The sequence below is a fragment of the Meles meles genome, chromosome 9 (genome assembly GCF_922984935.1).
Source record: "Meles meles chromosome 9, mMelMel3.1 paternal haplotype, whole genome shotgun sequence".
NCBI classification, from domain to species: Eukaryota; Metazoa; Chordata; class Mammalia; order Carnivora; family Mustelidae; genus Meles; species Meles meles.
Genome location: NC_060074.1, coordinates 27,335,298 through 27,405,419, shown reverse-complemented (window position 1 = coordinate 27,405,419; position 70,122 = coordinate 27,335,298). Strand labels below are relative to the sequence as shown.

The 70,122-nt window shown below is 51.8% G+C and overlaps 2 protein-coding genes across 5 annotated transcripts; one reads left to right on the top strand and one right to left on the bottom strand.

Moving 5' to 3' along the window:
• The first annotated feature begins 12,721 nt into the window (after window positions 1-12,721).
• Window positions 12,722-33,810, top strand: IGFBP5 (insulin like growth factor binding protein 5). Its single transcript, XM_046019230.1, has 4 exons — window positions 12,722-13,809; window positions 27,482-27,711; window positions 27,923-28,042; window positions 29,213-33,810. Exons 1-4 carry the CDS (start codon window positions 13,476-13,478, stop codon window positions 29,342-29,344), a joined length of 816 nt encoding a protein of 271 aa, XP_045875186.1. The 5' UTR covers window positions 12,722-13,475; the 3' UTR covers window positions 29,345-33,810.
• A 6,265-nt stretch (window positions 33,811-40,075) lies between these two features.
• On the bottom strand, window positions 40,076-64,057 carry IGFBP2 (insulin like growth factor binding protein 2). 4 transcript variants are annotated; one of them, XM_046019411.1, is made up of 4 exons: window positions 63,504-64,057; window positions 42,708-42,937; window positions 41,907-42,047; window positions 40,076-40,577 (listed from the first exon to the last, which is right to left on the bottom strand). In XM_046019411.1, the coding sequence occupies exons 1-4, from the start codon at window positions 63,949-63,951 to the stop codon at window positions 40,413-40,415; spliced, it is 984 nt and encodes a 327-aa protein (XP_045875367.1). In that variant the 5' UTR covers window positions 63,952-64,057; the 3' UTR covers window positions 40,076-40,412. The 4 variants fall into 4 exon arrangements, with proteins under 4 accessions (XP_045875367.1, XP_045875368.1, XP_045875371.1 ...); XM_046019412.1 differs by lacking the exon at window positions 63,504-64,057 and adding an exon at window positions 47,575-47,641; XM_046019415.1 differs by lacking the exon at window positions 63,504-64,057 and adding an exon at window positions 47,085-47,536.
• Window positions 64,058-70,122: the final 6,065 nt, after the last annotated feature.

The following is a 70,122-nucleotide window of genomic DNA, read 5'->3' as shown; positions in this document are numbered from 1 at the left end:
TGTACATGGACTCAAGTGAAATGCAGGCAATACGTGGAATCACCCCGCCTGAGGAAGAATGGGAAGGGACAGGAAGACCAAGAGAAAAAAAATGACATGTTTTTCCTGAGTAAATAGGAACAAAAAAGTGGAAGAAAGGTAGTCTATCTGAGGATCTTGGGAGTGAGGCAAAGGGCAGCAGAGAACAATGAAATCCAAGGCCATAGAAAAGTACTTACATTAAAGGAGTGATTCTTTGTTGTTGTTCTTTGTTTCTGTACCAGAAGTGTCTATTAAAAAACAAAAACAGGGTGCCTGGGTGGCTCAGTGGGTTAAAGCCTCTGCCTTCAGCTTGGGTCATGATCCCAGGATCCTGGGATCGAACCCCACATCGGGCTCCATGCTCGGCAGGGAGCCTGCTTCCCCGTCTCTCTCTGCCTGCCTCTCTGCCTACTCGTCATCTCTGTCTGTCAAATAAATAAATTAAAACACACACACACACACACACACACAAAACACACACACAAAAAAACTGCTGTTGCTCCAGCAACAGACAGAACCGGAGCCCTGTGAGGTCTCTACCAAGTCGAGAGCTTTTTCTATTCCCCCAACATTTCCATTGTCAAGATGAGGGGTAGAGGCTTGCTGAGACACAGCACTCAGAAGATATGCCAGAAATCCAGACCTCACTTGAACTGAAAAGGAAGCTAAAAAGGCCTTGGGGGGGAGGGGGGCAAAGGGGGCCACACTATGGGCTCTGCCCTATCCTACCTGAAGACAGTGACAGAGGTTGAGGCCAAAATCAAGTACTGAAGGTGATCCACACAGAAAGTAAGAGGAAGGGGAATGGAGAGAAATGATCAAAGCTAAGCACAGGCACTTGTGCCTAAAAACCCAGAACCAGACTCCTAGACATTCTTACAGAAACAGGGAAACAGACCAGAGGGAGAGGAGGACTGCCCTGTCGATTCTCCTGAAAGGCATCTGGATTTCTCAGTGAGATCCTGATTTGGGTCTTTTCCTCATTTTCCATCTGGACTGAAAAGTGAAATCCCTGGCGTGAGAGGTGCCATGAGTCAGCTGCAAATTCAGGCTTGGTCCCTCTGCCCCTCTGCTCTGCTCTTTGCCAGACCACACGGCCTCCCTCCCCTCCTGCCAAGCATGGCTTAGCTCACCATCCAGGTAGCACACTTCAAAGACTTGGGAGTGAGGTGGGCTGGTCTGGGCCAGCCTCAGGATGGGAGCAGATTCCACTCCCAGCCCAAACACTCCTCGTCAGTTCTCTTGAATGCCTTCCACTCCTCTCACACCCTTGACACTTTGAATAACCCCTGGAAGTTAGAGCTGGAAAACCCAACTGTTCACTGGAGCGGTCTGTCTCTGCTGCACTGCAGGTCTGTGCAGCTTTACAACTGTGGGGTTGACCAGATGTCAGCCAATGCCCAAGCACAGCCTAGCATTAAGGGAGTCTTTGTGTGTTTTTCCCCAGAGTTGGGGATACTCCCCAGGGCAATCAGAAAGACAGGCGGTGCTTATGTGACCAGAAACCACAGGACCTCTGTCAAGGTGTGTGGATTCTGGTAACCATTATCAATGTGTGGTCTGCTTCCTTCATCTCCTAAGACGTGGCCTTTAGGCCACTTTGTATCAATTATATGTGTCTGATCCCCCATAGAAAACTATAAAGCTCTCTGCAATCAAAAATACTCTCATCTTTAAAAAAAAAAAAAAAAATACACTCATCTTTGTGTCCCTCACAACACAAAGGGAAGGACAGCACCTTGTGCTACATTGCTTTCATTAAATGTTTGCTGACTTCAGTGCCCTGGCTGGTAGCCTCCTTTAACTTTTTTGGAACCCTACAGAACTTGAGAAGCAGGAAAACAATGTCATGTCTCTTCCTTTCTCAAATCTTTTCTCTCCTGACAATTGGGTCTATGCATGAGATTGAACACTGGTACAAGGACTCAGACCTATTATTTTTCTGGTAGAAAACCAGAGGATGAAAATGTCATTGACCTAAAAAAAAAATAAAATAAAATAAAAGTTTTTAAAACTGTCATTGACCTGTCAAGCATCATGTTGGGCAGAATTCTAAGATGACCCCCAATGACCCATGTTCTTATATAAAATCCACCTCCCCACCCCGAGTGTTGGTGGGACATGTAATTTGCTTTTAACCATTAGAACATGGCCAAGGTGATGGGATATCAGTTCTGTGATTGTGGTACCTTATATGGCAAAGGTGATGTGACTTCGCAGATGTAATTAATTTGCAGTTGACTGAGTCAATTAAAAGATAGATTATCCAGGGTGAGCCTCAGCTAATCAGGTGAGCTTTCTTTAAGAAAGAGTCTAGATGTTCCCTAAAGTTAAAAATTCAAACATATGGAGGTGCTTCTCCACGCACCCTGTCTCTTTCTCTTTCTCTCTCTCTCAGAGCTGGAATAGATTTTTTTTTTTTTTTTTTTTTTTTTTTGGTGTGAGTTGAGGGGCTTGGTTTCTGGGTAGGCAGGCAGCCATCCCCCCCCCCACATTGCCCCATCTGTCTCCCAGCAGTCCTGTCTCCCCTCCAGTCCATCCCAGTTGTCTTAACTGTTCATTTCTTTCCACCCATCCCAACCTCTTCCTACCTTGACATAATGACCAGCTCTTGACTTCCTTCAGCAAGATCAAATCAAACAGGTGTCCTCCACTCACACTTCCTACCCCCAGAACTATCACAGCAGAGGCTTTCCTGCAAAATGAAGTATGACTGCCTGTAAAACTTGATTTCTCCTCCTAAGCCCAAACCATGGCACTCTTTTCTCCCAGAGCCTTCCCTCTGGGAGTTCATACTTTATTATCACATTTGTATGGATGGTCCCCAGACCACTCCCACCAGTTCTGCCTTTCCTAGCTCAGCTATACTGTCCCTGTTCCAGCTAGCTTTCCCCGGAGATACTCTATCTACCTCCTTCTCTCTACTTTTCTCCAGTTCTTCCTCTGCCCGGATCATCTGCCTCCCACACCATCCTCTCAGATGTCCAGACTCTAGAACCTCAAAGTCATGTATCCTCCACACACCCACTTTCCTCAAATATTCCTTAGTGGTCACCAAATTCTTGCTCCATAACATAGAAGACAATCATCTATCTTCCTAGTTATCATCCAAGAATGTCTGGGTGAATTTTCAGGGTGGAAGAAGAAAGAAGCTCCATCAATAAAATAGTGTATTTGAAGCCGAAGAGTTACATTTTCACTGTGTGTGTTAAAATTCAGTCAGTAGAAATGGAGGAAGTGAGTATAACCCATATATATGGGGCAGGATGGCTGTGGAATAATGGTTGTTTGGGTTGAGGGATGGGCTCACGGTGATTGTGATATTCCTGTCTACTTTTGTGTATGTTTGAGATTCTCCACAATAAAAATGTTCTTAAATAAAACTAAATAACTAGTTAAATCTTTAATTAAAAAAAAAGTCAGGGTGAACGAGCCCACACTGTTTTAATTGGCCCCAAAGGGTACCCATGGGCTGAAAGTGAATTGCGACTTTGCTACTGCCCCTCTTGAATCCATGTTTCTCCCCAGTCCCCCAGCCAGCCTGGATCCTTCCTGCTTTTGGCTGGGGGCTGCATGCATTTGGGACATTAGTTCTATAGCTCTGAGAAAACAGCTAGGTAGATAGACAGATACACAGGGGCCTCTATGATGCTGGTACATTATTAGTGTTTTTTTCACTCATTTCTCTTTTCAGACTAGTGGGAGATTGAGTCCAGACACCACCTCAGAGCTCCTTAGCCTATGACAGTTCATCTCTAAGTCTGTAGAATACAGAGCATTTTCCATCTGTCTTTCACACTCCGGTTCCTGAGTCCATGACTCACACAGCCCACTGATACAGGTGGCCACATCTTTGGGGCCGGCACTGGTGGTTTGTGGACACAGAGTCATTGTTCCAGATGAAGGAGGCATCCATCACACTTTTCTGACCCACCCTGGTGACCCTGTCACACCCAATCAAGCCCCTGCACTTTTCCAGGCTTGTGGCCCCTCATTTTGACTTTGACTTTCAACCAATAGAGCCAATATTGACCTCATTGGTTTCTTCCCAGACACTTAACATTGGGTCATATGCATTCCAAATCCCAGCCCTGCCCAAAATCAAGCCCCAGGAAGGGTCCAGATTGGGCTCTAGCTGTCTCCAACACAGGCACCTCCACCCCCTGTCCCCACCAGCACCCCCTGCTGCCCTCTGCCATCTGGCTGGGTTTCTAACTGGCTGCAGGGAGCAAGTGATTATGGAGGATTTAATAGTTATCAACAAAGGAAATTAAAATTTGTTTGGTTTCATGCCTTTTGCCTTTAATACTTTGGCAATCTGTAAAAGGTAACTAGGGAGAGAGGCTGGCTACTGAGTAATAAAGATAAATAAATAGGAAGACAGAAATAGACCTCATTCACTTACCTACAAACACTCACTGGGTCTGCTAGGGGCCCGCGGCTGCTCTAGACCCTGGACAACACAGTACTGAGCCCCACAGTCAAACTCTCAGGGTGTTCTCAGGGCACTTTCTTTCTAGACATAAACAAGGCCTGGAAAGAACAGAGACGCAGTCCTGGAGGCAAAAATGGCCCTATGGAAAGGTGTTTGAAGGTATTGTGAATAATAACTACCACCTGAGCATTTCTCTGTGGTATGGGTTGAATTATGCCCCCCGTCAAATTCATATATTGAAGGGCTAACCACAAGTCCCTCACCACATGAACGTGTTTGGAAAGAGGTCCATCCATCACAGGTGTAATCGGGTAAGACAAGGTCATCCTGGAGTAGAGTGGCCCCTAATCCCATACGACTGGGGTCCTTTTAAAAAGGGAAATTTGGACATAGACTGCAGTCAGGCTGCCACAAGCCAAGGAACTACTAGAACCTGCCAGAGAGATCCTGAACAGATCCTTCCCTGGTGCCTTCCAAAGGAGCCGGACCCTGCTGATACCTTGACCTTCAGTTCACCTGAATGGTGAGACATAAACTTCTGTCACTTGTATGACTTTGTCACAGCGCCCTAGCAAATTCAGACACTATTGAAGAGTGCTAAGTGATTTAGAGATTATCTCATTTAACCATCTTACCAACCCATTGGTAGGTACCAGAGCCCATTTTACAGAAGAGTAAATTGAGCCAAGGGAAGGTCAAGCAACTTGCTTGAGGTTGAGCTGCTTTCATCTGAAATGACAGTGGTGTTCAAAGCTCGGGGCTCAGACTGCCTGTTATATGGAAGCACTAAATCACTATACTGTACACCTGAAACTAAAATAACGCTGTACGTTAACTATACTGGCATTAAAATCAAAGTAATTTTTTTTTAAAAATAGAGTTATCCACCACACCCAGTGCTCCATGCAATACGTGCCCTCCATCATACCCACCACCAGGCTCACCCAACATCCCACCCCCCCCACCCCCACCCCCCCACCCCCGTATTGCATGAAGCACTAGGTGTGGTGCATAAACAATGAATTCTGGAACACTGAAAAGAAATTAAAAATAAATAAATAAATAATTAAAAAATAGAAAATATAGAGTAATCATTGAAACAAAAGTGAGAACAAAGCATGGGGCTCAGGGAAACCTGTCCTCCACACCCAGTGTCTGCTAACTAGGTAAATCCCACATCTCTCCCCTCAGCCTCTCAATCCTTACTCCAAATAGATCTTATCTCTCTGGTTGGCTTATGATGAAGATGCTTCTCTGCCCTGCTTGGTGGCTAGATTGGTGCTTGTATCTGTTCTAAGTCCACACAAGTAGAAGGGTCTTGTGGGTCGTGATACTCATGCTGTATGTGGTACATCCACTCCAGCACTCATGTTCACCTGCAAATCGGTAGCCCCCTCACATGTCTCATGCCATCTCTGCATGCAACCTCCAACACACACCTCCCCGCCATCATAGTACAGACTGTTCGAGTTCTTTTTTAAAAATTTATTATATATTTATTTTGAGAGAGTATGAGTGAGCATGGGGGGGAAGGGCAGAAAGAGAGGGAAAGAGAATCCCAAACACACTCCCCACTGAGTGTAGCCCCAGATGTTGGATCCCAGGCACCCTGAGATCATAACCTGAGCCGAAACAGAGAGTCGGATGCTTAACCAACTGAGGCACCCAGATGCCCTGTTCGTGTTCTTCATATTTGCTTGAAACGTGTTTTTGTCCAAGGCTTGTCACCCAGCTATATGCAGATTTCCCACGTCGGTCAGCCTTGCTGCAGCTCTAGAAAACATGTTCCATCTTCAAAGGCATGAGAGCCAAGTGGCACCATGTTCATTGTCATGGGCTCAAGAGTGGGTGTGAGCCCAACCCTGAGACAACCCACCAGCACCGAGTAGGGGGACACGATGCCGTGTCATGGAAGTAAAGATGTCACAGGACAATTCTGTGTTGCAAGGGATTGAAGGAGTTCTCAAGGGGAATTTTGATTATACTTGATTTTTATATTTCAAGCTTACTTTAACCACTACATAAGCCATGACTCCACTGTAGTTTAAAAAAAAAAATAGAGAATTAAATCATCAAAAGGACATCAAACACATATACACCAACCTCAAAAAACTTGCACTGTAACAGTTAAACCATAATCATGACATGAGTGATTTCTTTTCAGCAAAACATCAACTAAACATCCACACACTAAATTAATGGTATCACTTTGTATTTTGTTGGGATTGCAGTTTTGATTGAGTTCATTTACATATTTGTTGGATTTTCCGGTGAGATGAGCTTATGAAGCCTATGCCTTAATATGTACATATTTAGGTTACACTATAATTAACATATTTTAAGCCCAACAAGAGGAATATATTGGAATTTATTAAAAGATTTTTAAAATACTGTTATTTAAATAATTCACATTTGAGAAACAAAGTGTTGACCAGACTAGTATACAAAGGGACAGAATAGAAACACATCAACATGGACATTACCAACTGTCAGAGTGATGCAGACATAGAAGTAGGTGATTGTTGGAATCCAAATGATGTTGGAATCATTAGGGGTCAGCAAATGTTTTTCATTCAAGAGTAACTAATAAGTAATTATTAAGGGCCTTCTCTGCTAGGAACTGTCCTGGGAGCTCCTGGCCAAGAAGTAGGAAAAGAAGGACAAGTGGAAATAAGAAAAAGATGAGTAAGACCCTGGGTCCTTCAAAACATTCTGTCTAAAGGGGAAGATTTGGTCTCATAGGTAATACTGAGTAAGCATTAGTGAGGCTCACAGATACTGCCTCGATCAAGGCTCAAAACAACCATACAGGGTAGGAAATAAGTCTCCCCCCACCACCCCATTTTACTGATGAGGACACAGAGGATCACAGAGGATAAATGCTGCTACATAGGTTTCTTTAGGAAATCACACATGTGAGTTGGGGAAATCTGTTACGTAGATGTGATTTCAATTGGATCTTTAGTAATGATTAGTTCACTAATCAGAACAGAGGGGAAAGGCATTCTTCCCAGAATGAACAGCTTGTGCAAAATCATGCAAGGATGGAAAGGCATGGTTTCCTCTAAGGAATGGCACAAAGGTATAGACTGGCCCAGCTGAGAACAGAGTCAGCCAGCGCCAGCTGCTTGAAGGGGCTCAGGCCCATTCAGGCTCAACTCCGATAACCATGTCACTGGGCCAGTCCTTTCCACACTAGTAGAAAAACAGTGTTTCCTAATGGTTTGGAACCCAGGCTCAACTTTTCCAACCAGTGTCACCACATACAGTTTCACAGGTTGGGTACTGCATAATAAGAGTCCCATAGATTGCACATTCATTATGACAATTTCCTGGAAGGGAGAATAAAGTTTCTTATTCTAACAAAGTCTGTATTTCATAACAACTTGCTGACAAATAGATGTAAAGTGTCTTGAGGAAGGGTATCTTTTTCTAAATCACACAAATCTGCCCTATGGGCTAGTGGTGGTAAACTAGCTCTTACGGTTTCTTTCCCTTGAATTGTAATGGAACCTAGATTCCAACCATGCACTGTGGTTTTATTTGGCCTTTTCATGGCTCAGCTGCATCTGTTTCAAGCAGTTAACATACTCTCTCTCTCCTCCTATCCCATGTGATTCCATCTTCCCTATGTAGCCCATCCCCCTCCCTCCCAGATCTGATTCTACCAACACTGTTTTTTTTAATCACAACAGATCACTTTTTCTGGTTAATCTCACTTTTTCCAAATTTCAAACACAGCTCTAGGGCTGTCCATTGTACAAACATGTCAGATCCCATGATCCAAGGCCTCCAACCAGAAACTGTATTTATGGAGCCGTCCCTATTCTGCCATATCTCTCTGGAATGGTTCCAGAAACCTTCTAAACATCAATTCTTAAAACTATTAACTTGCGTATTGCTCACAGAGAAATATAAGTCACTGTGAGTCATAGTTGGCTCCAGCTCCATCAAAAGTCAGCCCTAGGGTCAATGTGGACTGTAGTTAAATTGCCACCATACCAAGCACCACTACAAAATTAACTCTAAGTAGCTTGTGATTTCACCCTCAAAATCGTTCTAATTCTGTTCTGTAAGAAACTTCACGTAAAACCTAGGGGGAATGCTGTGCAAAAAGATACAAAGCTCTTTCAAAAGAGTGGCTACCTCTGCACAAAAGGGGCAGGGTCTGAAGGGGAGAGGGTGCGCAGGGAAAGCGGGGTGGGGGGGCTGTTCTCTGTAACACTGTAGAACTTTTTTTTTTTTTTTTTTTCACTGTAGATCTTTTTAACAAAATCTCAAACAAGGATGGCAACATGGTAACACATTAAATGCATAGTGAGTAGAGGCTATCTGTTACACTATCTTCTGCTCCTGGAATGGTTGAAATATACCATAATTAACATTGAAAATTTTTTAGTGGACTTTTTTATGCACTTGGCTGAAGGTCATATTCTAATTATTCATCAGAGAAGCTTCAGGACATTCTTTGATGAACCCAAAGTAATCAAGCTCTGACCTGGCCTTACCTGTCTCCAAGGTACAGTGATCATGAATATAGCTGCTGGTGGGACTTGGAAGCTGTCCCACCTCCACTGGATTGGTGCTGTCATGGCAAAGGGCAGTGCCAAGGCCGGGGCGATGTACAGAGGACCCACAGGGTATTGATGTGGCCCTCCATCGGTGCCATTGCTCCCCCCCTTCCAACCCCTGTCCCTGTGGCTAAAGACTTCCACCAGCATCTGCTTCTTTCCCCTGGAGAAAGGAGACGCATACGAAATGATGTATCTATTCTGCCACCTAGCCTTCAGCCCCATCACTACAACAGAGCTGCCTTAAACATTCTGCAGAGACCTCAGTCTTGCTAACTTCACTTACCTGGGAAGGGACCTGAGCGACCAGGTGCTTTATTTCTTAAAGGTGACCATACCTTCATTTTAAACTAAGATGAAGTGACGGCATCAGTATGCCTGATGTGTGTTGGTCTCTGGGAAAGGGACTGATGTCAATCTCGTAAGATATTGAACACAGAGTAATTACTCAGCACTGGGAATGGTTTCGGCAAGTCTGTCTAAGGCCATGAGGAGAGTAATGCAAAAGAAAAGAATGAAGACAAGATCCTTAGCTGACATTTTTCCAACTAGAGGAACCCATGATCCTTTATGTCGTATTAAAAGTCCAGCTTTCCCAAACTGTTATCGGGTGTCACCCTTGCCTTGACAATCACTTAAAAACTCAACAGAAAATAATCAAGCTTTATAAAATAAAAATGTTTCTCGTCCTTTTAAAGTTGTCCATAGAAAAGCATAAATCTTTTACTTGGTTGCACTTCTTGAGACTTGGTTTTGATATACAGTTAGTTTTTTAAAGGAATGGGGAGGAGTGATCTCTAGGGGACGAGACACAAGTGGATGATATTTAACTTGTTACTTCTCCAAGAAAAACGTGGTTGAAAGCATCAAAACTCGGACATGGCAGGGTGGGAAGCAGAGTTGGGAAGCTCATGGCAGGGAAAGCAAGTCAGCAATAAAGGAGGGAAGGGAACCTGGCCTCTGACATTTGCATTTGGCAGGAATAACTGAGCCCCTCCTAGCTAAATTCATTGATGCAAATTATTTTTTTTCCAAAGGTGATTGTGAACAGATCTAGGTCTACAGAGTGGAGGGGAGGGAGGAAACAGAATGGAGAAAGGCACATAGGCATGTCCAATAATCCAACATCACATACCAGAACTTCTCTTCCACTCTCTTATGTTACGTATGGACTCGTGCAAGCAAACCCAACTGGTCAGTCCTGTCTTTGGAAAAAAAATCACTGTAGACAGCCCCAGGCTACCGAGAATTCTTTCTCTTGTGTTTTCAGAAGCCTGCCTGAGGTCCCCAGAAGAGCAGCTCTGTCCTACCAGCTCTCAACCCCTCATGACTTAGGCTCATTTCTAAGCATACACACGGAACGGTCACTTCACATTTACAAGGTTGCAGAGTACACGCTCTCCACCGTCCCTCTGCGCGCTACCCCAAGGACCAGCCCCAGCCACTACCTCCTCCTCCTCTCCACAGGCTTTTCGTCTTCTCCATGAATCATTCCCTCTTCCTTCTACCTGTCCTCACACATTTTATTTTCCAGCCACTGGAAGTCGGCTAGACAAAAAGACGTGTCACTGGAGGCCGTCTCTCTCAGAATAGAGGGTGGCTGGAAGTAGCAACTCATGTTTCTCTGGAAGGAGCACCACAATTTCCCCATTCATCTTAAATGCTACCAGTGTGCTTGGAGTCAGCTTTGCCGCTGAGCTGGTGCAGAAATAGGAGCGGGGTCAGAACACACACCGCACACCGTTGGGCCCTCTTCCAGTCTGAACTTGACACAAAAGGGAAAATAACATGATCCCCATGGTTCCTGAAATATTTCAACCAAGTTTTTGAATACTAATTCTCCTCCTACCTTTCCAACCCCCCAGACAGAGGGGAGAAGCAATGCAAACAGGTCTTGCAGTTTGGGGGGAGGAGGGCGTTGTTCAGGGTCTTGTTGGTTTTTAGTTTTTTGGGTTTTTTTAATCACTACACACAACTCCTCCTCCCTCACCCAGCCAACTCCTAAAACCCCTCTGGCAATACAAATAAAAGTGCAACTTAAAGCTTGAGTCGTCTTTTAAAATGTGCCTTTCAGCAAACAGATAAGCAAGCAGGAAGATCAGGATCTGGGAATGTTAGCAGCGTACAGTGAGATGCTCCTGAACCAAACCAGCGAGAGAAATATTTCTTAAAAGCAGTCCTACAGACAGAATTCTTATCATAGATAAGGGTGCAGTCTAGTGGCAAACTTCAAGAAATGCAGCCCCTTTTTCCAAAGGAAAGTGAGAGCACTTCTAAAGAGAGGAAGGAAATGTAAAAGGGGTGAATCCCACCCCAGGTCCTCCCAAATGGGGCCGCAAGAACAAGTCATTTCTCTCTGATAGGGCTGTAAAGGCCGCAGCCCGGTCATGTGGATTTCAGAAACAAAGGGAAATCACCACCTTCCTTCCTTTAAGACTTTAGCTTTCATTCTGTTTCACTAAGGAAAGCAGGGACCCAACAGTGTTTGAAGAGGTTGCCTGAGGTTTCAAATAGAATAGTGATGTCCCTGGTCAGGATCTCTTCAGAACAAGTCCCACGGCCCTGTCAGCTCTCAGTCCTGAGATGTACCTGTGCGTGCCAGGTAGCCTTGGAACAAGGTGCGCCTCTGGTCTGTCACCCACTCCCTCCAGAGATGTGGCCCTACCCAGTAGAAATGCTCCAGTAAAACAATGTGAAGGGAAGGTATCACTCCAATCTGCCTTTCTTCCATCCCAAAACCCCATGCCAGGATACCCTAGGTCACCAGGCAAGATTTTCAGACTTAGCATCTTCTGGCAAGCACTAGTCTCTGGAACTTACTCTCCCTACAATGCTGTTGAATGAGTATCCCTTCCCACAAGTATACACAACACAGATACCCACAAGCTTGAGCAAGTGCGCAGACGTGTGTGCATACACACTCACACACACACACACAACCTCCCTGGGCCAACAATGGAGCTGAAGGAAAGTGGCTACCTCTTGATCATATGACCAAAGACAGTCACTCCACACTCCAGGGGCAGGAGAAATGCTCTTAATTAAATCCCCTTTCCTGGGCTTTTAAGGGGGAAAATCCAATTTTGCTTTTCTTTTCCCCCCTCCCCCTTTCTTTTTAATTCAGCTCACTACCCTCAGCTGGCCATCCTACACTAACACTCCCCTTCAAACACACACACACACACCCCTCACACAGTAACTTAGACACCAGCAGACAGCCATTTCCCAAAGCTTGAGAAGAATTTCTTGGGCACTGTATATATCCACTTGGCTAATAAGAAAATGCTTCTCCCAGCAGCCTGGGCCTTGGCTAGTTAAGGGGTGGGAGGGAGGGGGAGACCGAGTTAGTTTTCATTGTGTCCACCAGCTCCTCCAATTCTCCCTTATACTCGCACTCCCCCCCCCACCCCCCCCTCCCTCGTAGGCAGCCCAGCCCTGTCCCCCAGCCCCTTTCTTACATTCGGGGCGGGGGGGGGAGAGGGGGGCACTGTTCCGGGAGCGCAGGGGAGCCCCCGTGTGTCTAGAAGGCCTCTCCCCACCCCCACCCCGTGTGAGTTTGTACTGCAAAGCTCCTTGGCATCCTCGCCTGGGTTGGGTGTTGGGGAGCTCAAATAGCAGCTACAAACTGGCTGGAGGCCAGGGGCCGTCTATTTAAAAGCGCCTGCTCCACCGGAGCCCGTAGTCTCTTTGGAAACTTCTGCCGGGGAAAAGAGCTAGGAAAGGGGCAAATCCGTGTGGGGTTTTTTCTCTTTTCTTGCTCCTTTTAATTACCCCTCTTCCGTTTGCACCCTTCTTCGAGCTTCACGGAGAACCTGCAAATTTCGAAGAGGTGGTGGCAGAGTGGGAGCAAAGAGGTGTTAGGGTTTGGGATTTGGGCTTTTTTTTTTTTTTAATTTCTTGATTTCGACATTTCCCCCACTCTCGCGGCCACCGCAGCCGCCTCTTACCTGTTCCCTGGCAGCCGCGCGCTGCAGGCAGCAGCAGGTTAGAAAGGAGCAGGGTGCATTTTAGACTTTAAACAAAATTTTTGCAGACAGCCCCATTTTTCTCCCCCCTCCACCCCCACCCCCTTCTCCACAGCCTCCGAGCTCATTATTCCGGTGGTGGCTTTGGGGTGAACAATTTTTGGCTTTTTCCTCCCTGTAATTCTGAGCGGGTCTGGCTGGGGGGGTTGTTTCTCCGGCTTCCACTCCCTCCGCGTGCACCTGGCGCGGCTCTTTTCCCCCCAACCTGTTGCAAGTCCTTTAATCCTTGCAGTTGGGACTTGCCGGCGGGCACCTCAGCCCTCCATCTCTCCCTACGTTTTGCAATTGTCTGGGGGAGGGCACCTGCTCTACCTGCCAGAAAAAAAATTTTTTTTAATTTCTCCGGGCGCCCTCTTGGCCCCTCTCTCCCTACACGCTCGCTCTCGTGCCCCGCCCCAAGGTAAAGAGGAAGACTCGGAGAAGATGGTGCTCACCGCGGTCCTCCTGCTGCTGGCCTCCTGTGCGGGGCCGGCCCAGGGCCTGGGCTCCTTCGTGCACTGCGAGCCCTGCGACGAGAAAGCCCTCTCCATGTGCCCCCCCAGCCCCCTGGGCTGCGAGCTGGTCAAAGAGCCGGGCTGCGGTTGCTGCATGACTTGCGCCCTGGCCGAGGGGCAGTCGTGCGGCGTCTACACTGAGCGCTGCGCCCAGGGGCTGCGCTGCCTCCCCCGGCAGGACGAGGAGAAGCCGCTGCACGCCCTGCTGCACGGCCGCGGGGTTTGCCTCAACGAAAAGAGCTACCGCGAGCAAGCCAAGATCGGTGAGCGCGCTCAGTGTGCCAGTCAGTTAGGCGGCGCACGGCCGGGGGACACGGGGCACGCTGGCCCCGCGCGCATGGGCCAGCAAGTGGCTTGGAGCCGGGATGTAGCCCGGGAGGAGGGCGGGGAGGGTCCTTGCATCTCGGAATTAAAGCCTGACGGATCCAGCTACCCCGGGCTGCTTTCTTAGCCGTGCCTCTCGCAGCTTTCGCTCCGTCTCCTCGCCCCTACCCCCACCCTTTCCCACCCACCTCCTCCCCCTCCTTCTGCATACTGGCTCTGGGGGCATTCGGTCTCCAGGTCCAAGCCCCTAGGTACCCAATTTCCAGTCTCAGAAGGTGCGTGTGCCAGTATCCGCTCCCTCCTCCACGCACCTACCCAATACGGGTTTTTTTCTAAACTTGAAAAAAAAAAAAATCTCTTTGTTAAAATATTGCTTCAACTGGGAACCTGGAGGGAGAGGCGTTACCGGTCTTCTGTGGTGATTCCATCTTTGTCCCTCCCAGCCCCTGCCCCTGCCCCCTACCAGTCCGTTCTGGCGTTTCTTCCCCTCTATCCCTGCACCCACTCGCGCGCGCACACACACGCAGAAACGCTTGAAAGCTAACGCCTTTAGGGTGGGGGCTTTTATGCCCCTCCCACGTGCGCACCCATCGCTCTTGACTCGGTGTGATTGTTTGGGGCAAAGGGTAAAACATCTTTAAATGCCAAGTATCTTTTTTCCTTCCGGGAAGGATGAAATTACTTTAGCAGGCTCGGCGGCGGTGGGGAGGTGGGGGGAGGGGTGGGGGAAGGGGTGGGGGGCCCTGAGAGGAATGGGAAAGAAGGATTTCTGTTCCCCTGTTGATGTTCGTCCCTGAATCTGATTCCTTTTTCCCCGCCCCAGTTCAGATTTTACCTAGAAGAAAGGTGGATATAGGGGCAAGCAGGGATCTAGAACTCAGACATCGCACCTTCCCCGCCAGGGCTAATCTCACCTCCCACCCCCCACCACCTCAGTTTTTAAAACCAGATCACAAGTGGGTGTGGTGTAAATGCTAGAGGGGCCCCGGAAACACAGAATGCAAAATCAACTGGGCGGAGACCGAGAAGCGCGCTCCGGGAGCCTCCCCTCCGCCTCCTAGTAGCCCCGCCCCCTAGTGGCCCCGCCCCCAAATTCTCTGCGTCTTGAGTCGAACGTTTAAAAAGTGAACAGAGCTGCTCGTTCTGATCAGAACAGTTCTGCACCCTCTTCCCTCCTGAGAATGCGGCTCCTTTTGGACTTACCTGATCTTACTTTTTTTTTTAAGTCTAATGAGTTCTACACAAAAATCTGGGCTCTGAAACGTCAATCTGGTTATTAATCCTCCCCAAAAGGGCTTAAGACTTAGCTAAATAATGTTTGCTCTGTGTAGTTTCCCACTGGAGCAAAGCCCTTTTTCCCCCTCCCATCCCGTCCATTAGGGCACCCCAATATGAGTTTTCGTAACTACAAACTGCACACTATCACGCGGGGTAAGAGTGCGTCAGCGCTTGAGAAGCGGCAGGAGAACTTTCCTGGGTTCAGCCTGGATTCCCCGCAAAGCTTGCAGGGTTTGCCTGTCGCCCTCAGTCGCCCCCCACTTTTCGAGAGGCAGTGGTCCTCCAGACTGCAGCCTGCCAAAAAGAAACAGAGTGCGACGCGCAGGCCCCGGAGGCCCTAGAGGCCCTTATTTTTATTAAGAGCCACTTTTCGAAGGCGGTCCTGGCCGCCCTCATCTTCGGGGATGTGAATTTGGAAGAGCTTAGCACGGGGCGGGGGCGGGGCGGGGCGGGGGCGGGGCGGGGCGGGGGGGGCGGGTTTGGGGGGACGGGTGGAGAAAAGGCATGAATCTATTTCCTGACTTGGAAGCGAGCGCTCTGGGTAATAATCCGGTCACATCGAAAGTATGCAAGGTATCACTCAGCCGCATTCTGGCCCCGCTTTTATTTGCCCAACTGTGTGGTTGGTGTGATGTGGTTGGTGTGGAGGGTGTGCGCGCAAGGCGCGCGCGCGCAATTGCTTAGAAGAGCAAATTGGCTCATCATCCAACTTTCCAGTTCAACGTAACACATACACACACACACACATACACACACACACACACACCGGCTTTTGTCCCAAGCAAGATGCCCTTTAGACTTCTCTGCCGCCCATTCCTCAACCTCCACTTTCAAGGTGCCTCCCCACCCCACCCCCGGCTTTCTTGGGACTCCACTCCGCCTTTGGTAGGTGCCTGCCCAACCATTGTTGCAGGATGGCAACAGGGGCTGACCCCTTCCTCCCGGAAGATAGTATGATAGTGGGCGCTCCTGGCTTGAGCCTTTCAACTGGAAAACTGTTGAGTGGGTCCTCAAAAAGTTGGAGATGGTGCAGAGACGGTTCATAAAGAGAAGGAAATGAACAGAGAGAGGGAGGAGAGTGTCAGCTCCCTTGACCAAAAATTCTGCTCCTCAACACCCCACTACCATGTCTCCTTACCAAAGTCATCAGTGAGAAGTTGGCTTTGCCTCTCTCTCCTGTGGTTGCCATACAGATAGAGAGGATATGCATATATATACGCACACCGAAATCAAAAGATATATGCCTAAAGGAAGAAAGATATGGATATAGATTATCTTTTTTTTTTTTTTTTTTTTTTTTTTTTGACCAAAAGAAACAGTGCATTTCCAGAATCCTAAACGGGGAGCTGAGGAGAGCGAGTTGGCAGGCAGCCAAAGCTGCTGGGAGGAAGAGCTGAGGGCAGGCCGGCCCAGACTGGTGTTTTGCTGGGCGCGTTGCTGAGCAACCGGAGAGCGAGTCTGCTCTGCCCGGGAATTGGGTGCTGAGAGCGCACTGGGCCCTGCATTTTATTTTGGCCAGTTCTGGGGCAAAGATAGATATAGAAACAGAGAGCAGTGTGTGTGAGGCTGGAGGGAGACCGGAGACAGGAGTTATTTATTGATCCAAGCTAAATAAATATGGGTGAGCAGGGTCCAGTCAAGGAAGCACCCGGCTTTGCTTGGGCATTGTTTGGAGAAGGACCTTTGTGGCTTTCTGGGCAGGAAGGCGAAATACATACTTGCCCCATTCTGGAAGATCTCTCCTGAGCTCATGAGACATTAAGCTTGGGTTACAGGGAGAAATGGGTTCTGAATTTCAATTCTGTCATTGAGAAATAAGAGAGAGAGGACAGATAGTATGATCTGGGAAGGAAAAAAATATTACCTAAGTAAAAATGAATTCGGCCTTTGCTTCTCTGAGATGTTTGGCATCCATCACCCTGGCATCCTCTCCAAGCCTGGTCCAAATGCCATGTTAAAGTCAAGCCCCAGAGTTGGGTTTATTGGCCAGATTTGTGTCTCGGTTGAACAAGATCATGGAAAACCAAAGGAGCCAAATTCCTTTCCCACCCGCACACCCTCCCTTTGAAATAAGCCTTTGAGAGGCTGGCTGTGTCCTGAGCCAACCAAAGTGGGAGTGGGGAAGACGAGAGATGGTGCTTTTAACTTGACTTTTCTTGCCTCCTGCCCCCTCTTTCTGCTGTGTCAGCTCAGACTGGAAGGGCAAGGACAGTTGGCCACAGTGAGAGCTCATTTTCTTTCCATATTTCTCTTTTCGTCTCCCTCCCTCTCACTCTGCCCCCCCTTCTCCATCCCCTAGCTCCACAGCATTCCCTGAGGACTTGGATTTTAAGTTGGAGCAGCTGCCAGTCAGTGCTGGGGCTTGGGTTGGATTTGAGCAGACAGGTGGGTTTGCAGCTGCAGAGGGAGGACCAGGCTGACCTAGGAGACAGAGGTCACTATGAGGGTTACAGTAAAGGGCATGGGAGCAGGAATCCTAACAGAAGCTCTGGGCCCCTTAATAAGGGGTGGGGGGGGGGGGACGCGGGAGGGGGAGATGGCTATCAGGAAAGGAAGGTGATTTTTATCTGTAGTTTTTACTTTGTACCTGAGCAATGCTTTTGAAATTTTGGGTTATTTAATGCATAGAACATAGATACTTCCGAGAAGGGATGCGCACATTCCAAGCCCACTGCACCCAGAAACTGGAAGAACTCCATAAACAGACCAGGTACCAGTAAGGGACCAACAGGGAGCAGAAGTAAAGGGGGAGGGTGGAGGGAGGCTGGATGTGGCAAGAGACGAGGAGGCAATTTGCAGGGGTTTTTTGGTTTTTTGGTTTTTTCAAAGATTTTATTTATTTATTTGACAGACAGAGATCACAAGCAGGCAGAGAGGCAGGCAGAGAGAGGGGAGGAAGCAGGCTCCCTGCCAAGCAGAGAGCCCGATGCTGGGCTCGATCCCAGGATCCTGGGATCATGACCTGAGCTGAAGGCAGAGGCTTTAACCCACTGAGCCACCCAGGTGCCCCAATTTGCAGGGGGTTTGTCTGAGTTTTCATTTTGCATTTTTACTATGCTGGTCCAAAAGTTCCCATCCCCAGAGAGCATCCTTAAATGGCAATCTGGATGTGTTTTCCAAAACAATGAGATTTATTGCATATTTGCAAAAATAAATAAGGAAATAAACAAGGAAGCTGGTTCTAAGCTTCTACTCCCCACTGCCCCATATCCAGAAGATCTCCCACTTGTGTTTCCGGTTCCATTTCTTTCCATGATTTCTATTATGATGCCTTTTATATATACATATATATAAATCCAGAGGAGCTACTGAAAACCTCAGTGAGAGACAAAGTGTCTTTTTTTAACTGGCCATTTGGCTCAGCTCAGTCCTAGTGTCTCCCCAGGAATGGTCTAGGTCTTGACCCAAGAGTGTTCATGCTGGAGAGAACCCACAGATCATAGCACTCAACGCGATGGTTTTACAGATGAGAACACTGAGGTGGAGGGTACAGAGTCACTTGTCAGTTGGGCTCTTGCTGGGGCCCTGCCTAACGTGCCACAAGGCCTTCAGCAAATATGGCACAATACTTGTCTTCCTATAGTAGGGGTTGTAAAGATGAACTGGGGGAAAGTGCTATCTTTTAAGGGAAGAAGTGACGTGGCCCCAAAGTGGAGAACACAACACCCTTTCTATTTTCAGTTACACTCTGTTGGCCTCCCTTTTCCTCCATAGTCTGGGAAGCAAGACTGGCCTAGGCCAGTTGTTTAGTGAGGGATGGAGACAAGGAGTGTGGAAAGGGACAGTGCTGAGCCCAGACTTTGGATACATGGACTCAACTTCCTTTGCTGAACTGCAGGGAGCTCTCTCCTGATGTGGGAAGGCAGGCAGGCCCTCACTGGCCCACCGTGCAGAAGGAGAACATGGCCCAGAAGCAGCCAGCTTCCCATGGCAACCAGCCCCCACCAGCACAGGCCTTTCATGGAGGCAGGCAAGCAGGACGAGGAGACCCGAGCTCCAGGAGGTAGGAAGGGGAAGAGAAAACCACTGCCCCCAAGAGTCCATAAGGAAGAGAGCTAGAAAATCACCAGGTTTGTGAACACAGGCAGGGATGTCGGCCATCCTTCCAAAGGAGAAGGGAGACAGGCCTCCTGATTACAGCTGGGGGCCTCAGATGGATCTGAGAAATGGCAGAGAGAATTCTTAAGAATCTGAAGAAGGCAGATAAGTTAAGGTCCTCTTCCCAATAGGTTAGACGTGCCAGGTGCACCCTGGGGGAGTTTAAATATAAAGAGATTAGTTACCTCATTTGTCATCCATCCACCTCAACCATCAGACGTGGGCCTTCCCTTGCCGAAACCTGAGGTGAGGCCCAGACCAAATTTGTACTCAGAACCTGGTGACATTCGACCTCTGCTGGTCCCCACAGGTGAGTTAGGTGGGCCCTAGTTATCCTGAACCATTTGGGTTGTACCATCACAGCTGAGCTGACTGGTCTCCATGTTCTCTTTGTCACCCCACTGAAGAGGACCTTCATCCCAGACCCCTAAGAGCAGCACTGGCCAGTTGAAATCCAATACAAGCCACACATGTAATTTCAAATTTTCTAGTCACACATTTTTTAAAAAGGCAAAAAGAAATAGGTGAAATTCATTTTAGCCATACTATTTTTTTTAAAAGATTTTTTATTTTATTTATTTGACAGAGAGAGAGATCACAAGTAGGCAGAGAGGTAGGCAGAGAGAGAGGAGGAAGCAGGCTCCCTGCAGAGCAGAGAGCCCGACGCGGGGCTCAATCCCAGGACCCTGAGATCATGACCTGAGCCGAAGGCAGCGGCTTAATCCACTGAGCCACCCAGGCGCCCCTTAGCCATACTATTTTAATTCAGTGTTTCCAAGATATTATCATATCTACATACAGTCAAGCAGTTACAATGAAATATTTTACATTCTTTCTTCCAAATGCAGTCTTTGAAATCTGAGGTGTAGTTTGCATTTATAGCACGTCTGAATTTGGACACGAACATTGCATTAAAAATACTGTATATTTAAGTTTCAAACAATTTACGGTTGAGGAATGGATTCATACACCAGAGTCCTTCCAGACACACTCAAAAAGTTTCCAATAACCACACTGACTATTAGTTTTTAAATTTAAATTAATTCCGATGAAATAATTTTTCTTTGAGTTGGGGGCAGAGGGAGAAGGAGAGAGAGAATCTTAAGCAGGATCCACATCATGTGGGAGCCTGACTCGGGGCTCCATCCCAGGACCCTAACATCATGACCTGAGCCAAAATCAAGAGTTGGACGCTCAGCGGACTGACCCACCCAGGCTCCCCTAAATGAAATAAATTTTAAAATTCAACCTCACTAGCCACATTTCAAGCTTGAATGGCCACAGGTGGCTAGTAGCCTACCCAGCTGGAAAGTATAGACGCCACCAGCAAGTGCCCCCGCCCCCAACCTGAGAAGGGAAGTAATGTCTCCGTTCTCTCCTCCTGCCCCAAAGAGTCCAAAAGGAAGAGTTTGAATCTGGATTGCCAGATACCACAGGACTCTTGACTGACACGCAGCAGCTCTCTTTTCTTAGGGGGACTAAGGAAGGTTCTGGCTCCCTGCTCCCTGCCACCCCCTTCTCGTCATCCAGGGCCATTCTTGGGGAAGGTGGCTGCCTAATTGTAATGTTCTGAATGGACTGTGGTGAGTCATGAGTGGAAGTGTAGCCAGGTCAGAGAAATGGACAAGTGCTTCCTCTCCCTCTCCTCTGAATGGCTGCTTTGCACCTAGCCCCTGCATTGATAGAAACATTTCCGCTGAGCATGCTCTACCTTCCCCAGTTCTAGAGAAATCCAGCTGGAGATACTCATCTGGGACGTTGTACGTTAAGTGTGTATTTCTCATGTGTGTAAATGTATCACCACCTGTCTCCAGAGATCAAGAAATCATTTCCTGGAGTCTCCGCCCTCCACCCATCTTTGGCCGTAGGGGAGAAAGATGACGGGGATCCTTTCTGTACCTCTGTTCCCAGGACAGTGGGAGATGTGTGAGTGAGACCCCAGCCTTTCGTCCTGGGGGAGTGTCACCAGCTTGACAGCAGCTATCTATGCCATCGAGGGCAACTGGTCACCTCTTCTCTCTGCATCTTTTGGAAGGAAACCTGGTGCCTTGATGCACCATGAAGGAATGCCGTGAGACAGGGCGATGCTTCGGACGGAGTTCTCCCAGTGGGGACTGGTTGCTCTCTCCTGGGGCTGGCAGTCGGACTGCCCGAAAGTGTCACACTTTCGGGCAGTCCGACTCTTCTGACTGTTCACCCACCAGGCTAGCTAGTGTCTCTATTTCTCTGTTTAGGATAGAGACGTTACATACCCACATTGGCCAACTTCATATTGGTCTAGAGCATCTAAGTCCCTTAGTTTTCCTGGCCTGAAACGGAGTGAGGGCTAGAAAGGAGCTCAGCAGGGTGAGCCTGTTGTCCTCCTTGTCTCGTCACTGAGGCTCTGAACCTGCTCCCCGCCTCTGCCGTTCACCCCAAGTCAAATTTCTCCTCCAGTGTCTTTTTGCCACTGTTCCATAGGATCACGGTTGTTTGGGTTTGTTTTCCTCTTGAAAAGACAGCGCTCCTTTCCTTCTCAGCCCGTAATTCATGTTAAAAAGAGCCCAGAACAGGCACGTCTGTTACTGACCGCAGAGGAAAAGAAAACGGTGTCTTCCAAGAGAGACCGGGGCAAGGCAGACACTGGCCAGGGATGGAACAGCTAGGAGGAGGTGCGCTGTAGTTCCCCTGGAAGGCTCAGCAGCCCCTGCCTGCGCCTGTACTCTTTATGCAAAGGCATGCACATACAGTGTCATTGATTCATTTGGCATGCACAGCTGGGGAACGGTCAGACTTCAGGAGACTGAAACACATCTCACAGTTTAAACAGTGAGCGGCTGATCCATCATTCCCCCGTAAGCTTCATGTCCTAGCAAAAAGCTGGAGGATGCAGGTTGGCAGGGAAACAGGGCAGAGTGGGGAGGGGGTGCAAAGCATCTAGCCGCAGCCTGGCGTGGATCAGTGCCCTCTGACCAGCTGTCCAATGGGACTCTCCGCAGGGAGGAAAATGCCCTCTATCTGCTCTGCCAGTGCAGCAGCCACTGTCCACTGTGGTCATGGGTCCTTGGAAAGTGGCTAGAGCCACTGAGGAGCTAAATTTGTAATTTGACTTAATATTTATTCATTTAAGTGGCCACATGTGGCTAGTGAGTACTGTCATGGATAGCACGACCTTAGATCAAAGAAGCCCTGTAAACCCGGGGGAGGCCCCACTTGTTCCCGTCCCCCGAGGCATGTTCCTCTGCTTCCTGGCTCCCTCTGCAGCAGCTACAAGCTTACAGGCCAGAGCATGAGTGAGGTGATCTCTTGAGGCATCCACGGAACTGTGGCGTGCCTGAGTTTATGTTACAGGCGCGCTTCTGGACCCGCTTCTCTTTACCGCTCCAGGAAATCTGTGCATCTCTCCTCTTAAAGATTATATACTGAATACCATACAATGGAGAGAAAAAGATAGATGACAAAGCTCCACCCTTAAGAAGTTTACTGTTTAAATTCCACCGGAGGAATTAGAATGAAAGCTGGAGGCAACCCAGCTCCGCTTTTCATTCCTTGTAGAGAGATTCTGGGCAAACCCATCTTGTCTCCTGGCTAGAAAAAGAGACTTTCCTCTCCCCAGGTCCAGGTGGCCTGGCAAAGCCCTACATTCTTCCTGAGCTGTGAATTCTGAGTATGCCTCGGTTTCTTCAATTTCCGTAAGCAACGTCGCAGTATCTGGGCCACCCCCGAGTTCTCTGGAGTGTGATGATGAGGTTAAGATAGAGTGGGAAACTACCACGAGCCCTGGACCAGGCGTTCATGGTGCTAGGGAATGCCTAAGAGTCCCAGGAGGGAGGGTTAGACGGCAGAGGGCAGCAAGGTCCCTAACACCTCCATTGCTGGACTGGAGAGCAGGATGGTATCAGAAGGCTTCTTAAGAACATGTGCCTGCATCTGCTGGCGCACCAGCCAGCCCCCACGAGAGACTTGGGTGAGAAACAGGCATGGTACGCTCTGGTGTGAGTGGTGCTGCCCACCCTAGGAGGCCTCTGGGTCCATAGCAGCAGGGCCTACAGCCAGACACCCTCTGTGTTTGCTGGGACAGGGAGATGGCATAGTCCTCAAGCAAGGTGTTCGTGTTGCCAGAGGAAGGGCTGTGTACCTGTATGTGCCTCCATGGAGGCCGGTGCAGCAGCATGATCCAGGAGTACCTTATGAATGAAGGAGGGGCTGAGCTGGCCACCCCGACATGGCGGGGCAGGGGCCATCAGAGAGCTGGCTGGAAGGCAGACCAGACTCAGAACCCACCTGAAAGGCAAACATCAGGACAATGTGGTAGCCCTCGCTTCCGTGGTCTTCGGATGAGATCATGAAATTCACAGGCCATGCCTCTGCTACCCTTGGAGGAAGGAACTATACTGAGCATTCCACATTTTCCATCTGCTGCAGAATCCTTTCAAAATGACATCTAGAGATGGGAAGGGGGGACCCCAGACAGGTCTCTCTTCTACCCCAGATTACTTTTCAGCTACAGATTAGAGAAGCAGCATGGGGCTAGGCACAGGTCTGCCTTGTCCCGCCCTTGAGCTTCCAGCTCTCATACCTGCCCTCACCCTTCTTGTATGTGGGATTTTTCCAGTCCTCATCCGTCCATCCCCCTGACTCCTGAAATGCGTGCTGCAGATACACAGAAGGAGAGGACGGGGGTAGCCGTCAGAGAAGTCTGGGAGGGCAGCACATAAGTCTCAGATCTGAAAATTGCTTGCAGTTCCCAGAAACTCGCGCAGTTGCATGGCCATCAGTCTACTCCGCCATCTACTGGCCATGAGAAGTATTGGCCTGCTTGTGGAACAGCCTTGTGCATTTTAAACTCCCCTTGCTGTTCAAGTACAGGGCCAACTTCGCCAGGAAGTCCTCCCTTTCATCCCACCTAAATCCCCTCTGCAACCTTGATCCATTTTCTCTCGATGAAAGATCACAGGAGCCGCCTGTCTACATGTGCCTGCTTGTCTTATCTAAAACGTAAACTCTGCCCGAACTGAAAGCCTATTTATGACTTAGCCAGGAAGCTGCTGAGTAGGGCTCGCAGGCTTTGGCATTCCAGCTCTGGTCTTACTTTCCAGCCTTTTAATCTCTGTAGCTCTGCGTGGGGTTTTGCTACATTTCTGCGGTCTCTGCAGCCTGCAGGGGACCACAAAACCCTGATGAGTATCTTTGTTACTCCACTGACCTGCTCTCTGTGTAACAGGTCCCACGGGGTCAAGTGGCACCAAAACCAGGAGGCACATGAAAACTTTAAGCCTGACCTTCAGAAGCAACCAAAAAGCCTGTGATCTGGGGAGGCCATGCCCTCAGGAACCCTACCTCTGTGACCCTAGGGAAGGAGAGAGGGTTTGCAAAAGTGCTTTGAGTTCCTTAAGGAACATACAAGAACATGCGGGAATCACCATCGTTTTCCAGTATCAACATGTGCTTAGCCCCAAGGCCATACTTGAACACTTTCAGAGAAAAGACTAAGGTCAAAGACATTTGCTCCCAAGTTCACTGAACCCCTGTGAACAGCCCCATCCTCCTCCCAGGAAGAGTGACTCAAGGTTAAGGGCGGCTCACAGCATTTCTTAGAAAAGGTCCTAGAAGAGGGAGGGTCTTGAGAAGAGCTGTCAGTACACGTGTGCAGTGAGCCAGCCTGCCTCCATCCACGTCCACTAAGGCCAGAGAGAGAAAGAAGCCCCGTGAAAGGTGGCATCACCTCTGGTGGAGGAGGGCATGACACCCTCTGACCAGACGTCTTTAAGAACTAGAAAGCGTACTCTGAGACACATTCATGTCCTTGTTCCTGCTCGGACACAGGGAGATGGACCTGACGGTCTAGTGGAAGGATTCCAGGAGCTGGTACTGTCTGCCACTGGGAGTAAGCAGCTTCCTGGGATCTCCCTGTGGAAGAGGGAACCCCTAGAGCCTGAGGACAATTTACTGGCCCTCCAGCCTTGGCTGAAGCAGCCTCTAGAGTTGCCATCCAGCCCTCTCACAGGTGCTGGTCAGCCCCCGGCCCTCCCACCCATCTTCCCTCACTTCATCTGCTTACAATCTTGATTAGGGAAAGGGCGTGACCATGCACCCCCCAGAATGCCCCCCCCCCCACCTTTCAGTGGCAACCATCTCTTGTCCTCTCTACTACCAGTGGCCAACCGCTTTTTCAGGGTCCGGATGCTTGGTGATGCCCAGAGAGGTTGAGTGAGGCATCTCAGATCACCCAGCAAGTAGGCTCAGCCACCCTTCTGAGCCACAGTCGGCTTTTCCTCTCACACACCTCTCCCCGAGACCTGAGCCTCAGATTTGGGCCTATGTACTAGATCACAGAGCCCTAGTCTTTCAGTTTGTCCAGAGTCCCCCAACCAGGCTCTGCTCCCCCCTGCATGCCACCCCATGCTAGCTTGTCCCACAATCAAGGAAAGTTGCTTCACTCCAAACGTCCCTCCTTTAGCTAACCCTAGAAGGCTGTCCTCCGCCTGCTGGGCACGTCGCCGTGCTGGTGAACAATCACAGCAGGTTTGTGGAGTCCTAACACAGAGTCAGGCCAAGGTGGGAAGAGGGACAGAAAGACCAAAAGTGAGGGAAGGGGACCTGGCATTGAATTTTGCTCAGAGAAGGCCCGCCCATTGCTTTGCCGTTTGCTCTTTCCCCATCATCTCCCTCTCCGATGACTACTTCCCTTCCTTCTCTGTGGAGAAAGATCCAAGTCAGCTAACCACCCAAAACACTGCAGACCTCTGGAGGCTTCTTCAGGGCGGGGAACGCCTCTGCCAGGGCCTTAAAGACCGGATACCTACTCAATTAAGTTTGACAAATCCCAAGCCAAGAGACAAACAGGTGCTCAGGGGTTTCCTGCCACCTGCCGTCCGGACCTGGTGAGGCCCCGTCCCCACACATCTCCCTTAACCCACACCTGGCACTTCCCCTGGAGAGAGGGTTCCTGCCCCTGGGGGCACAAAACAGTGTCTTCTCACCAAGATTCTCCTTCCCCATGCATCCCCTCTCCCTACATCCTCGGATCCCTCTCCTTCTATTCTCCATTCCAGGGGAGCCCAGTGACAGTGAAGTGGGTGGTGAAGAGGATTTTCCTTCATCTCATCCGAGTTATTCAGGGTCACTCCAGAGCCCTATTCTTCTCTTTCTAAAATGTGAAAAGGAAAGAGGCAGTGAAGATAGGCTGCCATACCCCTGCCTGGCCCCCCTGACACCCAGTCTCACTGTGAGCATCCTGGCCACGTCCTGCCCACCTGGGAAGAGCAGTGGAGCGCTCCTCACTCTGGGTCTGCCGAGGCCAGCGGGGTCAAGGAGCCGGGAAGAGAAAGGGAGCCCCAGAGAAGGGAGCCCGGGAGATAAGAATGTACTGGAAGTTTGTGGATGGAGAAAAGGCCAGGGGCTGGAATTATCAGATCAACAAATAAATGAACAAAGTCCTACTTCTTTAAAGGTCATAAGTCAGCTAAGTATAGACTGTCACCAAGTCTGTCCTATATATAACTGCTCTAGTCCCAGCCAGATGTCTGCCTCTCTTGGCCTGGAGCTGAATTATGTTCAGCCTCCCGGGGCCCAGAACACAGAGCCAGCCCTGAGCCAGAGCAGGGCCTTGGGGTTCCAGGTCCCCCACCCACCCGCACGGCATCCCAGCAGGCCCCACATGTCCGGCTCTCTCGGGTCCCCTCCTCGCCGTGATGCTCCCCACCACCCTGCTAGTCTGGACCCCAAGGACCCTCCTGCTCCTGGTTTCCCAAAATCTGAGTTCCAACAGTCCTGGAAGCATGAAGACCCCACTTGGGGATCGACTTCACCTCCTGTCCATGCTGGGCTGTTGCCTCTCTTCCTCCATCAGCCTGCTTCTCCACCTCGTGCCCTTCTGGGCCACCCCAGCCACTGCCCAGCTACCTAGCCAATCCTCTCAGTGAGCAAGACCCTCACCAGTGCCTGAGCCCTCCCAGGGGCCCCTTCCCTCCCACTATCCCCTTCCTGCCCCCAGCATGTCCGCTCCCTCCTGTCCGACCCACCCTCATTGATCAGCCTGGTCTTTTCAACCCCGCAAAGTCGTCCTAGATTTGCTCCACTGGACTCCAATCATGCGACCAACGTCCCAGCCCTTGGACGAGTGCTGACTCTTCCATCCTCCTTCTGCTTTCCCCCAGTCAGGGAAGCTCCTGGAGGGCAGACACCCTCCGAGCCTCAGGCTCTGCCCTTATGGCTCAGCCCCAGAGACTAACCGTCTGCCTCCTTCCCCTGCAGAGAGAGACTCCCGTGAGCATGAGGAACCGACCACCTCCGAGATGGCGGAAGAGACCTACTCACCCAAGATCTTCCGGCCCAAGCATACCCGCATCTCCGAGCTGAAGGCCGAGGCCGTGAAGAAGGACCGCAGAAAGAAGCTGACCCAGTCCAAGTTTGTGGGGGGCGCTGAGAACACTGCCCATCCCCGGGTCATCTCTGCCCCTGAGATGAGACAAGAATCTGAGCAGGTGAGTCTCGCGGACTCTGCAGGCTTTGCACACTTCCTACGCCCAGAGAGCGTGACAGGTACAAAGAGGAGAAATCTTTGGGAGCGACTAGTTGGAACAAAATTCTCCATATATCCTCTGGCCCCCAGTGCCCTGGGCCATGCATTCTGCATGTAGAGATGCTTTCCTCTCAGCTCCTGCCACATCTCTCACCCTCACTGTCTTCACACAGGGCCCCTGCCGTAGACACATGGAAGCTTCCCTGCAGGAGCTCAAAGCCAGCCCCCGCATGGTGCCTCGCGCTGTGTACCTGCCCAACTGCGACCGCAAAGGATTCTACAAGAGAAAGCAGGTACGCCCCCGTCCCATGCGCCCAAGTTCATAGGGCTCCTGAAAGTGGCACTTGCCAGAAAACCTTTACCTCTCAATGCTTACGGTTTCTGTCGTTAACAATAGTGTTTCCGGAAGCCCCCATATCCACACGAGTACCGCACTCAGAACTTTCCCCTGTACTGTAGTCTGCTTCCGTTTTAGTGATCCACCTCACTAACGTGAATTCCTTTAAAAGGAAGCTTTATATCACCATGTCATTCACATGCTGTGTATACTGTTTTCTGATGAGCACACACATAAACACATGCACAGAGATAAGGACTGCAAAACAAATGTTCAGAGGCACCTAATAACTTACGTCCCATTCACAGCCAGGCTACCCTTTGGGCAGCACCGCTGTTGGTTAAACCAGTAATACTTAGTACAGTATTAGTATTAGTATTAGTACACTTAGTATTAGTATAGTATTAGTAATACTAATACCTTAGGCCAGTGTTTCTCCCTGTTCCCGGAGCATTGGAATCACCTGGAAAGCTTATCAAAACACTGATTGCTGAGTCCCCCCAGAGTTTCAGGGATGGGCTCTGAGACTTCTGCGTTTCTAACAATTTCCCTCCCAGGTGACCCTGATGCTCCCTACAGTTTCCTTTCATCTAAGTTGGGGGTCAAGAGCCAGACGCCCTTGAGTCAATTGTTGGCCCTCCCCCTTCTGAGCCGCGTCCTCCTTACCTAGTTATTTAATGTCTCTGCCTCCAGTCTCTCATGCAAAATGATAATTGTACCTGCGGTTCTTATGCAGTTATGATGGATTAGGGATTAATCTTTATAAAGCACTGACAGTCTGTACTCCGCAGGAAGTGTTAAGTAGTGTCTGGTACTGTAGAAATGATGCACCATCACCATCATCATCATCAGATCACGTAGCTCTATGGAGAATCCTGAGTTGGAGACCCTGGATGGGGGACAGAAAGGAGATTGTCAGAGCTAGCCACTGGCAGACGGTCTACATGAGCATTCCCCCTGGGGCCATCCCCCGTTCAGGGAACATACCAGAGCTCTGAGGGTTGGGACAGGGAAGACAAGGAGCAGGACCAGAACAAGGGCCAGGCAGGAGCAGAGCCCCCCACCCTGGGGGAAGGGGGCCGTGGGGGACCGCCATCCTCACTGCCTACCGCTCTCCCCACCCCAGTGCAAGCCTTCCCGTGGCCGCAAACGTGGCATCTGCTGGTGCGTGGACAAGTATGGAATGAAGCTGCCAGGCATGGAGTATGTCGATGGGGACTTTCAGTGCCACACCTTCGACAGCAGCAACGTTGAGTGACGCGTCCCCTCCCCGTCCTTCCCTCACCCCTCCCACCCCCAGCCCTGACTCCAGCCAGCACCTCCCTCCACCCCAGGACGCCACTCATTTCATCTCATTTAAGGGAAAAAAAAAAACATACATATATCTATCTATTTGAGGAAACTGAGGACCTCGGAATCTCTAGCAAGGTCTCAACTTTCAAACCGCAACAGCGGAGAGGCAAACAGCTAAGGAGACCCCCCCCCCCGCCCCCGCCCCCAAAAATAGTTTTCTTTTTGAGGCAAGTTGAATGGACAGGGAGGGGAAGGGAGGAGGAACATGAGAGAGAGAAGGGAAGAAAGCGAACATGTAGAGGAGAGGGGGAGACAAACCGAGTTTCGAAGAAGGAAAGAAGAATGTGGATAGGAAAGAAAGATTCCTGGGACTGTGGCTGGACCCACCTGTTGCGTCCAGCCCTGGCCTGAGTTGGGAGACGTTTGGGCACTGGAAGGTATGGCCCCAGGTGTGGCATTCAATGGCACCCTTGGGGGGTTTCCCGTCTGGATAAGTCACAGGGGAGAAAGGAAACTGTCTCCACCTCCAGCCAGCAAGTTGCATGGCTTGACCCCGCCCCTGCTCCCCTCTCCCCCAGCAGAGGGTTCTCCCTCCCCAAAACTTAGGAAGACTAAAATGCATTCCATTCCTCTTGAAACAAAGCAAATGACTAACCGAGTGCTGTTAGATAGATAGGTTCTCCGGAGCAGAATCACAAAGATGAAGTCCGTGTGCGTACTCCAGTCCCGGTGTGGACTTTGGGAAAGCAGTACGCACCCCGAATGGAGAGACTGCTCTCCCAAGGGGACTAGATCACGCCGACACGGGTGCTTTCAGCCCCTCGTGGCGCTCCATTCAGTACCAGCATGGCCTCTCTTGGGGAGGATAGGCTGAAACCAAGGCGGCCTCGTACAGACTTCTCTACGAGGCTCCATATAGTCATATGTAAGGCATATACGTCTATGTTCTTTCTTTTTTGCTTTCTTCTTTCCTTTCCTTGAAAGGTTTGCATTAACTTTTCAAAGTAGTTCCTCGGGGGACTCTGAGGAGCTTCCTCATTCTGGGAAAACCAAGAAAACCCATATTCTTCTAACACCCCGTAACTGCCGTTTTTGCCAGCCTCCCAGGAGCAGCAGACGCAAGCCCTCCGCGGGCCACGGTGTTGGGCGCCTTCACGATCTCCCGGGTGCAGGTGCGTCCACAGGAAGCACCTGGCCGGGTAGATGAGGGCTGTCCGTGGGCGCCCCCGCAGCCCCGGCCCCTCTCGGGTTAGCCGTAGACCCTCCGGAAGTCGCTGGCTCTGGGCCCTGCTCCAAAGGAACACATCAGGTCCAAGTTTGACCCACGGGTCCTGCCCAGCCTTTTCCTTTCAAAGGGGCAGAACCCGCATTCTGAAGCCGGCAGAGCAGGAGAGAGACTGAAATGAGAGATGGCAGCAGGCGGGATGGACGTGAACGGATTTAAATACAGGGAAATGGAAAAGCGATTGTGCCGGCCAGAGAAGAGGGAGTGGAGGGACGGAGACGGGAGAACTGCCCTGTTCCAGCTTTCGAGCAAAGCAGCAGAAAGGGGAACAAAGCCAAGAGCAACTTCCTGGGTCCCCACCCTCTAAGCCCTTTGGGATTCCAGAGGACAGAAAGAGGAGAATGGGGTGCAGTTCCTCAGAGAAAAATGAGGTAGGTTCTAGAACCAAGCCACTGGCCAGGAGCAACAATCAGCACAGGCCAGCCATGTCTTTGGAGGGACAAGACCATGCCCTCAGATGGCCACCTTCTCCCTGTAATGAAGGGCTGGGGCCAGAGCCTTTCAAGCTCCTCATCCCCCCCAGGCCAGTGCAGGCTTTCTCCCTGGAGTGGAGGATGGAAGAAAGGCCCAGGACAAAGGGAGGCCTCAAGGGTGCTGGCATGTGGCAGCCAGATTCTGAACCAGGAGAATTCCCGTTCCCGCTGACTTCCTCTACAAATCGGCAGCCACAGGGCTGTCCTCAGAGGCTGGAACTAGCCCACCAGGGAAGGGGGCTTGGACTCTGGCAAAGGAGACCCCTCCGCGCTGTGAACACAGCTCTCTCTCTGCTCTTCGCTGATGGTGTGACGCCGTGGAGACCACTTCAACACCGAACTTGGGGCCATGAGGAGGGACAGCAGACAAGCAGATAGGTTTCAGCTGGTGGGAAGCTTGCAGCTACGGAACTTGGGGGGGGGGGGCTCCTGCCACCGCCACCCCCCCTTCACCCCCCAGACAGGACAGTTGGCTGGGACAAGAGAGATGGTCGCTTGTCATAGGACAAAGTGCCCGATGGGGCTGGCAGCCGCCAGGACTTACTTGACCTGCTGCGTCCGTGTGCCCCATCTCTCTGCACGACTCTCCCCAAACCCCTGACTCACATTTCTGTGTCTTAGGCCAGTATTGTAAACCTTTCCCACTTCACTCTTCTGTTTGCCCATTCTTTCTGTGGATCTTGAACAGTCCTCTAACTGGGATCTGCCAAGTGGATACTGGGGTGCCATTCCCCCTAAGAAAAGACTGAGCCAGGAATTGCATACCCTACCCCACACCCCTCCCAAGACCTGGACCTGTTCCTGCAAGGGGCTCTCTCCTTCCCCCCCGCCCTGCTATTTACTGGACTCTGAATGGGTGTCTGCCCCTTCCTTCGGCTCTCTGCCAGCAGCCATGAGGCGGGGAAGAGTATGGCCTGGTTTAAGTCCACCAGTGTCTTCGGGTGTCCAGAGTTCATGCTGACTCCCCCAAACCTGTGAGTCCGGCACTTGCGATGACTCTGCTCAGCTAGCCACGCCCTAGAGGATGCTGGACCTTCACCTCCCAAGAGGGGGGCCTGGCTTCGGAGGGAGTCATGGAAGAAGATGGAGCATCCCCGGGGCAGAGCGGGAGGGGAGGCTGGTGGGAAACGCTGAGAGCTGGGATCCCGAGCCAGGATCTTCTTGACTCCAGGTCTTAGGCTCTGGAGTTTTCTGTGGCCTCAAGACTCAATGCTGCCCCACCCACTCAGCAGTAGGCCCCTTCCCATCGCCCTTTGACTCAGGCCTCACTCCAGCAGGGAGATGATCACCTGTCCTTCCCTCTGCTGCCAGATGATTGAGGAGGGCCTCGTCAGGACCGACCCTCCTTCTCCCACAGCTTCCCAACCCGCCTGGGCAGAGCAGGGCATCCAAAATGGAAGAGACTCTTAAGGTTTCTCAGACAGCCAGGCCTGGACAGACAGGCCTGGAGACATTCAAACCCCCTCACCCCAACAGTGGAGGACGGGAGGCCCAGGAGGCCCCGTGTGGTCTACCTCCTGTCTCCTCACCCATTTTCCCATCACTGTCTCAGTGGTCTCCACGGTAATCCTGCAGGGTCAGCCTCCCCTGGGGAGGTGAGCCCCACCTCAGCTCGCCGGCCACCTAGCTTGTGGGCGGCCACATGCCTACCACAGCCCTCTCCAGGGGGCCCAGGGCTGCCCCCCTCCATCTGTTCAGCTCCCACTGCCCCCCCCCCAGAGGGCTGCACTGCAGGTTGGAACTTCAGAGGGACGTGGGCCAAGGAGAAGCATGCCTTGGGCTCAAAGAGGACATTTTTAGAGAAAGGAGGCTAAGTTTTGAGAAGTGGTGGCAAAGGGGGTGGGGACTTGCCAGCCAGCCCCCTGGGCGTTGTACTGTCTTTATTTTTAAAACCACTAAAGTGCAAGACGTATGCACTTTTCTCCACTTTTTTTTTTCTCCTAGGTTTTTGATTCTTTTTATAAACATACTTTCTTGGTTTTCTAATGGAGTTACCGTTTAGCCATGGTCACACTCTCCTTCTCTAACTCCTCTCTCTGGACAGGGAAAGGGAAGGTGGGGAGTGTCAGCCTCCTGTGCCGTTCCCCTCCCCAACGTCTCCGGTCCCCTGCCACCACCCCACCCTGAGTCTCTCAAATCCACCACCACCGCCCGCCGCCGTCACCAGCACACAGTAGCCCACACGGATAGACAGTTGTCAGACAAGATTCCTTCAGATTCCGAGTTGCCTACCGGTTTTTTTTTCTTTTTTGAAGACAGCAATAACCACCGCACATATTACTGTAGCTCTCTAGTCTTACGTACATACATATCATAGCTCTATTCTCTCTCCCTTTGTTTTGTTTTAAACTTTTTTTTTTAAATAAATGCTCATAATCTTTACTGGTGAAAAAGGATGAAAAAATAAATTGGCAAATAAAACCAGTTTGTGGGGGGAAAAAAAAGCGGGGAAAAAAAAAATCACCTGAATGCAGAGGGGCCCGCCTCCTGTCTAGCATTTTGTACCTGAGGAAATAAAAAAAAAAAAAAAAAAAAAGCCAGAGGATCTCACGTTTTATTAAAAAAGTGAAGATTGCTGTATACTATTTATTCAACGTATAATTTATGTTACTCCTTGATCTTTGTCTTTTGTCATGACAAAGCATTTATTTAATAAAGTTATGCATTCAGTTAGCCTGCGTCAGCGTCCTCCGAGGGCCCAGGGAAGGCAGGTGAAGGGCCAGAGGCACGTGGGTGTCAACTCGGGCCACACTCCAGAGGGACAAGGAGAATGGACCAGGCAGAGGCAAGGCCGAGGGGAACCCCCAGACCAGGCCTCCCCTGCAAACCTGGGCGCCCCCCTCTCCATGCGTTCAAAATAGTCCAGAGAGTTAACATACACAGTGTGCTTAGGGCAGCAGGAGGCGATGTGTGCTCAGCGCCTGCTTTCTCTACCATCCCCCACACCCGAATCCCAGCCCTTGCTGTTCAGTCAAGTGGCCTTCGTCTACCCTTTAGCAGGTGATGGGTCTCCTTTCCTTGGAGAGGATTTTCAGGAAGGCGTTTCTAGAATGTGCCTCAGTGGCTTCTTCTAGTGCTTCCTAAGCTCTTAACTCCTGGGAACCTCTGGCCAGTGTGAACCTTAGCTCCTGCTCCTACCCAGCCCCTGGCCGCCTGCCCGTGAGGAAGAAAGCTATAAAACGTTTAGCAACTCTTTCACCTTCCAGCCATTGTACTACGTTCTGCCTTTCCTTCCTCCTGGGCGCTTTCTTTCCAAACTCCATGTGCCCCCTTCATGTGTGGGGCGCGCGGCAACACACTGCCCTTTATGCCTCCCCCACCCCGACAGCACCCCACAGGGCCTCCCAGTCATCGGGACCAGCACAGAGACGGAGTTGGTGGTGTCCCCATTCTGCCCAGCCCAAACCCGGGACCCTGCCCCATCCGAGGCATGTGGCCAGTGGAGGAATTGGGAGCAGCCCAGCCCGGCAAGGGGTTGGCCCGTCACTGGGCATGCATGCTTCTGAGGGGTCACCGAAACTCTCCCCTGAGACCCTTCAGCATTGCCGTCGTTCAGCCAGCGCCCAGCAGTAAAGGCAAAGACGGAGCGGGCCCCTTGACCTTGCACTAGGAGGTACAGAAAAGGATCTGGAGTCTTCTCACTTCGCTTTAAAGGGGGTTGGTGCGGGGGCCCAGGAAGAGCAGCGTTCAAGAAGGCTATGCTGGTCCAGCCACCTGGCACCACCCGCCCCAGGACTGTCCCTGGCCTCTCCATCGGCAGCTCACTCTACTGTCACCCACATCCAACTGGGGAGGGGGTATGGGTGGGAGTGAATCAGGCGTCTTCTCTGCGTGGCTCCCCCCTTAGGGCCCCCGTCAGCCAGGCCCACTCTACCATGCTCCTCAGCCGTCCCCGGGCCTCCTCTCGGCCCTGCAGCCCTCATCGGCGAACTCCCTGCTCACCCACAGGTCACCTAGGATTCTAGCTCCTGGCTGCCCCACCCCCGCCCCACCCTACTCCACACAACTCAGGGGTCATCTGAACAATCCACATAGCACCCTGGTGATCAGACACTCACGGGGTCTTGGTGACGGTGACCCAGGAGGACTGGGCTGGCACCTGTAGACTGTTCATACGCCACCATCTGCCACGACCACCACCCAGCCCCCCACCCCAGCATGCCAAGCTGGTCCAAGGCCAAATTCCAGAGACACTACTCTACGCTCTTGACTTCACCAGTCTGGCCTCCATCCCCTCAAAGCTCAGAAGCCACACGCTGAGCCTCAGGGCTCGCAGGGAGAATCTGAACACCCCACTCTCTCACTCTGACCGTAGTCTATATTACAGCAAGAAACCAGACGGGCTCTGCGATGTCAGCATTTCACTGATGGGAGAAGAGACTTTGGTCTCCCCATTCTATTTCCCAACGCTTCAAGCCTCTCTGGCTTTGCCTCCTTCCCTAAGGAGATGAGACCCAGGGCTCCATCGTTACCTCCACCTACTGGGTCTCTCCCGCCCTGCACACCTCAATCCGGAGAAGCCTCACCAGCCAACGCTGGCACTCCCACGCAGCCCTACTGAGCCCCGAAGGAGAAAGTCCCACCACGGTGTGGGCTGACACCATCACGGAACCCTCACGCTCCAAATCCTGCCTGGGGAACCTGCAAGAGTTGTCTCGCTCCGGCATCCCCTCATCTCTACAACACCCTTTCATGCTTCTCCCCATACCGCCTTCTCCTGGTCAGAGAAAAGCAAGTGAGAATGTGAGAATGTCCCACCTTCCCATCCAAACCCCTACGGAGTTAGCCAGAAAGCCACGACCCTGTTCCCCTTTCCTGAACCTGTCTTCCTCTTTCCAAAGTACAGCCCTTCCCACCTGTTGCTCCCGCCCTTCTCCAACAACTCCCCTCTCCTGCTGTGTGGGCGACAGAAAGGGAGTGAAGGGGACACATAGGAACAGCATCTTGTGGATAGAACCACTGGGTCTTGTTCATGAACCTGGATGTCAGGTGATGGGAAAGTCGAGGGCGACTTCTCCACCCAGTGGGCCCCACGCAACCGCAGTTCAGTGTGACCAAAACGGAACTCATCTTGTACACTCAGGCACCTTACCTATTTTAGCTTACACCTTACAGATTACAAGTTCAAAAACAAGAACAACGTTTGATCACTTTTCCTCCTAAACTCTCCCCTCTTCTCTTCCCATATCCCTCTTCCCCTTCTGGTTGCGATCCCCAAGATCCCCAAGAATGGTACCAGCATCCTCCCAGCCGCTGTAGCCTGACCCCTAGTGTCCTTGCTGACTCCTCATTTACCTCCTACGTCCTGCAAATCCCCAGGGCCCAGGAATCAGCTACCGCATTGAAAACTCTGCCATCTGACCTTGCTCCCCACTTTCCCTGCCTAGGCCAAATCACCCTCCCTTCTCATCTGGATCACTCCCATTCCTTCCTGCCAGGACCTCCTTGCCAGATAGCACAGTAGGAGTTCACTTTCTTTTTTATTTTTTAATATTTTATTTATTCATTTTGACAGAGAGAGAGATCACAAGTAGGCAGAGAGGCAGGCAGAGGGGGGGGGGAGCAGGCTCCCCTCCCCGAAAAGAGAGCCTGATACGGGGCTCGATCCCAGGACCCCAAGACCTTGACCCGAGTCGAAGGCAGAGGCCCAACCCACTGAGCCACCCAGGAGTTCACTTTCTAAAACACAGATCCCATCACTCCATCCTCTGCTTAAATGCTTTCCTTTCAGTCTGAAGCTGAAATCCCTCGGCAAGACCCTCAAAATCCTTCCTGATGAGCTCTCCTCTGGCTTCTTCTCCAGCTGCTCCCTTACCCACACCCTCTCTCTATCACAGGGAGCCTCAAGCCCACGTGTGGCTTGTCCTCTCTCTGCCTGAATTCCACCTTCCTCTCCACACACACCCCCACCCAAATCTTCCCCTGTGTCCCTACTTCCTCCCCACCACTGTCTTTGCACCCACTATGGGACAATATCTGTGCAGATAATTCCTCCTAAGGGCACCTGGGCACACCTCCATCTCCTGATCAGGGAGGACTCTCATGGCTGTTTCTGTCCACTATAGTATCAGCCCTTCAGGACGGGGACCAAATCTACTTCATCTTCACATCCAAAACCCAAACACAGAACCTGGGATGCAGGACTAACCCCACTGAGACAAAACAAGTCTTTGAAGTAGAAATTAACCCAATAGTTAAAGATGAGGTAAAAGAGACTCAGAGCTGAGGAATGTGTCCGAAGTCACCTAAGTCGTGAGTCATAGAGTCCAAAGTCTGTTCAAAGACTGCCCTCCCCCAGGCACATGCTCTCACCTACCCCGGGGGACATTACTCGAGATGGTCGCTGTGAGCGGTGACCCTCCGGATTCAGAGAGCTTAAGAACAGGGCCGGCTTCCCAGGCACACAGCCCATGCGGTCACACAGGGCCTGTGCTTGGCTCAAAGCTCTGCTGTCGCTGTCCTGAAATTCTTAATAATTTCTGAACAAGGGGCTCTGAAGTTGCCCTGAATTCTACAAATTGGGTCACCGAGAAATTGGGTGATTCTACACATTAGAATTGCCCAGAGGGCATGCTTCGATGCAGAGTCCCAGAAGCCCTCCCAAGCCTCTAGCTCAGGCGGTCTGCGGCGACGGGTCCCCTGCTCCTGCGAGTTTAACAAGCACCCACAATGGGCCTCCTGGGACCACCGCTTAAGCAAAAGGACCCTCTGCGGGCTGGCGTCGAGTCATCTGCAGTTCCCCGTGCTGCCCCACGGTGGCAGTATAGCCCCAGTGTGTGTCAAGAGCAGACAGTTCCGGAGCGCCCCAGCCAGCTTGACTGCCTCAGGATCCCCAGCCATCTTCCCACTTGGATGCAGTATTTTGCCTCTGCAAAGGTTTCTAGGGCATACTATCCATCAGTCAGTGGGGTTCCTGTAGCTAGAACCACAGCAGAGATGCTGCTGGCACTCCCATAAAATCCTCCTTTTCAGAGGGTTTAGAGGACAGGGAGGCTCTGGGCGAGTGACATGGAAATGGGCAGGGAAGCTGTGACGTGCTCAGAAGCACTCTGCAAAAATACTACAGAGCTGACCCAAGTCAGTAACCTTGGGGCATGGCGGCTGGTGCAGTGCTCACTCCAGCAACAGCCCCGCGATAATCCCTCCCATTTTATAAGGTCCTCTAGTTTGCAGAGCATACCCCATCCACGGTCTCACATTGTTATCACCCTGCTATTTGAGGCTGAGACCATGCCCATTAGACAGATGGGGAACACTGAGTCTCAGATAAGGCGAGTGATATAGCTCTGGGGCCATAATGCAGCGTGGGACAGGATTCAAACCCAGGTGTCCTGACTCCAGCAGTTCTTCTTGCCCAGCTCTGCATGAGAATCACCTGGAAACCTGAAAACAAACAAACAGAAAAACGTACCTGGGCTCCACTCTAGGCCCATCAGATCAGACTGTCCGATGGTGGGGCGCTGACGAGTATTTTAAGTGCCCTAGTCGACTCCAATGTTAGCCGAGGTTGAGAAACGCTGCCCTGTCCTGGGACAGCAGCCACCAGCTCCTGGCTACAGCTGAGAGGCATAGGGCAGGAGCACCCACACCCATGGATGAACAGAATCAGACCCCAGGGAAGGGTGGCTGTCCGACAGAGTGCAATTCCAAACCACATCCAGAGTGCCCTAGGCTCTCTACAGGCAGCCCACCCTGCTTCCACCCAGAGAGGGCCACATAACTCAGGGCTGAGCGGCACCCACACTCTGCAGTTAGGGGCCCCAGCCTGGGCCATGGAGGTTGGGTACCTCTGGGGACTTTTTTTCTTCATCTGTAGAAGTAGACTAGTAGTGCCTCATTTATGGATTCATGAGGACTAATTGAATTAACTCACTTCCAGAGCAGCAGACCAAACGGCCTGTTGGCCTTGGCCTTGGCTTGGTACAACCTAGAGCACTCTGACTAGGGTAGGTGTGCTTTGGGGGACCTGGTTTTCTTCTAAGGGGAGAAGTTCACCCCCACCCACCCCATCACCACCCATGAGGGCCCCAAGTGTCCCTCTGCCTCTCCTTCGTTTCTAGAAGGAAGGTCAGGAGGGATATGGGTGGAACAGAACCACCTTCCTTCACCTCCCTGGAAGGAAAGGGTCAGACTCCCCACACAGAACGGGAGCTACTGGGAGAGGTGGGGCTCTGTGTCCTGTGCTAGGGAGGGGAGCACTTCTTTCCCTGTGGCCCCGTGCAAAGTCGGGGAGCTCCTTGCAACTTGCCAGAGGTTAGGTGCCCCCAGAACACAGGGCATAGAGCACTCACATAGAATTTTGCTTCAGAAATGGGGTCTGCATCTGCAAGTGTGTAGTCCCTGCCTCTGTTAACATTGTTATTCTAGAAGTCAGTTACTTGGGCTCTTGGAGAGCAGCACCTGAATTCCAAGGGAACACTTTCATGAACATGCTGGAGCACACCAACCCTGCTCCCTTTCCTTAAGGACCTCGGGACTGTCTCCCCCAACCCCACCCCAGCACAGAAGGGAGCTCTCCTTATTTGAGGCGCCAGATGCCGCCACTGTCTCCCTCTTCTGTCTCCGCGATCCACCTGAACTTGGGAGAAAGAAAGGCACACGCTCCACCTCACCTCCCTCATTGCCCACCCAGGGGCAGCCAGGGGGCCCAAGCTTCATTCAGCTGGGAGTCCGGGGGGAGACAGCAGATTCCTATGGTTTTATGAGAGGATTCCACCTGGACTGGGGGCTGTAAGTTGGCCTAGGCCAAGGCCACGTGAGGGAGGCCATTCTTCCTCCTGACCCATTCTTCTCATTCCCAACCCAACCAAAGCCGTGCCTGTCCCCTTCCCAGGCACTGTCCCCAGGAGTTGGGAACCGAGCTGGACAGATGAGAGACAGGCAGGCCCTGGCATCTCTTTCCCAGGGAAGCCCCAAAGACTCAGGCAAAAGACACACACTTTATTTTTCTTCCTTTAATCTTAAGCAAAAGAAACATGGGGGTTCAAAAATAAAAATTTATTTCCCCCCCTCCCAGGCCTTTCCCCCAGCTTGACCACTGCAATCACCCTTCCTCCCCTGCAGGGACAGGAGAAGGCAAGGGTACAGACAGCTCCAGCTGGGGAGGGAGAAGGCGGGGGTGTGCCGAGCTCGGTGCTGGTCTCTTTCCAAATATAAATACACGTGTCAACACTCCTGGAAAACCCTCCTCACCTACCACGCAAGGCTCTCCTCTCTCCGGCAGTGTTTGGAGAGGGGGTGGGGGAGGGGAGTGCCCGGCACCGGCTGGCTGGGGGTTACTGCATCCGCTGGCTATGTACCCCACGGGCCTCCTGCTGCTCATTGTAGAAGAGATGACACTCGGGGTCCCCCCGGATGGTAGGGGCTCCCTGGATCAGCTTCCCAGTGTTGGGGTTCACACACCAGCACTCCCCACGCTGCCCATTCAGAGACATCTTGCACTGGGGAGAGAGAAGAGAAGGACGTGGAGGACTGGCCCGGAAGCCCGCAGCTTTGCTTCCCTTCACGCAGCCTGAGGGCTCCTGAGCAGCTCTGCAGGCTGGTGCTTCACAACCTTGATCGTGCACCAGGGACCTCGCTAACATGCAGACTCGACTTCAGGAGGTCTGGAGCGGGGCTGAACTCCACTCCGTGCACAAACTCCCACGTGACACCGGGACCCACCGACCACACTCCAGTTAGCAAGGTGCTGGGGGGTGCCCCAAGTTGACAAGACTCAGTCCCCACCCACAAGGAGGTCCTGTCCCACGGGGGCCCCAGCAGACCGGGGTTTAGTTACAGTGTGAAGTGAAAAACGCATCTAATGATAGAAATCAACACGAGCACAGGCCCTAGTGTGGGCCGTGCACTGTGGGAGCCATCTACACGCTGCTCAGTTTCTAGTTTTTAAGTGTGTGTGTGTGTGTGTGTGCGTGTGGTAAGCTCTATGCCAAACGCGGAGCTGGAACTCCTGACCCTGAGACCAAGAGTCGCAGGCTCTTCCCACTGAGGCCGCTGGTGCCCCCTACCGTTCTTCTCTAGCATACACGTTCATTTAATCCGCAACCACCTTGTGACTCAGGGACCATCACTCCAGCACTTCAGATGACCAGAAGGAAACACAGATAAAGTAACTTGTCCAGTGTCACACAACTAGTAACAGGCATAGCTGAGAAGCCATTCCCGTCCCAGCGTCCCTGCTCTTATCCATAAACTAATGAATGGCCATGGAAAATCCCTTTAGTTACCGGTAAGGGACAGGACACAGCCTGTTCTTCATTAGAAGATATAACTATTTCTTTTAAGCTCCAAATGCAGTAACTATCATACATTTAGAGGGCGCGTGTACAAACAGCTTTGAACACTGGACTGATATTTCAAGGGGCAAGATGCCTGCCTGGGCTGAGGAAGGTATATGGACGTGAGCCCCACCCCTGACCCCACCGCTGTGCAAGGGGAGGGTCAGTAGAGGCAATTAGTCAATGGTGTAAATCAGTGATTCGGGAAGTGTGGTCCATGGGTCATCAGCCATTCCTGGGAGTTTGTTAGAAATGCAAACCCTTGGTTACCACCCAGCCTTCTGGAACGGTCAGACCCAGGAATCACTGCCAGGTAATGCTAAGGCTCAATAAAACGTTGAGAAGCATTAGTGGAACCCCATGTGGCTTCTCCCAGGCGCTCCACCCAAGCTGGACACCGAGGGCTAATGGCAGGTAGCTGGGTAAGAAGAGGCAGCCTCTGGCAAGAGCAAGGCACAGCTGGGGTTCGGGGCTAAGGACATCCCCTCTCACCTGTTTGAGGTTATACAGGCCGTGCTTGTCACAGTTGGGGATGTGTAAGGAGTAGAGGTGCTCCAGAGGGCCCCGCTCATCTGGAAGGTGCATGGTGGAGATCCGCTCCAGGACCTGGTCCAACTCCTGCTGGCAGGGGGTCTGTGGGCACAGACCGGCACAGATGGGAAAAGAGGATACTCAGAGTGAAACTGAGCTCATGGAACAATGGCCCTCAGAACCACCTCCTGCACAGGAAAGGGATGTTCCCACGGCCACAGAGGGGGCTGGTGGAACCAGCCAGGGACTTCTGACAGCGATCTCACTAATATGTCATTGTGTCCCATGCCAGCCTCTAAGAAAGTCCTATGGATGGGTGTTTTCACCCGTCTTTCATTCTGTGTCAATGGCTTTCAGGGGCCAAACAGGGATCTCCTTGGAAAGGGAATTCAAGTGGCTCTCCCTAGAGGACCTCTACCCCGACCCCATGGGCCAACCTCCATCCCTTCCCATTAACCCAACTGGGGCCAAGACCCAAGACAAGAGAGCTCAGCTGGAGAGAGGAATGGGGGCAGCCGAGTGAGGGGAACACATCCCAGCAAGCTCAAGCAAGTTCAAGTCCATCTCTAGCATCCATTTCCTTGGGGACAACTAAGGTCCCGGAAAGAGACACTGACCGGCCGGAAGGTCCCTGAATATGCTGGGGGGAAGAACCAGAAAGGAAAGTGCTTTTCCTACAGGCAAATAGGACACGGATGTTACTATGTGCCCTCCTCCACAGTGAGACCTCCCACCCCTCCAAGCACACCCAGCCCCTCTGACCCTGGCAGGCGGCGGCCGCAGCTTCTTGGGCTCATCCAGGCCAAGGTGATGCTTGCCCCCCTTGCCCATCTGCCGGTGCTGCTCGGTGACCTTCTCCCGGAACACAGCCAGCTCCTTCATGCCTGACTTGAGGGGCTTCCGACTAGCACTGCCTCCACCGCCCAACAGGTTCACGGTCCCGTCCACATGGTTCTCAACCAGACCACCGTCAGAGTGCTCATCACCGTTGTCTGCAGAGAGAGGAAGGGAAGAACTCTAGGTGCCGTTTTCAGAATGGCAGGGCCCCCAGGGCCTGTCTGAACCCCTGAAGATGGAGATGACCGATAGCCACGCGATTATGCTAAGCAATTTACACAGACTATCAATTTCAGTCTTGCGGCAACTCTTAGGGGGGCGTTACCCCAACTTTGACAGACGCGCAAGTCAAGGCACACAGAGACCGAGACTGAGCCCGCAAATCTGGAACTGGAACACAGGCCCGCTGACTCCAGCAAAACACCTGGGAGGCCTCATCGGTACTGCCACCACCCGGAGCGGCGTGGAGGAGCACGAAGGAGGAACGTGTCTGCAAGGCTCTCACCATGGAATGGCATTAAGTCCTCCTGAAGCCATCACGCTCCCCTAGAAAGACCTCCCAGGCTCACCCACCAGAACCTCCAAGTTAAGGTCATCATCATCTGTGGCCTAAAAGGGCACAGATTGGGTCCATTTTCAAAACTAATGCCTGAGATCCTGGGCCAGGCCCCGCCAGGTGAAGGAGCGAGAAGGGGGAAGAGCCACCACCAGAATGCACAGCGTCTGACTCCCGGAATCACGCATTTGCCCACCTGCCCCCTTCTCATGTCCGCTAACGACTCAGGCCACCACCGCTCTGGCACTGCCCCCAGCGGCCCTGACTCATTCCCGCGTCTGTCCTGGCACGCCAGCACCAGCCACATTCCAGAGAGCCCGGGGAACAGGAACGGCTCGACTCTGCACTTTCCGCTTACCGCGAAGCATGGAGCCTCACCCGGACGCTTGTCGAAAGGCACCTGTTAAGTCTCTTTCCACCTTCCTCAGCCACCAGCCCCTCAACTACAGGGAGAGGCTCCTGCAGGGTGCGCAGCTCAGGTGGAGAGGCCCTGAGAGCAGCCCCCAGCAGGTGCCAACAAGACCTAGAGGTGCAGAGAGAGTGTTTCTCAACAAATTTTGCACGTTTTCTCTTCCCTTTTTTGTGCTTTCAAAAACTTACAGCCCCGATAACATAACTGAATGGCTCTTACAATATTTCTACACAAGGGTTTCAGGTGAGGCACGTAGGACCTGGTAGTCGCCTCCGAGTTCGGGCACAGGGTGGTGGGCTCAGATGCCCACTGTCCTGGGCAATGTTCCACGGGAGAAAGAGCTGACCTGTAAAAGGGGGGCCATGACGCCCACTCTGGGTTTTTGCAAGCTGTGGCATTCACTCACTCCCTCGCTGGCTAAAGGGTGGGGACAGTCTTGTGCTTCCTGGGGAACCGACACCTGCTTTCACAGAGCAAGCTCCAGAAGACTCTGGTGGAGCCTGGCCACCTGACCCCTGGGGCCCGTCCTCACCAGCTGCAGTGGCATTCCTTTAGAAAACGAGCACGTGACCTCCAGACTAGCGAGCCCCGGCTGATAGAGCATTCTGGAGTTAAATCCCAGCTCCCTGCCTTTTTTGTTTTGTTTTTTTTTTTTAGATTTTATTTATTTATTTAACAGAGAGAGAGGGGGAAGCAGGCTCCCCGCAGAGCAGAGAGCCCAATATGGAGCTTGATCCCAGGACCATGAGATCATGACCCAAGCTGAAGGCAGGGGCTTAACCCAGAGCCACCCAGGTGCCCCCAGCTCCCCGACTTTTTACACCAGCTGTATTTGTCCTGCACATACAACCTCTCCGTGCTTCCATCTTCTTACCTGAACTGTTAGATCATCACAGCTCTTACTTCACACGACTGCTGAGAGTACGTTACAGGTAAAGCAGTTAAGGTAAGGCCTGGAACACTGAAACTGCGTCCTGTTGGTGATAGTACTTTGATGATGATGAAGACAGCAACTGCCTCAGTTATCCACTATCTGCTTGCTCAGCAATGCAGAACCCAAGAACCAGGCAAGAGAGGAAGAGAACCCCTTGAGCATCAATACAGCTGTCAGGGGGCTCCTGGGTGGCTCAGTGGGTTAAGCCTCTGCCTTCGGCTCAGGTCGTGATCCCGGGGTCCTTGGATTGAGCCCCGCGTCGGGCTCTCTGCTCAGGGGGAAGCCTGCTTCCTCCTCTCTCTCTCTGCCTGCCTCTCTGAGTACTTGTGATCTGTCAAATAAATAAATAAAATCTTAAAAAAAAAAAAAAAAACAGCTGTCAGTACGTCGAAGCATCGGCAAGTCCAAGTGCTTTCCTCACAGGGCGGGGGACACTCAGCACAGGAACACTGTTGGTTCGCAGGAGCATGGCTCCAGCAAGCCTGGTCTCTGGATGTCTGGTTTCTAAGGCCACCACAGAATAAAATCAACAAAATTAAAAGGAGAGAGAAGGAAGGCATGTGGACAGTGGTGAGAAGTATCAAATGGCAGGAAGATAAGAGACTGAAAAAAACCAAACCTAAGAACTTTGGGCATGTTTAGTGCATCACAAACAGCTCCACACCCATGGATACCCCTGAGAACTTCCATACTGTGTAGTCCAAAACAAGAGTTGTGTGGGTAATGTCAAGGACCGTGGGACGTTCAGAAAAGGGGGCGGGGGGGTAACATGCCAAGCATTCAGAATTAAAAAAAGAAAAAAAAGATGTCTATCCAAAATTGTTAAACTTTAGAAAAATAAAAATTGAAATACTTTTAATAAATTACTTTTTAAAAATATTTCAATTATTTATTTGACTGAGAGAGTTCACAAGTAGGTAGAGAGGCAGGCAGAGAGAGGGGGTGAGGAAGCAGGCTCAGGGAGCCCAATGCGGGGCTCGATTCCAGGACCCTGAGATCATGACCTGAGCTGAAGGCAGAGGCTTAACCCACTGAGCCACCCAGGAGCCCCAAAACTGCAATATTTAAATAAGAAGCCCTCTGAAAATTCTCTCTAGAATGGCTATTTCCCCAGGGGTTCTGGTTTTACCGTAAATAAACCACAGATTAAATCCTGTTCCAGAAGCCCAAGCACCACCCTCAGGGGATAGCCTATTTGAAGCATTTGCCACCAAGCTGGATGGAAGTTCTGTCCCCTCCGTATTCGATCAGACCCATCCACCCACCCCAAACTTTCGTCACATACCCTGTCTCCCGACCCCAGCACTGTGGACACTGGGACCAGCGGATTCCTCCCTGGCGAGCTGTCCTTTGCATTGCAGGATGCCAAGCAGAATCCTGGGCCTCTACCCACCAGAGGCCGGGAGCCCTCCTGAAGTTGGGACAACCAAAACTAATGGCCCCCGGGGGGTGAAAGTGCCTCCCACTGAAAACCACCCTTCAGAAGTTAGGCTTTATCCAGAGGCCTGGAAGTCCCCCAGCCCCCGCTGAAGACGTCAGACCCCGCCTAAGGCAGATCCAAACTCTTGCTACCTTCACCTTCCTCGGCTAAGGCCCTCCACCACGGCTCCTCCCGCAGCACACTGCTAGAGCCCACGAGACCTCCGTCTAGTTCCAGAGGACTCGCAGGCTCCTGTTCCCCTTTTCCTGAGCTCTCCTGGGACTCAGACCACTGACAGGAGCCAAAGCAGCATCCCCTCGCGGAGTCCCAGAGGTCAGTCCACCTCTAGCGCTCAGAACAAGGCATCTGAAAACAGGTTAGACAAACGAGATGTGCACGGGTAAAGAGGCATCAGGCCGGCAGGCTCTGGACAGGGCTGGCTTGTCATTAGGCACAGCGGGCCCAGAGCCCAAGGGCCCAGGGATTGTGGGGATCTATTTTAAAATCAAAAGGAAATGGGTGCCTGGGTGGCTCAGTGGGTTAAAGCCTCTGCCTGCAGCTCAGGTCCTGCCTCTCTGCCTACTTGTGATCTGTCTGTCAAATAAATAAATAAAATATTTTAAAAATAAATAAATAAAATCAAAAGGAAAAATATGCCCTTAGATAAATTTTAAGTCTTAATCTATGATACCAATACATGCACAGTTCTAAGACACAATTACCAAATATGACTTAACTTTTCACAGAGGAGGACCACAAATGCCCAGGCATCCGGGACTGCACAGTCCTGCACCAGGCCCCAGAAGGCGGGGGCCAACAGAGCTGTCTGTCCCCCGGGGGGGACAGAGTTGGCTTCCTATCCTGAGATGGCCCCGCCCTCCCTGAAATAAAGGTCAATTTGTCCGCCCTCACGCAGGCCACCTGAATTCCAGGCTAGGTTTTGTCCCACTCCATTATTGATCCCAACGCTGCCAACGCACATGCCATTAAGATGAAGAAATCCACGGGTCTGGTTTGCTGACGCACATTCTGACGCTCCACACCTTGAAGTCCAAGCCCGGGGAAGGGACTGAGGGCTGTCTGGGTGGAGACCAGACAAGCTTGCAGACCGAAGAAAGCTTTGGTTCCGTGACTGCTCTATTTCCAGCCGAGAGGCTCAAGAATTCAGGCTCCCAAGTCTCATCGCCCGACTGAATCCCAGGTCTCCACTTAGCCGTGCAGCCCTAGACATGTCACTTAAGCTCTCTGTGTTTCCACAGCTCATCTATAAATCACAGACAAACAGCACCCACTTCCAGCACCCATTCTCTCCAGTGGGCAGCCAGATTGCCGGCGACACTGCCCGCAGACACAGTGCCAGGGAGCGCGCAGAGCCAGCCCTCAACGGCTTCCCCCACACTCAGGCAAGAACCCACCCGGCACTCCCGGGCACAAGGGCCTTATCCCATCATTACCCAGTGCTTTCCATACTTTCTCGTCCAGGGGACAGGAGCAATCCGCAGGAAAACATTCCAAATGGAGAACTCCAATTAGAGATGGAATTTGCCCTCAGAACAAAAATACCAAGTTGCATTTTTTTTCCCTGCCCAAGAGTGAGGTTCAGAATACTATCTATTACACAACCACTTATGTATGTAGCTCCGTGGGCTGCAGTGCAAAGGTCAGTCTAAGAAATGGTTCTTAGCAGTCCAAATCCCACAACTGGAGAAGGCTTCAGGCTTAGGGATGACCCATAGGGGCCTCCGGGGTCCCCAGAGATCTCCCCCTAAGGATTAGCTGTTCTCTACTCCATAGCGCCCCAGGAAATGGTTCACTGCTGAAGCAGGGAGTTTGCCGACTATATATGGAAGGTAAAGTTTTTCCAAAGACAAGTGGGGGAGACCACAGAGGGCATGGAGCCTGAGAACTCCCGTTCTGCATCCTGCCACGCCTCTCAACCTCATGCACCTGGAGGTATGCTCAGCTGAGAAAAGCAAGGACAATCAGAGGCAAGCAACCAGTTGCTGCATTTTACCAACAGCAAACCCGAGGCCCAGAAGGACTACTACCTGGTCTAGAGGAGCTACACACTACCACTATGCCATCATCAGAGTGCCCGGGATCCCTGACATTGTCCTCTGGCCCTGCCTTACTAGGTGGCCCGGTCTCTCCCTCCAGGAAAAAGAGCTTTGCACCTTCATTCTGCATTCCAGACTATGCATTAATACCCTGGTTTTAAACTTTAATTTTGGCATAGTCTTTTCTTCCCTGACGTCATCTTGTTGGATCGTAGCACTGACGACCTGACCCAATGCATTAAAACCCTTGTTTGATGATTCCTACTCTCATGAAACCACATTTTCTCCTCGTGCGATGTTCTGACCTCCACGATCCAATTCCTGATCCATAGAAAACCTTAAAGCCCTCTTGGGAAAATAGGCCCCCGAAATCCAAAAGCAACCCTGTACTCCTTCTTGCTTAGAGTGTGATTGAGGCTTTGTCCATGTAAGGACAGACCTGGCGAGAAAACGGAACTTTTCCCCAGAACATGCCACATCTTCCAACAAATGACTATGCCTCCCTGCTTTCTTCTTGTCTTTATTCTTAAGAAAACCTACGCATTTCTCATTTTCTCCTTAGCCTACCTCCTCTCTGGAAATCTGAGAGCTGGGGGCCCCCCAGAGAAGATCAACTCTGACTCTGAATCTGTCCTTCTCTCCTGTGGATTCGCCTCCCTCCGCAGGTAATGGCATTGCAGGCCCCGTGAGAACGGATTCCGAGCAATGGGCCAGGGGAAGGCTGGCCGCTTTCCCAGTTCCACTCTCGCTGGACACAGAACTCACGTGGCTTCTGCTTTGTTGGTTTCTCCCCAAATGCACTTAATCTTGACACATGTTGGGCAAAAGAATTAATACTAACTCCCATCTTCTCATTAACATCCATGGCAATAGACAATTCATTAACAAAGTCAAATGGGTAGAGAACTCCAGGAGTCAAGAGGCCTTCCCGCTTTGCCGCTTCTGTTTCACCCATGACGTTGGCCAAACCCTCTAACCTTTCTGAGCTCCCTCTTCTCCAGCGTGAAAAACGTGTATAAGAATCCTACTCCAGTGAAGGTTGTGACTTATCATTACCATTTGCCCAGGGTGGGCAAAATCGAGTTCCAGAAGAAATGTGCAGACAGGTAATCTGTCTTAAATGAGTAAATGGAAGATTCACGTACCAGGCAAGGGTGGGGAAGATCCGATCTGTCGGATGGCCATGCACACTGGGGAAAAATGAGTTACCAGAAAGTTCTGCAATACTCTCTCTGCATATTCCTTCTAAAGCCTGATTTTGTTGATCGTATGAATTCTGTATGTCGCTCAACATCACAGTTCTCTGGCATCTGATGGAAGTCCTTGGGCAAGCGTGGATTCGCCTAAATTACCTTACCTTTACAGAATTAATGGGAAGGAAGGAGGAGGGAAGGAGAGAGGGAGGGAGGAGGGACGTGGTGGGGGATGGGAGGGAGGAAAAGGCGCTCATAACGCCAGGCATAGGGGAGACAGGACTCATCGGTAAAATCACCAACACACAGGGGAACCAGCTATCTTGAAGAGAATGTAAAGCCAGTGCCTTCGGATGGCTGACTGTGGCCCCCATGTGCAGTAACACAGGCCCCCGAGGCTGGGGTAGAGAATCCAGTCCCCGCTGGGAGGCAGGCAGAAGGTAACCGTGGATGGGGAAGAAAGGGGAGCTTCTTTGGTATCTTTCAGCTGAGGTCCTTTGTCTCTCTGGGTAAGTGACCTCATTTATGTGTCTCCCTCCCCGCTTTCTTCGAAAGGTCAGAGGCAGCCAGCCACATTGGTGCTCACAGGGGAATTCTGAAGAGTGTGTATGTACATGGACATTCGTACATGGACGTCCGCCGCGGTGGACACTCTCCTGGTCAGCCCATCTACCCCCTGCTGACACCCAGCTTCCTTCCAAACTCCCTTCCCATTCTCTCCCAGCCTTGGAGGCCCTGCTCCCTACACCCGGCACCCCTGCATGGTGTCAGCAAAGCAACCCTGAAGTCTCCCAGATGCCACCACTCTCGGTGAGAAACCCTCCAGGCAACAGACCAGGAGCTCCTAGGCACGGCTTTGGCACAAAAGGAATTCCCTTGGGGGAGGAAATAGCTACAAGCAGCCTCTTCAGTCCTTCCCAATCCACCGTCATCCAGGTTGTATCCCACAGGGGCAGGCACTGGTCACCCTCACCTGGGGATCATCATCCCATCCTCGGAACTACCACGGGCTACTGGAGATGATGCACAAAAGCTGGACATCGAGCCCACTGCCGGCCAAGCCAGCCTAAACTCTCTGGATTCTCTTTGAACACCAGCTCTTGGGTTCAAAACTTTGACCAACTAGCTCTAGCCAAGCCGGAAGAGAAGTGCTGGCCTAAAAGCCAGTGGGTGGTGGCGGGGGTGGGGGGTAGCAGGGAGGCGGCAGTGTGCAAGGTTCTGATCCCGAAGCTAGTACCATGCCCCGGATTGTGAGTGATGCCCGTCAGCGGTTTAAGATGTGTAGGCTTCAATATATGGGGGCGCCTGGCTGGGGCAGTTGGTAAAACCCATGACTCTTCATCTCCGGGGCATGATTCGAGTCCCATGTTGGATATAGAGATTACTTATTTAAAAAAAAAAAAAAAAAAAAGCAAAAAGAGCTTACATGGTCAAGATGTGTGGGGTTCAACCTGCTCATCCATAAATTCAGTGAGTTTGATTAGGGGAACAGCACCCTGTCTTGCCTGTTGATGAGAAATCATCCGAAAAGCTTGCTACGAATGGTCCTGGACTCCAGCCCCCTGGGGTTCATAGCGAGCCTGAGCAAAGGTTAACGGCTCATTTTTAACAATTCCCTCCAAGCTCTGGCATTTCCAAGGTCCCATTCCTCTGTGTTTCTCGCTCTCCTGCCTCAGTTTGCTGAAGAACTTCTTGGTGATGGGAGAACGATGCCAGTTCTTTTCAAGAGACAGGACTTCCTGGGAAGACAGTCTCATAAGCTCTTTCCATCCATAGGCCCGTAGGTTCATAAACAGACGCATACACATGCATGGATGCAACAGGGGCCCTTCTTGGCCAGGCATCATGGAGATTTCTAGAGCGTGCCTTCACGGCGCCGTCTCCTCTCGGGCTCCCCCGAGTGAGCAGGAAGAGCACGGCCTCTACAGAGCCTTCCTGCCTGTGTGCTCTCTAAAGGGCTGCTTTATAAACACCAGGGTCATTCCTGGAATCACAAAGACCTGGGGAGGGTCAGCGCTGAGGCACACCGTTTGAGAAAACAAAAACAGGCTCAAATTCAGCCAAGGTCCCCCGGGACTCCATGAGCCAGGCTGTCCTTGAAGAGCCAGAGAAATTGAAAGGATGGCAAACAGCCCTATCAGCTTTCACCCTTTCCACGGGTCCCAAACATGTCTCCTCTGTCTCAACTAAAGCCATCCAAGAACGTGGCAAGGTGACCCCACTGCGGAAAGCCCAAGGGAGTGGAGTGCACGCTCTGGTGCAAAGCTGGGATAGGGGATACGGGAACAGGAAGAACTCTACATCTCCCCGACATGTACACAACAATGTGCATTACAGCATTACCTGTAGGGGCAAACCCAACCCAGCAGTCTTTCAGCAGGTGAACGGAGAAGGAAATTCAGTAGGGTAAATACAATGAAGTAATACACAGCAGTTGACAAGAATCGCTCAGACCTGTGATCACTCCTGTGATCCATCCATCTAACAGACCTCGAAACCTAATACTGACAGAGAGAAAAAGTTGCAGAACGAGTCCTTTTTGCACATGTAACTTATTTTCAGAGAACTCTAGATGTTGGCCATCTATTAGCAAATCTGTTTAGCCAAGGAACAGAAACAGGAAGGAATGCATGCTGGTGGCTGCCTCTAGGGACAAAGGACAGCAACAAGAGGCTGCTGGCGACAGCCATCGGGAAATGTCTTTTTAGACAGACATGAAGCTGGGACGCCGGGGTGGCTCAGTCGGTTCAACAGACATGAAGCCAACGGGACAAAATGTCCTCCACTCCCAGTTCTGGGTGGCACAATGGTGTTACTGCATGATTCCTATTACTTCTTCTCTGCATTTTTACCATTTTTTTTAAGATTCTATTTTTAAGCAATCCGTAATCTCTATAGCCAACGTGGGGCTCGAACCCACAACCCCGAGATCAAGAGCTACTCACACCACTGAGCCAGCAGGCGCCCTGCAACCATTTTCTTTAACAAGCCATTTCCCTCATCGCATTCATTCCTCCCTCTCCTTGCCAAGCAGGGGTATCAGTAAACTCGGGGTGCCTCTGAAAGCCCACTGGGTGCAAGAGGGACAAACATGAGTGACAGGCCAACTTCACGGGCACTCGCAGGCCACCACTGTCAGCAGGGTCACCTGCCTGCCAGAGACTGACCATGGGCTCCTGGCCAGATCTCTGTGGCATGAAGAACAGGGAAATGAGTCAGAGGAAAGACCCAAAGAGAATGGAAGAGAGTCACAGTCAAGGAGAGGAGGACAAAGGAATCAAGATAGTGCAGGCCTGAGAATGGAAAGCCGAGGGGACGAGCTCATCCCGGTGCAGCCCACAGGGCACCGGGGATACCCACAGGTGTGGCGTGGTGCAGGTGCCCACAGGCCAGTCATGCCTAGCGGAAGGGAGGCAGCTGTTCCAGTTCCCTGAGGCCCAGAGTAAGAACCTTAACTGAAACAGAACAATCCAGAGCAGAAGCCACTCAAGACTTTCACGGTTAACTACTAAAACAGGTCCATACACGGCAGATGGGAAAAAACTGCAGACTTGCTCTGGTAGAGTTTACGAGGAACCTTTCAAGGAAGAAGGGCAATATGGCTTCCAAGTGTCCGAAGGCCACTGGACTGAGACTATGAAGGGCCATCCCTGGGCAAAGCACTCTTTTATTTGACTCAGCTTCTCTCGCAGCTCCCTACCCAGAGCACACTGGCAAAAAGCCTGGGTCCCTGCTTTCCCTTCCTCCTCCAAAGGATGGAGCTTCTTGAAGATGCAAATGCGGACTTCGCGCCCATAGCGCTTTAAAGAAAAGTATGAAAAAAATGAAAGGAGGGCAGGAAGGACATTTGGTGTGCTCGATTTACTTTTCTGGAAGAACAAGATGATGTCTTCTAAGTCAGAAGGAGAGACCCGTCAAACCCGATTCTCTTTCTTCTGTGACTCTACTCACCAGAAAGTGTTCTCATTATTTCACCTCGAGAACTTCCCAAAAGCCTTGGTCGAAAAGGCTAAAAGCTGCCCCTTCACTTGCATTCGATTTATATACATCTCTACTGACTTTTAATTCCTTCATAGTTAATATTCAACTTTTTAAAATGCTTCTCTTGGGGCCTGCGGCTGGCTGGGTCAGTAAACTACACAATTCTTTATCTTGGAGTCATGAGTCTGAGCTCCACGCTGGGTCCGGAGATTATTTAAAAGAACACAATTAAATCTTAAAAAAAAAATAAAAAGGTTTCAAATAAAATGAAATGCTTCTCTGGCTCCGCTGGTTCCGAGTAGCGTGACAAATGCATCTTTACATCCTTGCACGCGGTGCACAACATGCGCTCCCTCCATGTGTAACCCTCAGGATCAGGACAGCTGGCTCCCCAAACACCATCCCACCATTCTCCGGCCTAGGGTACTGTGTTCTATTTAATTCTCACTTTTCCAGCCTCTCCCTCACCATCCAGGACCCACAGCCGCAAGACTGGTCAGGAGTTTTGAAAAGAAAAAAAAAAAAAAAAAAGCGATCAGCAAGTGAAGGTGGTGAGAGAAAAGGACGCTTCCCTCTCCCATTCAAACAACCGTTCCACACTCCATTTGGAAGATAAGACCCCACAGACCAGCTCCCGGAGTGATAAAGACTGGGTCCTCCCCACCCGTCTCTGTCCACCCTCGCCTTCTGCCCGCCTCTTCCCCAGCCCCGTGAAGGCTGTTCCCAGGGACTGCAAGCCTGACAAACTGAACCCGGAGGGCGCAAACAGAAACTAAAAACCTGTAAAGATGTCCAGGATTGCCTGCCCACACTCTCAAAACCAGCACAAGAAGTGTCCTGAATATAAATAAGTGTCTTTAAATAGGTCACCATGCTTTTCTTTTTCCTCAACTAAAAGTTCACTAATTGTGTCTGATAAAATAGGGCGTCACATCTGGGGTCCTCCCTGGTTGTGCTCTCTGGGCATAGAGGCAGCAAAGGGAACCAGGGACAACCCGCAGAGCTTCGAGGGAGACTCCCCGACTCTGGGATGTAAACGGGCCACTCTCAACCACTGGCAGAACCGTAACGAGTGGCCGTGGCACCAAAGGCCATGACCACCCACTGGAAAACCCTCCACCACTAACCCCATTCTGGACTTTCCAAAGCCAAGGGCAGCCATCCAGGGAAGCCACACCCCACGGAAGAAGCCATTCCTCTGAACCGGATCCTTTGGTCCCTGTTCTTAATACACTTGGCAAATCAGAAAATGCAGAAAAACAGTCCTTCTCCTCCTGTTCTGTGTGCTGCGATTAGACGAAGAAGGAAGGAGAACCTGTAGGACATTGATTATCGCAGTTTCTGGGTTAAGTGCTTTGTGGACAGAACTGCATTTTATCATCTGGCAATCACACGAGGTTGATAGTTTCTTATCCCCTCTCACCTTGACCAAAAAAAAAAGAAAGAAACACAAAGCCAGAGTGTTTGAGGCCAGCTGCCCGAAGTCACGTTGTCAATGGCAAAGCCAACACCAAATCCAGGTTGCTCTGCTCTGGGGCTCTTCAGGAAACCAGGCTGGCGTCTGGTCATTGGTGTCACTGGCAGCTTTTAACTCCAGGGCTTTATTTCTTCTGTTCCTATCACTTTCGTCCCCTACTCACCTTGTCTTGCTGGTCCCTGGAAAGCCCTTCTGATCTCCCACACCCATCCTAGCTGGGCTCCCCTTCCTCCCGTCAGCCATGCCTCCTGCCGCTGTTGCTATGGAAACGACCCAGCCTTATCTGGCGGTTGCAGCGACAAGGGCCCCCAGGGGACTGCCATTTTCATTTTATCTTGGCCTCAGGCACTTTCTCGAAAAGCAACTGCATGGAGAGGCAACTTGGCACCTCCATCCAGAAGTCAAGGCGATAGACCTGAAAGAAACTTCCTGCGGAGCTACACAAAGGAACATTTTTGAGAAGTTATCCCCTTCCCCGGGAAGGTGGTCCTTAAGGGAAAGGGGGGAAAGGAGCTTTTCGGAGCAGCAATATATATGATTCATGATTCGCTGCTGCTTTGCAGGCGTTGAGTCTGAGGGAATGAGGCCCTGGGAGGAGCATCTGGAGACCCAGACTCCACTCCGGTCTGCGCCTGCACTGCAACCGGAATGCAGCCTTGATTCCTTCATCTGTCGAGTGGGGAGAATCCTGAGGCTAAAACAAGAGCTGGAAAAAAAAACAAAATCAAACCAAAAAAACCCTACGGACACTTTGGTCAAAGTGGACGATGTCTGGAAGAAAGCGATTTTAATTACCATTATTTTGTCCTTTACCCTTTGGGGCAGACACTTGCCTCACTGCTCCCCACAATCCAGCCCAGACCCCTCCTGCTAGAAGGCCCCACCTTCTTGAATCCTTTCAGGGTTCAACATGCTAAGCCTCCCCAAGTCCCACCTCCCCAACTTGCTGAGGCCTTCCTGGGTTCTAAGGTCCTCCCTCCCTGGCTTCCAGCCTCCCAGCACTCAGCTCCTTGAAGGAAACACTGGCTGACACACCTATACCCATTCACTAATTAGGAACCCCAGGCTCTCCTCTGCTCAGGCCAACTGAAGGGGGGCCCATGGGCCAATTCTCCGGCCCCACAGCTGGAGGCCAGCCAGCCCCTGCCCCTTCTCCCCAATCTCCACTCCTGCCCTGCCTCCCAACAGCCAGGAAGAGATGTGGGGCTGGCAGCCAGAAGGGGCCCCACGGGCTGCCAAGTGCCCCCTCCCCCCACTAAAAAAAAAAAGGTTGTGGGGGGGAAACAATTCCTGACTACAGTCGACTCTGTATTTCTTTCCGGAGAAGCCGGCTTTCTGAGCAAGGTCTCCCTCTGCACCCTGACTGACACCCAGGAGCTGAGCCAGAGCACATCTTCCCTGGCTATGTTAAAGGACAGGAGTGGCCCAGGAGGAAGGGCATAGGGGGATGGTCCATTTTCCGGGAGGGGAAAAAAAACCCATAGCCAGTACACTCTACTCATTGTGGAGGTGGGGGTGGGGGCAGTTATCCTGGAACCTGAAAGCCAACACGTTTCTCTGAACTGACTACCCCATCTGTAAAGTGGGCTTCTCCTCTCGGCACCTCCCTCCTCACAGTCATGAGGGCCCTCATGTTGAAGGAACTAGCCACCTCAGATTCCCAGTGGCAAGGGCTGAGTTTTGTCCCAACTGTCCTGGGTTTCACTACAAGCCTCTGCTGACCCCTGAAGATTCAAGCAGCCCCCTTCTCTGCTTCCTGGGGCCTCCCTCCCACCAGAGGCTCCAGAGCACAGCCGCCACTATCATTATGCCCAGAAAGGAGGTCACTCAGAGGGCTTTCTGGGACCACAAATGGAATCAAGACACTGGGAAGAATCTCAGAGCCCAGAAAACACTCTCCGCATCAGCCCCCCCACACACACACCGCACTCCTGTGGAGAGCCCACCAAACCCCTTCGAAATGAGAGGCTGCTCCCCAACTCGGAGCGAGGTCCACTCTGCAGACGGCGTAGTAAGGACACGTCAGTTTTTGGATAGAATGCCCAATGTCTTTGCCAGGATCATGTTCAACTTTCTGGCACCCAAGGCTCAGGGTGAGAGCCTATTTTCCTGGAGCAGGAACCAGGCACCCCAGGGCCATCCCTGGCTTGGACACCTCCCCCGCTGCACAGCCCTGCCCATGCTCTAGGTACTCGGTGTGCTAAGACCACCTGGCTCCCACCTGACCCTATGGTTCTGAAGCTGGGTCCCAGCAGGGCACCTGTAGGGGGCTGTTCCTGGAGCAAGGAGCTTCCCACCCCTGAACGGTGGCCTCAGGGATCCTCTGGTCCGCTGAATACCTCGGACAGCTAGGTTCTCACGGCCGGCTGGCCAGGTGAAGGCAGAACCCAGCCCTGTCACCAGCTTAGAGCAGCAAGCCCGCACAAGTACCCAGGGTCCCAACCCTGGGGCCACTTCTGTCCCTGCAGACCCTCCACTGCCAATTGAGGGATGAAAGAGTGAAGCTCCCAGATCAAGAACGGTCGGCCTCAGACATCGGGGTATGGGCCCTAAGGAGTACTGCCTAACTCATCCCTAAAAAATGGAAGCCTGCTCACCTCAAACCACTTGTTTGACGTCAAATCCATTTACACTGTATTTAAAGTACAGTTTCCTTACCCTTTCTGCGAACAGCTCAACTAGTCTGTGAAAGTAGGCCAGAGGGATGGGTATTTCTATTTTATATATGAAGAGATGAAAAGCATGTGATTTATTACAAAAAAAAAATGAAGTGCTTAGTTTTGTCTGTATTATCTAGCTTTCCACACACACCCCCACATGCAAACACACAGGCGTGCAGGCGCCTCCCTACAGAGTTGCTGCTATCAATATTTACAGTTAAGACGGAGGCTGGGGGAGAACCTGCCTTGGCCAGCATGCGGCTGGAAACTGGGCTTTGAACTGAAGCAACTTCATACCACGATGAGACCACGAAGCACGACCCTAAAACCTCCAGGGAGACACGCGGCCAGCCCAACACAGCTCATGTGGCCTCCGTTTCAAAAGCCAACTCGCTGGGCGTCAGGGAGGAGACACGGTCGGCTGCCATCAAGGCAGCCAGCGTGTGTGAGCACCTGCTTCACGCCGGACGCTCGCCGGCACCACAGCTGTCCTCACGCGCACTCCGCTGAAGAGACGCAATCATCCCCATCCCACCAACGGGTAAACTGGTATTCGAGGATGGCCCATGCGCGTCAGCACTCAGGTTCTCGAACTCAGGTCTGCGATGGAACCCGGTCCCCATGATGGCACAAGCCGGGTGGCCACCTCCCACCTCTGCTCACCCCACCCTGGGACCCTTTTGTCTCTCTGGACTGCCACACACTGGTCACCTCCCTCTCTGAAGTCCCCAGGCTTTGGGCCTCCCAATGGAGTTGAGGGAATGCAAACAGCCAGACCTGGCCCGTACGTGGCAAGTGTCCAGGAACGAACTTTCGGGCTGACGGGGTCAAAGACTTTGGCTGCCAACAGCCCCCCCTTCCCTTGCTTGACCACGGGGGCAGAGGGAAACAGAAGGAAGGTCAGCAGACTCTCAGCTCGTGACTCACCTGCTCAGGCGTCCCCTAACCGAGCTTCAGAGTCCAAAGCTACAACATGGAGGTAAAAAGCCTCCCTCTCTCCCTCACAGGGATCTTGGAAGACAGGAGACAAAGCAGGCTAGGAAGCCAGTTCATGATAGGAGGAGGACAGATGGGAAGGCGACCGAACCCCTGGCAGCTGCCTGCCAATCTCAGCAAAAAGCTGGCCAGAGACAGCAAGGAGTAGAGAGGCCTAGAACGTCTGCCAAGCAGAACACCAGCTCCCCTGGTGACTTAAAAGCTTAACCTTGCTCCCGTCTGCCTCGGTTGCAGGGAGCGCCACCCTAGCACAAACCCCCTTGGGGATGTGGCCCCTGCCCCCCCACGCCCACCCCACAAAGCCCAGCCCCATGTTCCTCTGCCAACCACCCTCCTCATCCTAGAATTAGATTTGTTTCCAGAATTCCAGTCCCCATCACCTACGTGGTCTCCACCTACCTGGAGTCCTGTGGAAGGCTGGGGTACATCTATCTTCCGTGCCATTTCTCAAGCCTTACCGGCCGCCTTAGCATCCAGCCAGGTGTTCAAGACCCAGCCATAGTGGGAGAGGCCGCGGGGGCCAGGAGAGAGGGGGTTAGGAAAGCAGCATGGATTAAGCAGGGAAGGAAAGGGGGGACTGGGAACACTAAGAAGGGATAGACTGAAATGAAATGTGGTCCCTGGTGACGAGGCTCTTCAAAAATAGTAATAACCAAGCCCTTTGTCGTCGTTGTTGTTGCTGGGACGGTGTTGTAGCATGTGAGCGGGGTCAACAAGAAAACCAAATGTGGGCAGAGCCTACGTATATTTTCTGCTCCTCCTTCATTCCCTTCAGCAGCCCCTGCTGTGCCCCCAGCCCCCGACCAGGAACTGTCGTCCTATTTTGCATTTCACTGGAACCAAGAATTTTTGGAACTTCCTTATATCAAAATTTAGCAACTGTGCATCCAGTTTTCTACAGCAGAGAACAGCTAATGTGAGTCCCGACTAGAAGCTAACCTGATTAATGAGCTCCAGCACAGGGATTCTCTCCAAGGAGGCCCTCCATGCAGGACAAAGGGAACCAAATAGGCTCCTGCTCCCAAGGCCTGCAGGCGTCTTTCTAAGACTAACTTCCACGTAGTCCCCTAACCCAAAGGAATGATTTGCCCGAAAATTTCAGTTTAAAGCTCCATGCTAAGGTAAGCAAAACCTTAGAACTGTCTAAGGTTCCCTCTTCCCTCTGCCTGCCAGGAAACGCAATAGTTCAACTTGGCCAAGAACCACTGGCAAAGATAGACCTTTGCGGTGGTTGTGAACACATAGATTCCTCTTCCCCTGGACACCACCGCCTATGCTAATTCAGAGATTCCTCAGCCCTATTTTTACAAGATCCTATGACCTGGTTACAGAGGGCTTGGTTTCCTCAAAGCTGCTTCAAATACCTTGTCAGAGGAATGGATGGGATTGTTATTACCACACAAAGGGAACCATCAAGGTGAACAATGCGGTCAGGGTGGAAGGTGAGTAAGGAGATTGCAGGCAAAAAACCCTTGATCCATGACTTCCTCAGATTCCAGCCCTCAGAGGAGCACAAGGGACGGAGGAGGCAGCCAGCCCACCACTGCTTGCCTCCTCGCCAGGTTGGGACTTGGGGAGCCACACCCTCCAGACCAGACCTCCCTCCAAGGCCAGAGTGCACACAGCCACACCCTGCTAGGTCAGGTGGCCCAGGAACCACCGGTCTCTGTCCCCCTCCCGCCACCTCAGATCCCCCACCTCCTCCTCCCAACGCGCCCTGGTGACTCAGGCAGAGCAGCTTAGCGGGGCAAGTGCTGGGTGTTCTGTCCAGAAGGGGGGAGGGTGGCGGAAGGTAGTGGTGTTAGCAATCAGTGACAGTGGGTCCCACTCATTCCCCAAGTCTATTTTACGACTTTGAACTCAGTATGCAAATTTATGCAAGACAAGATGCAAAGCAGCGCTTGGAGCCAGAAGTCCCATTGCTTTTCTCCCCTTTCTTGAAGCTGCACTGAACCACTGTAAATCAGCGCTAGCCTCTGCCCCCCTTTTTGGTCCCCCAGCAACTGCAGATGCAAAGGCTCCTCAGACCCGCCCGCCCGCCCGCCTGCCCTGGGACTTTGAATGACTGCACATTTCTATAGCACGTTTATATGTGCAGACGGCCAGACGGCCACTGGGGCGGCTCCGCCCCTCGGCATAATCCCAGGCATTGTACACCGCAGGGAAGGAGGCAGGGAGATGCGGAGAGAGCCAGTCCACCCCGCCGGCCCTGAATTCTGAAAGGGTGCCCACTTCCTCCTCTTACCCCGACATTTCTAGGCACTCCTGCCCACTCCATCAGCAAACACACCCACACACTGTTAAGATCCAGACCTCATCAGATCTCAGGGGTACCCCACTCCCATTTTTCTTCCAGGCTCACTCACCTATTCCAACCCCTAGTCTGACATCCTGAGTTTCTCTGAACCAACCAGTCCCGACCCATCACCCCCAAGGGATGGAGGCTCAGCACCCGCAGACGTGCCCCACCCCCACCCCCTGCATCCCAGCCATCCCCAGGAAGTCAGCGACACAGCCCCTGAGTCCTGGGAACAAAGACAAAAGAGCTAACAGCAAAGCCGGAACTGCTGGGGTTTGCTGCCTCAAAATAAGAGGGTATGTTTAAAATTCTCAAAAGCAACCTGCTCAAAGAGGAATGCAGTCTGGGATGGGAGAGAGCTCGTTCTTCAGAGAGGGGAGAAAAGGGGATGGGAGATGGAGGGGGGAGGAGGCAGCTTTCAGGGCTATGGTCTCTTCTGGGCCACATTCTGTGCACCCCCGACACTCAACCCGGACCCCAGGGCTCTATGGGCAGTGCCACGCCCCTGCCTCAGCCCAAGACCCTCTCCAGCACAGAAGCCTCAAAACTTGCCCCTCTCTTCTCTGCACCCCTGCCAGCCCAGGCTTCACCCTGCAGTGCCCCTTCTTGCCCAGTCCTCACCCCTCAGCACCCTGCTCTGGGACACTTCTTTCCAGGGTGCCCACCCAGCTTCCACATCTAGCTCCCACCTCCCACCCCCAGTGTCCCCTCTTCCCAGTCTGGAGCACAAGAGAAAAATGCAGAAGGCGTCTGTCTGGGCACTGGGAGGAGAGGGCTGAGGAGGCAGCTGGGGCTAGCTGGCGGAAAGGAGTCCCATAACCAGGCAGAAAATCCAGAGTGACATTCTTCCCATGAACTCACCCCATTGTCCCTGGGCTCCCCTGACAACTCCCCACTTCGGGCTCTAGGGAGGAGTGAATGGGGAGAATCTCCCGCATCTGTTCTGGGGCTTGGAAGCAGGAGAGCTGCCAGTGAGGAGGGTGAAAAAAGTACAACGTTTAGGGAGGACCAGTACCACACACTTAATTATTAAGACGATCAAAATCCAAAGGAGTCTGTGAACTTGGGAGGCCTTTGAAAAGTTCACCCTGCTGAGGAAGATGTTTAGTTTGTCAGAGTTCAGCTCAAAAAGCACAGTACCTCCCTGGTGGGGAGCTGGGGGGGGGCAGGCAGGAGCGAGGGGGCCACGGAGGAGGAACACAGGGCCAAGTCTTTTCCTTTTATTATTACTTTCTAAGAGAAGCAGGAGGGAAGGGTTAACTTGGAGGCCAGGCGGGGAGGGAAACAAGCAGAGGGAGAAGAAAGGGGTTTCTGCTAGCTCCTCTGAGGAAACCCTAACTTGCTCTGCACTCAAGGTCAAAATGTGCCAGAGAAATAGAAGATCTCAACTCTTACCCCCAATTCCATTCCCAAGGAGAACAGGGAAAAAACAATAGCTGGAGAGAGGAAAGGTGGGGAGGCCGGAGGGTCTTGGGGGGCAGGGAGGGGGTACATGACTATGAACACATAGGCTTACAAGCAAGCAAAAATGTTTTCACTTATCCCTTTTCTTCCTTTCTTTCATTTTTTTTTTTTTTTTAAAGCTTGAGGAACTTGGTCAGACTCGCTTGCTTTTTAAAACAACAGCAGCAGGCAGTGGACACATTTCCCAACTGTCTCCAAGAAGAAAGAAAATAATTACAGTCTCCTCCAGACCACTGGGGCAGGACGCTTTTGTAATTTTTAAAAACAAAAACCAAAACAGAAGTGAGATTCTGACTGCCTGGTCGTGTCCCTCAAAAACGTTTTGGGGGTAATGAGGATCCCTTACAAATGCTCCCAGGGCCCCCATTCCACCCGACGGGGAGGATCTCCCCGGATTAGGACGGGGGTAACACCTTCCCGCGGTCAGAGCAGCCGGGTCCAGCGCCCGGGCATCGTCCTGCCTTCCGCCCTGGGGCCCAGATGCTCTAGTGAGTAGCACTGCTGCCCCCGCCCTGGGACTGCAGCCGGCGACCCGGCTTAAGTTACACTGACTCAACTGCTGGGCAGAGTCTCCCAAATGCCCCTCTCTTATTGTTCCACCCAAGAGAAGCACCGGCCTTCTTCGTTCTCCCCGGAACAAGAGCAGCGCTCGTCTGCGTTTCTCTCCTAAGCAACCCACCCTACGGAGTACCAAGTCCTTTCTTTCCACCTCACCATCCCAGACGGAAGGGTCCCTCGACGAGCTGCCAACCTTCTCCTAGCGCCCCGCTCTCACCAGACGTCCCCGAAGTCCCCGGCACCCGCCAGCCTCCGCCCCCCAGCAGTGTCCTCCACCCGGACCTTTCCAGGAAACCTTCGGTCGGCGGCCACCGACTCAAACTGTGCCCCAGCTAAACCTCAAGTTCTTACTCCCCCGGGTCTGGCCAACACCCTCCTCCCCAGTCTATCCCCCCTTCCAAAATATAAGTCGAGATACGACCACCCGGGGAAGTCCACTGTAACAGGGATGTCTCTCCTCTACCCATTTATCCCGACCAAACCGGTAAGCAGCCAGAGCTCTCCCGCACGCTGTAACTCCAGCTCCTCTCCCCGGGCCTGACTTTTGGGTCCCCCTCCCAAGCAGTCGCCCACAACCGGTCGAGGACTCCGCTGCTCCTCCACTAAAGCGGTTGCGGAGCTCCCGTCGCACGCCGCTCCCGCACGGAACGGCCCCCGGCCCGCGCTCCGCTGCCCTCCAAGTTTCTCCGAACTAGTTGTCCCAGTGCGCGTTACCTGCAACCTGCTCGGGGCTGGCGCCGTACTCGGCGTCGCGGCGCTTTTCACAAGTGCCCTCGCCCAGGACCAGCGCCTGCAGGGGCAGCTCGGAGCCCGGGTGGGGATAGCAGCGCAACCCCTGGGCGCAGCGCGGGGTGTAGACACCGCACGCCTCGCCCTCCAGCCGCGCGCACACGGAGCAGCAGCCGCAGCCGGGTTCGCGGACCAGCTCCGCGCAGGGCGCGCGGGCGTCGCCTGCCACCCCGGACGCGGCGGCAGCTGCGGCGTGCGGCGCGGCCGGAGGGGGCCCGCAGGCGGCCAGGCGCTCCGGCGTGCAGGGCGGGCAGCGGAACAGCACCTCGCCGCGCACCCCGCTGCCGCCGCCGGCGCCAAGGAGCAGCGGCAGCAGCAGCAGCGAGGGCGCCAGGAGCAGCGGCAGCGCGGGGCCGCCCAGTCTCGGCAGCATGTTGGCGGTGGTGAGCGCGACGGCGGAGAGCGAGTGGGCAGGTGGCAAGACCCTGCGAGCGCGGGAGCCGCCTCCTCCACTTCTTCCTACTCCCCGGCTGCCGCAGCCGGGTCCTAAAGGGCCCTGCTTCTCCCCGCCCCCTGCCTTCTCCCCTCCCCCTTTTGGAGACCACCCCCTTCCCCCGACACTCCCGCGCGCCGGCCTGTGAGTGTGCGCACGCCCGCACGCCCACCCTCCCCTGCCGTGCTTCTGGGCTCTATGGGTCCCCTGCACCATCACCACCCCGCCGCCCCACTGAACCTCCGTCCCTCCGCACCCATCTTACCCCGTGCTCCCTGACTCCCGGGGATTGCGAGTAACCTGGGGCTTGGGTAGGATCGGCGCGGGAGTGGAGAAAAGTGGGTGCTTTTGTCTCCTGTTTTCAGTTCAGTTCAGAAGGACTTAGTTTGCGTGCTTCCCATGTGGCCGGCACTGGGCTAACAACTGCTGGGGCAATGCAAAGGACATAAGACGGAATCTTGGCCTTCAGGTGGATTTCAGTGCGCTCCCACCATCTCCCTCCATCCTCAGGGTTCCACTCAGTGCTGACATGTTGCTTGGGGAAATGCCTCTGGTTGGAAGAAGCAGGTTCCTATCCACTAGACCAGCATAGCCTGAACAGCCCCTCCTGGTGACCACCGCAGTTTCCCAACCCTGTCAACGTCTGCTAACATATAATTACCAGAAACGCAATTTCTGGACACTGAGAAACCTGCTCCCTTCCTGACTTCCTGACTCTGCCTGACTTCCCCCAAAGTAATCCCTTAGTTGCCTCCTCTTCCTGATCCAGAGGCATTTGCTCATGGGCGAAATCCCCCCACCCCAACCAACACTCTGCCTCAGGGGTCTTGGAGAGGTCAGATCAGACTGCCAGGTGTGAGAGGAGGCCCCAGAGGGAAGGGCATTTAGAGCTCTATGGGGTCTTGCAGATGGACAAGGATGGCCTCCCTTCCCTGATCTGTTTGATTTAAACTGAGTCATCTCTCTTGGCTGCCCCCAACCCCCAGTGTTCTAGGCTGGACCAGGCTTTAACTATTACCCATGTTGTGACCCTAACAAAGACCCTTGTCAGAGAGATTCTCTTGACCAGGGATGCACCTTTAAGCTGACTCCAGCCTAGGTTTAATTTCCCAAAGCCTCTGCCATCCTCCCCTACCCCATCGCCCCCAGACCCCTCCACGCCAGCTCTAACTTTAGGACTCCCGGCCATTTGACTGAACTCCACAACTGCTTGCCAAGTGGCCACCTGGTCCTGGAGGTGAGTGAGAAACCCCAGCGTTTGGGGTGAAGATTTTAGTAAGATGGACAAACAATTCGTTTGGCAGAGACTTGAAGGAGGAGAGGGGTCATGGGTGAATCAGAATTGAAATCTAAACTTAGAAATCGACCTAGGGAGACACGGGGATAGCAAGGACACTGGGAACAGAGGGACCAGCCAAAGCAAGGACAGCAAAGGAGAAAGCAAGGTTGGAGAAAGGAGGTCCACTTTGGCCAGCAGAGAGCTTGGGGTGGGGAGTACCAGTAGGGAAGTCCCTTGACTTGTGAGGAGATGTGGCTTCATTCACCGGGCAGGGGACTCAGTGCCCGTGTTTGAGCAGAGTGAAAGAGCCACAGCTGAACTTCTGGAAGTCCATAGACCTGTGTCTAGTGCAGATCTGACAGAAGTAGAAAGAGTAGAAAGAGACAGTCATCTCTCGTCCTGCGTGTGCCCTGGCTCCTTGTGCCCTCCTGGTAGCATTTGCTCCTGTTGTCCTCACCCGCTAGGGTCTGAGTGCCTTCAGCATGTGGACAGTGCCTAGCCTGACACGGTCCAGTGGAAATCGAATGCAAAGCACAAATGTGAGCCACGATGCAATTTTCAAATTTCTAGAAGCCACATTAAATTATAGTGAAAAGAGATAGGTGAAACCCATTTTAATACCCTATTTAGCTCAATATATTCAAGATACCATTTTAATAGGTAATCGATATTATAAATTATTAATGAAAGATGTAGCATCCCTTTTTTCCAACAATATCCTCAAGCTCTGGGGTGTATTTTATGCTTAGAGCACATTTCAATTTGAACTAGCCAGAAATTTAAATAATACACGCAAGTGGCAAGCTGTTACCACGTGGACAGGACACAGGTCTAAAATACAGGGCCTGGCACGTAGTAGGCACTCAGCGAATATACTAAATGAATAAATGAGTGAATGGATGAAAAGTACTATCTCTAAAAATACTCTGGGCAGTATGAGAACATTCTTCATTATGACGTCCCGCAGAGGGGCTGGAGAGACCTTCATTCACTCATTCAGCTCCTCAAGGACCCTTTGAGAATCTTTCTCTTTCCAGCTCTATTTAAAGTTCTTGATCTCTCAGCAAAGCACTGTGGAGATTAACAAAGTGAGGCCAACTTGACAAATCCAAAATACTCGAGATTGCTCTGGAATGAGTCTGATGGCCAGACCCCAATTCTTTTCTCCTGGTTCCCTGGGGAAGAGTCCGTTTTATCACACACACACACACACACACACACACACACACACACGCGCACACACACGCCCACGCACAGCCGTACACACCACCGCCACCACTAACCCCATCTTTTTAAGTCCTAACCCTGTGAGGTTCAGAGTTCTCCTCCAGAAAACCTGGCCGCTGCTCCCGGATGGCTCTCTGCCATCTGAAGCCTGGAGAGGTGGAGGAACTTGACCCACCGTTTTGTTCTCTAACTGCCCGCGCAGGGCTTAGAACAGCGCTGGGCACTCAGAGGCTCGACAAATATTTGTTGAGTGAACCCAGGCTCTCTGTCCTCCTCGTCCCTGCTGTGCCCACTCTTTCTGGAGCATACCTAACTTTAAATTGCTCATGAGTCCTCTGTCAAGAGTATGTGCTTAGGCCTGAGAGATGATGCCAGGCAGTGGGGACTTGTTGAGTGATGGGGACAGGCTGAAACTGGTTTTCTCCCCTCCCCCCAATCCCTGCCTTTTTCCATTTGAAAAGTGTTTCACAAACTCCACCCTCAGGAGGTTTACCTTAACCAAGTACCACCTGTACTATTATTTACATAATATTTGTCTAATGTGAAGTCAGATCTGTTCTTTTTTTTTCTTGGCAACTAAAAGCTATTTTTAAAATAAACGGTATATCAGTACCATAAATGGAAAACCAGGATTGATGGCCATATATAGATGGCAACCGTAAAAATAAACACAGTGAAAACAAAACAATGCCATTCCATTCAAGCTGAATACTGTTGCCCACTGAAAGCCTCTGAACCTGGCATATTCCTCTGGTTAACAAAAGATGAGCCAGTCTAAAGAGAAATATTAAAGGCACGTCAGACCTAAGGTGAGATTTATCTCCATTAAGTCATCAGATGGAGAAGTGTATTTTTTAAAACATTGTATTGAAATGTGCTGTTCATGCAAAACAGTGCACATACCACAAACCTGATAAATGTTCCCAAATTCCCTATAACAAGTACCCAAGTGAAGAAAGAGAACATGGGGGCGCTTGGGTGGCTCAGTCGTTAAGCGTCTGCCTTAGGCTCAGGTCATGATCCCAGGGTCTTGGGATGGAGCCGCACATTGCATTGGGGCTCCCTGCTCAGCGGGAAGCCTGCTTCTCCCTCCCCCACTTCCCCTACTTGTGTTCCTTTTTCACTGCCTCTCTCTCTGTGCCAAATAAATAAGTGAAAGCTTTAAAAAAAAAAAAAAAAAGGAAAGAAAGAAAAAAGAAAAGAAAAAGGCAGGCAGGCACAAATAGCCCCCCGAAGCCCCCTTCACGCCTCCTTCCAGGTATTACCTCCAGCACCCCATTACCCTGACTTCTACGAACATGGATGAGTCTTTACTCTTTTTGCATCTCACATCAACGAACACATACGCCAGGCAGTCTTTTTGTCTCTGGCAAATGCTCCACATCACGCTGGTGAACTGCATCCGTATCCTCGTATGTAGTAAGTTACTGGTTCCTTCTCCTTGCAGGGTAGTGTTCCATGCTATGACCGTCCTGCAGTTTCTTTACCCGTGGTACTGTGGATGGGTATTTGGATAGTTCCCCGTGCTTGGCTCGTTTGAACACAGCCGCTGTGAACCTTCCAGAACAAGCTGCTTCATGAGCACGGGCACACATTTTTGTTGCAGCTCTACGAGGTCCAGAATTTCTGGGTGGTGGGGTATCCGTGTGTTCAGCTTTAGTAGACAGGACAGGCAGAAAGCTTTGCAAAGTCAGTGTGTGTGTCTCTACCTCCATCAGCAGTCTTTTGCTCCCTATTCCAGCCAACACTTGACATAGCCCGTCTTTTCTCAGCATACCCGTTCTGGGGGATATACAGGTGCACGGCATCGTGGTTTTATTTCGCAGTTCCTGGATGACTGAGGAAGCTGAGTACCTTTTATTTTATTTTTTTTTAAAGGTTTTATTCATTTACTTGACAGACAGAGATCACAAGCAGGCAGAGAGGCAGGCAGAGAGAGAAGAAGGGAAGCAGGCTCCATGCTGAGCAGAGAGCCCAATGCGGGGCTCAATCCCAGGACCCTGAGATCATGCCCGAGCTGAAGGCAGAGGCCTTAACCCACCGAGCCACCCAGGTGCCCCTGAGGACCTTTTAAATGATAGAATGGGATGAATTTTAAAAGAAAATCCTATCACACGATGTTATATAATGTCCTACCTGTGTATCATGATTAAGTACCATGAGTAACACCTAAAAAGTGCAGACGTTTCTAGGATGGAAGTCTTGTTTTAGTTTTGTTTGTTTCAGGAGGAAGAAAATCACCAAAAAAAAAGAAAGAAAGAAAGAGGTAAGTGTATTGCTTGAGCAGAGGAAGTGTCCTCTCCTCTCCGTCCACACCCTTGGGCATTGCCGCAGACGGTGTACCTCTTCTTTGACGAATCCTGAAGTCAAATGAGCAAGCAAGAGGAAGTCTGGCTCTTCTGAGCCGATGCCTTGGTTGGAAACTCCATAATGAAAATCTGGGAAGCACTGCTGTGGAAAAGATAAAAAAATGAAAAGTGTGCTCGGAGATAAGGAAGAGGCCAGGATGGCGTGCTCCGTGGTGATTTCCTGAACCGGTCTCATGTGCCAGGCCAGCAACTGGATCCCATCACCAACATCATCTTTGTCCTCGGAGCATCTGCCTCTCCCCAGATGCTGGCTTAGGTACCTGGACGGCCCTGCCCTCTAGAAGGTATGGCCTTGGGCTGGGTGACTTTAAAGTAATCAAACAGCGAGAACACTAAAGAAAATCAGAATGGGAATGGGAGTCCCAGAGGCTGGCAGAGGAGTTAAGAGAAAGGGCTTGGCACCAGACGGGACGCAGGTCCAGCCTCTTCCCTCACTGGCTGTGCTGTGAGGGGCGAGTTGCTCCACCTCTCTGAGCCTTGGTTTTCCCAACTCTAATAAGGGGAGGATAATAATAGCACCTGTTTCAGAGGGGAGCTGCAAAGAGTAAATGAAACCCTCCACCCGGCACACAGCCCTCAGTGGCACATAGTCACGCTGTTATTATTAACTCCTGCTCATGACGAGGGGCCCATGTCCTTTGGCACTGTACGGATATGGAGCATGAGGCCGACAGTTCCTCAGTGTGAGCCCAGGAAAGCCCTTGCTCTAATACAGCTGGGAAGATGAGGGCACCTGGGAGGCTCAATTAGTAAGCAGGAACTCTTGGTCTCGGCTCAGGTCACGATCTCAGGGTCATGAGATTGAGTCCCACGCTGGGCTCCATGCTCAGCACAGAGTCTGCTTAAGATTCTGTCTCTCCCTGTCCCTTTGCCCCCAGCCCACGCGTGCACATGCTCTCAATCTCTGTCTCTCTCTCCCACTCTAGAATAATAGAAAAAATAAATAATAAAGCTGGGAATAAAGCTGGGAAGATGTTTGTAGAAGGAGGAAATGACTCCCAGCTTGGGGAGGCAGGGGTGGGAGTAGATCCCCAGCCCGCAGTGAGGCAGGAAGGGGACAACTGGAGGCACACAGCTTCCGGGAAATGCAATGAAGAGTAACAAGAAAGACACGGAAGTAGACCTCAGAGCGCAGTGGTGCCTCAGAAGCCTGGAAGAAGGCATGGAACTGGCCAGAGAATTCAGAACCTTCTCCCTACTGTAAGTAGGAGACCCAACTGACCAGCATGACCACAG

Coding starts and splice junctions, on each gene's coding strand:
- IGFBP5 (XM_046019230.1), top strand. CDS start 13,476: ATGGTGCTCACCGCGGTCCTCCTGCTGCTGGCCTCCTGTGCGGGGCCG. Junction 13,810..27,481: donor CCGCGAGCAAGCCAAGATCG/GTGAGCGCGCTC, acceptor CTTCCCCTGCAG/AGAGAGACTCCCGTGAGCAT. Junction 27,712..27,922: donor TGAGACAAGAATCTGAGCAG/GTGAGTCTCGCG, acceptor GTCTTCACACAG/GGCCCCTGCCGTAGACACAT.
- IGFBP2 (XM_046019411.1), bottom strand. CDS start 63,951: ATGCTGCCGAGACTGGGCGGCCCCGCGCTGCCGCTGCTCCTGGCGCCC. Junction 42,938..63,503: donor CAGCCCCGAGCAGGTTGCAG/GTAACGCGCACT, acceptor CTCTCTCTGCAG/ACAACGGTGATGAGCACTCT. Junction 42,048..42,707: donor TGCGGCCGCCGCCTGCCAGG/GTCAGAGGGGCT, acceptor CTGTGCCCACAG/ACCCCCTGCCAGCAGGAGTT.